General features: G+C 46.5%; 1 protein-coding gene and 1 long non-coding RNA gene across 2 annotated transcripts in view; both read right to left on the reverse strand.

Annotated features, from left to right (window-relative positions):
* Positions 1 to 6,777: 6,777 nt before the first annotated feature.
* On the reverse strand, positions 6,778 to 40,930 carry LOC310753881. Its single transcript, XR_014543486.1, has 2 exons — positions 40,644 to 40,930; positions 6,778 to 6,814 (listed from the first exon to the last, which is right to left on the reverse strand). It is a non-coding gene; the product is annotated as an uncharacterized lncRNA (long non-coding RNA).
* Positions 40,931 to 65,588: 24,658 nt separating this feature from the next.
* Positions 65,589 to 71,706, reverse strand: part of LOC310753854 (E3 ubiquitin-protein ligase RNF4-like) — a gene marked incomplete at its 3' end in the record, with an annotated part of 6,937 nt that continues 819 nt past the window's right edge. Inside the window, exons 2-3 of the mRNA XM_083595217.1 lie at positions 69,515 to 69,545; positions 65,589 to 66,312 (exon numbers count right to left, since the gene is read on the reverse strand). Of these exons, the coding sequence (XP_083451343.1) occupies positions 65,589 to 66,221 (633 nt within the window). The 5' untranslated portion in view covers positions 66,222 to 66,312; positions 69,515 to 69,545. The remainder of the gene's footprint in view (positions 66,313 to 69,514; positions 69,546 to 71,706) is intronic.

The following is a 71,706-nucleotide window of genomic DNA, read 5'->3' on the forward strand; positions in this document are numbered from 1 at the left end:
AGGAAAGAGCTCTGCACCTCAGCTCGGAATTATTTGGAAGAGTGGAGGGGAACAGAGGAAACCTTTCTTCCCTTTCAGTTTCTTCTCTCCCCCTCCATTTTTCTTCCCCCCCCTTTTCTAAGAATATGCTATACGGAATTTCCGAGGGGGAAATTCGCTACAGATCTCGCCTTCCCCAGAAACCCCTCCACATAGCTAGGGCGCGAGACAATGAGCTCGAGAAAGCCCTTTCCTTCCCCTGTCGCACCAAGCACCACATCTTTTTTTATGAATAAAAGACCCTGCTTCCCTCTTTCTGGTATGAAACCGTATCAATATGAACGGGGACTTGGGAATGAACTCTGTATTTACATACTGCTGCGTATAGCCCAATCAAAAGCATCGGATTTGGACAGCTAGCCAATAGCGCTTAGCAGCCTCTAGTGGACAGAATCTTTCTTGTACCGCTGCCTGTTTCCGTTCTGCGGAGCAGCGGAGCTTCGCCAGCTTGACTGAGCTCCTGAGTGGCCGCCTGCTGAGAGAACAATGGACTCAGTCCATTAAAAGCCCATTAACTGGTTTCTATTGCCAAAACTGATCCTTTGTTGCAAGAAATCTGTCAAGCCACTTCCCTTATGGACTGCCGGCTTAGGAAAAGCCCCTCACTTCAGAAAATCCTCGAAAATCAACCCCCTGCATCAATTTCCTCCATTCCAACGCCATTCTTGCCCTTAAGGAAAGGACTCTTTCCCCCTCTATCTCCCGCCATAATCCCTCAAGCATGAGGACACGTGTATACCCAGGGAAGTGCCCAAGGGTGACAATTACTGAGCAGTTAGTTGGCCAAAGAAACCAAGAGCCCATCCCCAGACTTGCCCCAGGGTATGGATGTGCAGGAGGGACAAGGGTGGCGCTGTGGTCTAAACCACAGAGCCTAGGGCTTGCTGATCAGAAGGTCGGCAGTTCAAATTCCCGCGACGGGCTGAGCTCCCGTTGCTCGGTCCCTGCTCCTGCCAACCTAGCAGTTCGAAAGCACATCCAAGTGCAAGTAGATCAATAGGTGCCGCTCCGGCGGGAAGGTAAACGGCATTTCCGTGCGCAGCTCTGGTTCGCCAGAAGCGGCTTAGTCATGCTGGCCACATGACCCGGAAGCTTTATGGCGACTCCCTCGGCGGCCAATAAGGTGAGATGAGCGCTGCAACCCCGAGTCGGTCACGACTGGACCTAATGGTCAGGGCTCCCTTTACCTTTAGCTTTACTTAAGAGGTGCCTGGACATGTTTGCCTGTGTTAAGCTTGTACTGAGTGAGAAGTCTGGACATGTTTGCCTATGGCCTGTCCACCGTCCCTCAGACCTGTGGGAATGTTCAGGGATGCAGGAGAGGATATATTGTCTGATTATATCCTTATCCAACTTGTCTTAACAAGTTCCACAATTTAGCAGAGTAACATTCCCCTCTTCTAAAATTGGCAGCGGATGCGTTTTCTCAGGCTCCCTAAAGCCTCTATAATAACTGTTATGGTATTTTCCCCTTTTTCCCTCATAAAAGATAAGACACGACACAGTCTTCTATAAAAGTATAAAAAGAGTTTACTCACATTCTGTTCACAATCGGATCCCAGAAGGCAGACTTAGCTTAGAAAAGTAACATACACTTGAAAACTATTCCATAAGAAGACAGTCCCTTTGTCCTCTCTTGGCTGGAGGCCAAGAGGGCATCTTTGGCTAAGCAGATGTTGCTTCTTCGATGCCAAGAGCCCATCCCCAGACTTGCCCCAGGGTATGGATGTGCAGGAGGGACGCAGGTGGCACTGTGGTCTAAACCTGGCGCTGTGATCTGTTGGTGAAAACAGTACCAGGAGACTCTTTCAGATGCTTCATAGTCTAACAGAACCACCTTTTCCATCAGGGTCTGATACAGAGTCCAAGATCTCCTGTAATGACTCCTGTCGTGAGTTTTTTTGCAGATAAAATTGCTCAGGTTTGGAAAGAGGTAGACTCCACCAAGGTAGGAGGGTGCCAGAGCTCTGCCTAGTCAGAGACATAGTATGGCTTCCCAGTTCCCAGGGCCACGTGGAGGAGGGGGTAGGAGGGAGGGAAACAGACGGAGTATGCATGCGCATTCGACTGCCTAATGGCATCCACATCACCCAGGGGATCACAGCCACAGAGATAAGAAAAGAAGAGCCACCCCATTGTCTGGAGAGGTCACTTACCTGATCGCATGGACAAGCCGTTGTCATCGGACCCCAGTGATGGAAGTGTGCAGCTGTATTGAGGCAGCACCAGGTGCTGAAATTGTGCACCTCTAACAATTTTGTGCCTGGGGGAAACTGCCCCTGTGCCCCGCAGCCCACTACGCCACTGGGTCTAGTCAAGTAAAGTGAAGTTGATCCTCCACTGTGGGTTACTTTTGTTCAAAGCAAGATTCCTCTGGAGGGAGAGGATGTTGCAAAGTAAGTCAGAGGCAAAGCAGCCCCAAGCCAGGTTCTGTGTCTGCACACATGATTTGCAGTGAGCCAAGGGCTGAATTGCTGCTGTTGTTTCATAGCCCAGAACAGCAGGTGTAGGCGAAAGGTCTAAAGTTAGACAACCAGGTCTTGGTCAAGGCATCCGCTGACCAGCAGGCCATAGAGAAGAGGAACATCAGCATTTCAACTCTGAGCCAAAAGTTTGGCTTTTGCTATTTTTTGACACCCTTGGTCATGAGCCAAGTGTGATTCTCGAACTGTGAATGCTGACTTTGCCAAATCCATACAGGCCCTTTTCATCTCTCATGCTCAGCAAGTAGCAGCCACAGCTCAGGAGAGGATTTTTCATTTGCTCCTTTTCCATGGGGTGGGGAAAACTCAACACTTTTAATCTTGTCTTATTTTAATTCAAATTGGGTGGTCCAAAACAAGGAGACTTATATCTGCACCCTCTCTTTAGCACAGATGGCCTGCAGGAGAATTTCCTGTCCTTAAAAGTAAAACTGAACTTTTTTGGGAAGGCATTGTCTGCCACGTTTGCAGTTGAAGGCAGAGCTTGGGGGGGCAGGAATGTTCAGCAGAGGGCAACCAAAATTATCAAGGGGCTGGAGCAACTCCCAGATGAGAAGCTAAAACATTTGGGGCTTTCTAGTTTAGGGGGGAAATGAGTAAGGGAGGACACAGTCAGGGGTACACACATAGTGTAGAGAAAGTGGAATGCGATCAGTTTTTCATCCCTCCATAATTCCAGAACCCAATGGGGCCATCCACTTGTGGGTTACTGGGTGGTTGTTGTTTTTATTTTGATTACAGTCGTACCTTGGAAGTTGAATGGAATCAGTTCCGGGAGCCAAAACGTTCAAAAACTAAGCTGTTTGAAAATGAGGGTACAACAGTATTTATTTTTTGGTTTTATATTTACATTTTACTTTGTGAAACACCCTGAGACCTGCGGGTATAGGGTGGTATATAAATTCAATAGGAATAAATAAAAGCAAAAAAAGAGGACAGCCTGAGGCACTGCCAGCCCGAGCTGGAAAAAGAGGTGTGCGGGGTGGCCACTGCCATGCCCCTTTCCCCAGCTCGGGCTGGCAGGGGCCATGATGGGCAGAGCAGCCCAATCCCAAGCCACCTGAGCCTGAGACCCCAAAAACTCCCCCTCAACCTGGACATTTCCTTTAAAATGTAAAAAATCGCCCAGATAGGCATGTTGGTCCCCAAAAAGAGGACATGTCCGGGTTTCCCCAGACATATGGCAACCCTAAATTGTGGTGGAAGATGACCCTGAAAATACTGGCAAAGCCTTGTATGGTACGGCATGGAAAGGGGAACTAGAATAAAGGACTGAAGGGGCTGCATTAGTGAGGTTGTTAGAGCAAGTTTCCTTGGAATGAGGCTCAGCAGAGACTGTGGTGTCTTTATGATATATGGTTTATTCACACACATATACAACCTGAGCTGACGATGGAGAGGCTCACAGCATTAACGCCCCAGAAGGTCTTGCTGCTTCCAGTTACAGCCTTCGAATCAAGAAGAAAGCAGGCATGGCTCTCTCTCTCTGTGACTTCTGCCAACTTCCAGCCCAGCTCTCTCACACAACTCTGACCTTTTCCTTTCTCATTCCCAGCCAGGCGAGGGAGGAGGCCCACCCTCATTTGCCCTCTGGCACAGAGCAACCACAAGGTACATAGGTGGCAACTATGACCCTTGCTTGGTTAATTCAACAATTGAATCTTCCATTAGATTTTCACCCTTGCAGACTAGCTCCCAAACTCACAAGGCTGAGGGACTTGGCAAGACCAAGGCTGTTTCAAAACCAGTTTTTAGGTGCATTTAGCTTTGTGTTCTATAGCTTTTAGCCCAATACTGATTGATGGGGAATGGAGGCTTATTTTGGGATGGTTTGTGGTGCACAGCCCTGTCTTGTCTTGTCCTCGTGAGTGTGTGTGTGTGTGTTTCAAGGGCTTTTTGCTTGTTCACCGGGATCCTTCAGAAGGAAGAGACAAAAGAGTAGTGGCATTTTAGGACAACATAACAATAACTTATGCAGGCATAGCCTATTTCATCAGAAGCATAAAGGAGACTGAGGAGGTTGATTGATAGTTTGAGGTATTGGTTGAGGCTAAGGCACCTGAAAAATCATATCACCCCTTATATACCCAATGGATGGCTCTGCTCTGCAGATGACGGCTTCCTGCAGGTACCATCTTATCGGGGGTCCCTTCTCTGCTATCTTTTCAATGCCTACTTCCTCTTCCTCTTTCAAGAAGCCTTCTAAGGAGAGATTTTTCTTAGTCTGCTTCTGTGTAGGAACTGTTTTGGGATGTTTTGGTTGTTTAACTGTTGTGTCTTTGCTGCCCTGGACTCCTTTGGGAGGAAGGGTGGGATATAAGGATGCCGAGTAGTGCCTCCTGCCCATACCTGAAGGTTTTGTGGAGGCGCCATAGCCTCAGTGTGTCAGCACCTGCATTGCATGCAGAAGGTCCCAGGTGCAGTCCCTAGCACCTGCAGTTAGAAGCTCAATGTAGGTAGGAGCCTCTCTCTGCCCAAGACCTTGGAGAGCTTCTGCCACTCAGGCTGCAAGTGGGCAATACTGGGCTAAATGGATCAATCAGGTTTAGGATCAGGGACTTCCTTCTCTTAAATGAGCTACCTTCCCAGGTGGATGAGCCCCACTGCTCGTCACTTCCCTCTACAGCACGGGCAGAAACCACCTTCTTGACTGTTGGACCCCCTAGTGGTCTCATCTGCTCAATTGGCCGGAGCCTGGCTGTCAGTGGGAACATTGCAGTGGGAGCAAAAGCCACCTTTCTTCTCTCAAGAGGGTTAGTCGAGTTTCTGTTCTTACGGAAAAATCCAGGTGGGAGGCTGCTCAGAGCCCGTGGGTCCCTGCGGAACAAAAAAGGAGTCCAGCCACCAACCGGAGCAAATAGCGGAGACCAAAGTTGATTGCACAACAGGTTCAGAGAGGAATTGAACCCTGAGAACGGGGTGACAAGGACTTTTAAAAGTGTCTATCTTATCCCAGCATACAGTTCGCTAAACATCACCACTCCATGAGAAAAGGGGAGGGTTATACATGATTAACATAGGAGGACTGTGTTGGGGTAACATGCAAATACAGGATATGTCTTGGGAAGTACATTCTAAGCACCTACTGCAAGAGGACAATAGAACTTTGGTTTGCATAGTCTGCCGCCTGGGTAAGTCCGGAGGAGAGCTTTTGCCCAGCGATTGTCACCTACGGGTAAAGTACCTTCCTGTGAGTAGGTGACCTCCCGTTTGGGGAATTCTGGCGGGGACCCAGGGGTTCCCAAGTCCTTGGCCAACGAAGCAGACTGGCGGTGGAATGAAGAGAATCGGTGAAACCAGTGGTTTTCTATGAATTTCCAAGTGTTTTTAGGCTTTTTTAATACAGACGGTTCTTTTCGGAAGTGGCCTGGCCTGACATTGCTACATTGTATCTAGCTGGACCATAAAGAAGGCTGATCACTGAAGAATTGATGCTATTGAATTCTGGTGCTGGAGGAGACTCTTGAGAGTACCATGGATTGCAAGAAGATCAAACCTCTCCATTCTGAAGGAAATCAGCCCTGAGTGCTCACTGGAAGGACAGATCCTGAAGCTGAGGCTCCAAGACTTTGGCCACCTCATGAGAAGAGAAGACTCCCTGGAAAAGACCCTGATGCTGGGAAGGATGGAGGGCACAAGGAGAAGGGGACGACAGAGGACGAGATGGTGGGACAGTGTTCTCGAAGCTACCAGCATGAGTTTGAGCAAACTGCGGGAGGCAGTGGAAGACAGGAGTGCCTGGCGTGCTCTGGTCCAGGGGGTCACGCAGAGTCGGACACGACTAAATGACTAAACAGCTACCGTATTTTTCGCTCTATAACACGCACCTGACCATAACACGCACATCGTTTTTAGAGGAGGAAAACAAGGGGGGGGGGAATTCTGAATGAAACAGTGGATGTATCATTTTTGTGCCTCATGTTGTGGCCACAGACATGTGATCTGATGGTGAATTTGGGGTGACCCAATGCAAAAATCCTGAGAATCCCTGTGGATCCGTGCTTTGTAACCATGTTTTAAGTGGGGAGGGAAGGAAAAACACAGAAGGGACAAGAAGCACGAGAGGGGTGTGCAGAGAAGCAGCTGGCTAAGAATGCAGGAGAGGGGTTTAACGGGAGGGAGGAAAGGAAGGCAAAAGTTTCCCCCCCCCCACCCACCCAAGCCAGCCCCCCCCTCTCTCTCTCTCTCCCACCTGCATGTTTTCCATCTGCCTGAGAGTCTCTAAAATGCTTTCCTGAACGCAGCAGCACCAGAGCACGGAGAGGAATTAGAAGGAAGGACGCGATCCTTTCCTTTCCCCTCTGCTTGCCTGGAGGTGAGGGGCTTTCCCTGCTCTTTGTTCCGTTTGAGCAAACAGCAACCGAAACAGAAACAGAAGAGGGTGGGCAGTAAGACCCTGAGGCAGAATGCAGGAAAGCAACAGCTTCCTCTCTTCAGGCGTCCCTCCTCCCTGACGCGCGATTGGATTTTTGCCTGATTTTTGCCTCTGCACTCGGGCCAGTTGGCTCCAGGAACCACACATTCGCTCAATAACACACACAGACATTTCCCCTTACTTTTTAGGAGAAAAAATCTGCGTGTTATAGAGAGAAAAGTACGGTAGTTTTGATTGGATTAACAGGGTAATGAGGTTTCGATTGACTCAGTCCGTTGTTCTCGCAGCGGGAGCTGTCATCACCTTGTCAGCGCTCAGTGGAGCGTGCAAAACAGCTGGAGCTGAGCTTCTTCTGCAGAGCCATGGCATTGCTGCGATTGGCTGAAGGGCTACATTCAACTCCATCTGATTGGCTAGAGCGCATCCTCATGCAAATACATTGTTCATTCATAAAATACATCGATCGTGTATAGCATCGGGATACGGGGTCAGAAATGGCACTTTCTTCTCAGGGTTTTGGACTTTTGTGCGGTGCTTGGTGCAACGTTGTGACGGGGCAAGGGGAGCCCTAGTGTGGCAGGGTTCCCTTGAGGTCATCACCTCGGGCTCTACGTCTCTTACTCGGGAGTAAGACTTCGTTCATATGGCCCCCCCCCCCATTCCGTAACACTCTTCATATGGACTTCGTGGAGTGTGCACTCTTGCAGGGTCTGCTTCCAGAAACTACTATTGCAGATGTATATATTTTGGCAGAAATGGTTTACAAATATGCACGATGGCAAGCAGGCAGACAGGAACAGTTACAAAGCAACCTTGGTCCTGCCTAGCCTGGAAGCTGTTTCCAACTAGTGAACTAGAAACCTTTCAGCAACCTTTACAACCATCTACAAACCCCGAAGTTTGTATTTTCTTGAGCTTTCTCTAGAGAAGGGGCTGTTTTGTATATTGGAGCAGAATAGTGTATTAGCTCTCATGTTTTGTGTAAAGCAAGCCCTTGTTAAGTACCATCAGCTGAATTGGGCTTGTGCCCAGATCTTAGCACACTAACCGATAAAACAGGTGAGGGTAACCTCTGGCCCTCCAGACGTTGCTGAACTACAATTCTCATCATCCTGCCCATTGGCAATGCTGGCTGGGGCTGAGGAATTTCAAGGAAGCTTTCGACTTGCCCCGACCTACACCTTGTTACGAAAAAGGAGCAATGCAGAAGCGAGCTCCAGGTGGCTGGAATGGTAAACAGGAAACTGATGTTATTGGAATGTACCGTGGGAACAAGAGACAGTGCACTGAGTGCCGGATGTTAGCTCAGAGTGGCACATGACCCTGTACTGGAAGTACATGGGTGGAGTTATTCTCTCTCTGCAGTTGTGTATCAGAGGGTACAGACGTGTTTTCTCTGTACTGGTGAAAGACAGGAATAAAGACATGTAAATATATTTCTGTCTGTCTCATTCCCCCCCCCCCTGGAGATGGGAGGGGGAGGAGTGGTGTGTTCTTTTCACGTTTGAAAAGGATCGCCGAAGAGACCTCCCTTGATCTTGCCGGCAGACGCTGGCAGGGGAGGTCAACAAGGATTCAAGCCGGGCACCTGGAGGGTGGCCAAATTCCTAAGAGCTGGGACTGGCTCTGCTGGCTTGAAACCGACATCTGGTAGCAAACCGATGGATATCTGATCTATGAGACTCTGCATGAGAGGTGAGAGGTCGATGAATCGTTGCCATCCTCTGCACCTAAGGAGATAAAGAAAGCGTCTGCTTGCAGCCAGAAAGCTGATCAGACAGCTGGACACCGAAAGGCAACGGAGAAGCAAAAAGGTATGCTGAATTATTTTCTGTTCACGAAAGAGCTGCATTTAAGAAAAACAGCTCTGAAAGAAAGGCTGGCATACCAGGAATTCCTGTGGTAGATAAGGATTCCCGTCCCGAGAAAGGTTGCTAGGCAACGACCGCCAGTACTTGTAAAGTTACTGAATGGCTCAAAAAGAGCCTGGGAAGTGGAATTGTTTTGAATTCTGCGCAGCATGTGCGAGGATTTTGAAAACAGCCCAAAGGTTTGCCTGCCAGTGAAAGCAGTAAACAGCCCAGAAGAGAACTTTTGGATTTTACTGGCTTGAAAGTGAAAGCAGGCTTGAGAGAGAAAGTACAGACTTGAGTTCAGCATGGATGCCAAGAAGGGGGGAGTGCCCCTGAGTGCCGTGGTTCAGGATGAACACAGCCGGCATGCTGCACTGGAAGTAAAGGACAGGGGGAGGGAGGAACGGAGTTCTAATTCCCCCACCGATGAGGCTACTGGAAAGGATGCTGTAGCTTTGAACGTTGTCCGATGCTACAATTGTGGACAGGCTGGGCATCTTCAGCGGAACTGTAAGAAGCCACGTCAGCCAAAAGGAGCTAAGGGCCGCTCAGCAAAGCTTGAGGCGTCAGGCAAAGGTCATACCAAACCTTCGGTGAGACCTGGAAAGGCTTTGATGGCGAAAGGAACCATGCCAGGTGTTGGGAACTCATTTGTTGACACTGGAGCCACCGTCCATATGTCCCCACACAGAGAACTCTTTTCAACGTTTAAGAAGCAAAGCTTCGCTGTGAAACAGGCCAACGGTCAGGAGCTGGAAGCGACCGGTGTAGGGACTGTCTATCTTAAGAGTCTGAACTTGACAATAAACAATGTTTACTTGGTTCCTGAATTGAAGTTCAATCTGCTGAGTGTTTCACAGATTGCAAAGAAAGGACTGAGATTGTCCTACGATGCTGAGAGCTGCAAGATTTACAAAGATGGAGAGTTATTTCTTTCGGCCAGAGAGAAGGATGGACTATATTTGTTGACTTTTGCACAAAGTGATTACATGGAATGTAATTCATCTGTGTCTAACCTAGTTTCTCTTGCAGGTGTGAGCAAGAAGAAGACCGGAGTCAACAGAGCATTTCAGCGGGTGTATGCTGATGTGATTGGTCCTCTAGAACCATCTAGAGGCAATGCAAGATATTATCTTGTGTGTGTGGATCATTTCTCTAACTATGTCTGGGTTTATGTGTTGAGAAAGCCACAGGAAGCCTTGGAGAGGTTTCAGGAGTTTTGTGACAAGGTTAAGAGTATGCATGATGCTAACATTGATTGTCTATTCACAGACGAGAAGCAGATTTTTCTTTTACAGGATTTCCAGAGGTTCCTGCAGAAGAAGGGAATAAGACACAAGATTGCTGTTTCAGCGGAAGCGTGGAACAGGGGTGTCTGTGTACGGGTGAACAGAGAATTGCAGAAGGGGATGAATGCGCAATTGCTTAGTTCACATCTGCCACATGAGTACTGGGCCGAGTCTCTAATGTCGTATTGTTATACGAAAGTGAGAAAGGTTTCAAAAGAGTTGGGAAGTTCTCCTTTTGAGAAACTGTTCCATAGAAAACCTTCTGTTGCCCATTTCAAGGTTTTTGGGTCTCATGTGAGGACAGAAGCTCCAGGTGGAGTAAAGAATGCCAGAGGCATTTTTGTGGGGTATGAAAAGGGTCTCTACAGAGTAATTTTGTCTGAATCTGGTCAGGTGATTCTCACAAAATTTCTAGAGAGTGCTCCTGAACAGGAGAGAGTGATAGTACACACATTTCCCACTGAGGACGATTCAGATGATGATGATTTTACTGATTACAGTGGTACTGAGAGTGATGACACTGATAGCTCGGAGAGCTCAGTTGTCACAGTCATTGAGAGGAAGTCTCACACAACGGATAGGCCTTCACAACTGAAGGATGAACCACTGTTTACCATTGGAACTGATTCTGCTAAGAGTCCTGAGACTGAACCAGTGAGCAGAGAGGATCAGCACCTCTTGCGCAGGTCTGAGAGAGTTACAAAGGGTCAACCACCTAAGAGGTACTCAAAAGAGTTTGCTAACTTAGCTGTTGCATGTGTTGCTGTTGTAAACAACCGAGGACAGGTTGGAGCTGTGTCTAAGTCAGAGACAAAGACACAACAGAGAGTTGCTAGCCAAGGGAGTGCAGATGCACTCGTTCCTTGGAAACCAGACAACCAGAGAGGTACACTGGGAAACCAGTGGCGGGGAGTTCCAAGGGTGGAACTGAAACAACAGGGGAGTGTTATGTGTATAACAACTGTTTGTTTTCTTCTCTGGATCACGCTTTGCTTGCCGCAACACGCATTGATTCTTTTGGGGGAGGATGTTACGAAAAAGGAGCAATGCAGAAGCGAGCTCCAGGTGGCTGGAATGGTAAACAGGAAACTGATGTTATTGGAATGTACCGTGGGAACAAGAGACAGTGCACTGAGTGCCGGATGTTAGCTCAGAGTGGCACATGACCCTGTACTGGAAGTACATGGGTGGAGTTATTCTCTCTCTGCAGTTGTGTATCAGAGGGTACAGACGTGTTTTCTCTGTACTGGTGAAAGACAGGAATAAAGACATGTAAATATATTTCTGTCTGTCTCATTCCCCCCCCCCTGGAGATGGGAGGGGGAGGAGTGGTGTGTTCTTTTCACGTTTGAAAAGGATCGCCGAAGAGACCTCCCTTGATCTTGCCGGCAGACGCTGGCAGGGGAGGTCAACAAGGATTCAAGCCGGGCACCTGGAGGGTGGCCAAATTCCTAAGAGCTGGGACTGGCTCTGCTGGCTTGAAACCGACCTACCCACTGAACGAAGGAGCAAGAAAGCAAAAGGCAAGTTCAGCATTCCAGAGTTTTCCAAATGCCATGGCATCTCAATGGGGCTCCCTTGCCAATTGATGGTAAAGCAAGCCATTGGACAGGCCATCATGCATGAGGACGGTTGTTCGAATGGATTTGAATCACACTTTGACTTTTTTCTAATTCAAGATAGTGCCTCACGGAAGCAGGGAGCTTTGCAGAGTCCTTTGGAGACTGTGGAAAAGATTGCGCAAGAGAGAGGCTTGGCACCAGAAGAAATTCATAACTTGCTGAACATCGCACTCAGTGCCAAGCTTGGTAAAGAAAACATGTTTTGGCTTCTCTTTCCCCTTGGCAGCAAAGTATGTCAAAGTAGCTGCATTGCCCTGCCTTCTCCCTTAACAAGAACAAGGATAATTGTAACGTTTGACTTCATTGATCAGAAGGAAAATATGAATGCTCTCTATGGTTTCTTCTTCCGCTTCTTACAATGTGAGAAATTGGTAAGATAAAAAGGAATGTGTTATTTTGAAGGAACTCGCTTTTATTCTGACATTAACCCAAATCAAACAATAAAGAGTAGTTTCCGACCACACAACAGGACACCATGTGAAAAGTGGGGCCTTAAAAATACCTCTCCCATTTCCTTCCTTTTCCTGTCTTGTTCCTTCCCAATGGGCGCCGGTCGCAGCGCCCCCCCGGGTGCACGGCATGTTCAGGCAGGCAGGCAGGCAGCTATCCGATGTCGATCCCGCCCGTTCCTCCCTCCACCCCCCTCAAAGACAGCCGCGCAGGCAGCTATCCAATGGAGGAAGGGGGGGGGGAATCCTGTTCTGCATAGTTATCAATTTGAGTGTGATAGTCTTATGTTTGCATACTTATGGGAAAATAAAACTAATTTATTTTAGAGCTTGTATTTGTGTGTATTCATGGTATCATTTGTGGACCCAGTAGATGGCAGTGTGGTGTGGAGAGTGTTTTTGGCAGCTCGTGAAAGGATAGAGGGTGGAACGTTGACCGTTCAAAGGCACTATAAGCAAGATATATATCCACATTGTCCTAGCTACGTTTTCCCATAAAAGTATACAGTCGAATACATTTGTATCAAATACATTTGGAACAAGTGATTGTTACATTTAAGGAACATTCTCTAGGCGATGAGATTGGGGGGAAATACAAAAAACCCATTCGTATACATTTGGATACATTTAGAAAAGTACAGCATTTTGAGGAAAAATACATTTGAGTCGAAAAATACATTCATATCCATTCTTAAATGGATACGATTGTGTCGCTGCTCACCCTAGTAATAGGGTTGTCAAATTTGCAGATGACACAACCGTGATTGGGCTCATCCCTGAAAGGGAGGGCTGAGGAACCTTGGGGACCTTTGCTGGCAGCTTGCCCCATGGAGCCCACACGTTTCCGTGGCGCGTCTCTGTTCCAGGCCTCCGGGCTTCCAGCTCCAGTTAGCAGAGTAAAGCACACAGCGTCAGAAGCAAGCAGCCTTGTGTGCAGCAATAACTCAGGCAGACGCTCGGTTTCTTCCTTATCTTACAAGTAGCTTTAATCTCGTACAGATCAACAGATCGTTAATCTCCCGGTGACTGCGCACTCATCTCGTGTGCAGCTAGACCCACACTGCGTGTGTCTTCTCTCTCTCTCTCAGAGATACTGACCACTCCCAGTGTTCTAAACACGCCTCTGAAGAATGTGAGGCGTCACTCAGAACTTCTTAACCCTGTAAGTTCTGACTCTCTCAACACCCCCTCTCGCATCACATTCTGAGAGGACTTGTGAGCACACCTTTACAGACCTCTGTGTGTCCCACACCCTCCCACCTGCCTGTTGAGTCTCCTCACAAATCTCTGGTTCGCACTGTGCGAGACCAACCCACGCATTTGTGACTCGAAACCTCTCAGGTGGAATTCCCTTTGTTGCCCATGAAGACCGTCTGGGCACAAACTGGGGTTCTTCTTCTGACCCACTGGGGCCAGCAAGTGCGTCTTCTTCATCAGACTCCCCCTCTGACTTGACCCGTCTGTGAGCTTTCTCCATCACTCTAACAGGAGATGAGGGCTCACTCTTGGACACTCCTTTCACAACCTGTGGAGACGCCTCCCCCTGGTGCTGATCCTGATCATCGACCAGATCACCATTACCTGGCTCTCCCTCCTGCTCAGATTCGGATTCAGACAAACAATCTGAGACAATGTCATGACTGACTTTGCGCCTTGCGCTACTTTCCTGCTGCTCTTTGAACTCAGCAAGCTTACTGACCAGAAGCTTGGTCTGATCACCTTCTGGGTACGCAAATCTCCACCCCTTTGTCGCGGGTTCATACCCACAGAAGATCATTTCCTGGTACCTTGGACCACCCTCTTGCTGCAACCACTTTGGTACAGGCACCATGGCCCTGCAACCAAACGAACGGAAGAAATGCACCTGTGGCTTCTGTCCGTTGAGCAAGAAATATGGGGTGTCACCTACCACTGCATTGTAGCACCTGTTCATCGTGAAATTGGCCGTTTTTACTGCCTCCCCCCAGAAACTGTGAGGCAACCCAGAGTCACTCAATAGGACTTCTGAAACTTGAACCAGAACTCTACTCCTCAGCTCTGCCACGCCACTCTCCTGAGGCGAAGTCACCTTGTGACGTATCCCCCTCTGGCGAAAGAAACTCTTTAGAGCAGACCCAGTGACCTCTGAACCACGGTCAAACTGGAAACCTTGCACCTTGGTGGAGAACCTCTGTTCCACCGCCGCAACCCAATCTTTGATCAGTTGCGTTGCTTCCTCCTGCGATTGCAGCGAAAAAGCCCAGGAGTTCCGACTAAAATCATTGATCAAAATCAGCAGATGCCTGGCTTTGCCCAGACTTGGCTGAGGCATAGGCCCAAACAGGTCTGCGTGCACAAGCTCAAAAGGCTTCGTGGTTACCCTCTCCACCCTGGGATAACTGCATCCCTTGCTCTTGGCTTTCCTGCAAGCCCTGCAATTTAGGGTTTCACCACATTCTCTTACCTTGCACCCTTTGGTGCATTCTGATAACATCTGCAAGTCATCACAAGACCCATGTGCAATCCTCTTGTGCCACACGCATGCACATGAAACATGAGTGTTCCCCACTCCCTTTCCCTCCAGAGGTGATTCCAGAACAAAGAGGTTGTTCTGATTTTTCTCAACACGTACCAGTTGCTTCCCCCCTCTGGAAATTGTACAGACATTGTTCTCAAAACAAACCATGTACCCCTCCTGTAAAAGACACGGTACAGACAAAAGACAACAATTCAGTCCCGGCGTCACGTAGACTCCCAGCTGTGCCTGCAAAAAAGCAAGATAAATATCCCCAGACTTTTGTACAAGCCTTTGTGACCCATCAGCAAAACACACTGTTTTCCCAGCTGAAACAGCTCTGCAGTTTTTTAACTGGACACCAGGTGACTCAGGCACGAGATGTCTGTTTGCAGCAGAGTCAATGACCCAACGTAGCACATTGTCCTTTGTTGCCTTAGCAACAGAGTTCCTTCTGCCCCCCTCCTTAGGGCCTTTGCAGGCGTCTTTCAAAACAGCCATCGACGCAAACATCTGATAAGCACCTCCTTCCCCTTCCGGCTGACCCTGGGACTTTCCACGCTGGCCTCTTCTCCCGGGCTGGTTCCCATGGGAAATGTCCTTGGGACTTTCCTGCCCTTTGTCTCGCTGTGGACAGCTTCGGCGCAGGTGCTCCGGAGAACCGCAAACAAAACAGCAACGAATGGAAAACTTTTCAAACTTGCTTTTGGACGTCAGTGCCCCCCCCACTCTTGCCAGCAGCACTACTCGAGGCTTTCCTTTGAGGCTTGGGAACGTGGCTTTTGGCTTCCAGCTCTGTGGTTTCTCTGCAAACCTTCTCCAGCTCCTGCCAAACAGCCTGGCACTCAAGACCCTTGGACTGGCCTTTCTGGCCTGCACCCCCATTCCTGGGTGCATAGCTTCCAGAGGAACAGCTAGCCACTGCTTTCCTCTTCCCAGCTTTCAGCTGCTTTCCAGCACACGGCTGCCTGTCACATCGGCGTGTCAAAGCATCGCAGCAGCTTCCTGACACGGCTCTAGCCCACTTTGGGCTTCCAGGGCGTCCCACAGCCCCTCCTTGACTCTCTGGGCGTTCCCCAGCTTCTGTGCAGCATCTGGCCCCCTCTGGGCGTCCCTCAGGCTGGCGTCTAGCCCCCTCTGGTCTGGCTCCCACTTTCTTCAGTGCCTGCCACTCGACCCAGGGCTCCTTCCCGTCTGCCTCTTCAAAAAGGACTGCACGCGATTCATGGCTGTCTGCCATCTTCTCCCCCGGGGCCCAGCTTACTTACGACTGTAGTAGCTCCTCCCGGCACCCGGTATCAGCACAGCTCCTCCCAGCGAGCTCCTTGCCTCACGATCAAAGGCACAGCTCCCCAGCTAGCTCCAGCTGGCTTGGCTTTCCTCTCAGCGTCTCGGCTTGCTTCACAGCGTCAGCTGACACCCATAACCTTTGGGGACCTTTGCTGGCAGCTTGCCCCATGGAGCCCACACGTTTCCGTGGCGCGTCTCTGTTCCAGGCCTCTGGGCTTCCAGCTCCAGTTAGCAGAGTAAAGCACACAGCGTCAGAAGCAAGCAGCCTTGTGTGCAGCAATAACTCAGGCAGACGCTCGGTTTCTTCCTTATCTTACAAGTAGCTTTAATCTCGTACAGATCAACAGATCGTTAATCTCCCGGTGACTGTGCACTCATCTCGTGTGCAGCTAGACCCACACTGCGTGTGTCTTCTCTCTCTCTCTCAGAGATACTGACCACTCCCAGTGTTCTAAACACGCCTCTGAAGAATGTGAGGCGTCACTCAGAACTTCTTAACCCTGTAAGTTCTGACTCTCTCAACAAAACGGACTATAGAGATGAGGTGGAGCGGCTGACAGAGTGGTGCAGAGCTAACAACTTGCTCATAAATACAAGGAAGACAAAGGAGCTTGTGGTGGACTTCAGGAGACAGAAGAGCAATATCCAGCCACTTTTGATTGATGGGGTCTGTGTGGAGAGGGTAACAACGTTCAGATTTTTGGGCATTGAATTACAAGAGGATCTGTCCTGGAGTGTCAACACAAGGGGGCTTGTGAAGAAGGCGCAGCAGAGACTGTACTTTTTGAGAATTCTAAGGAAAAACCATCTTCCGCAGAAACTGCTGCTTGCCTTCTATCACTGTGCCATTGAGAGCGTGCTCACTTATGGCTTATGTGTGTGGTACAGAAGCTGTACTACCCAGGACAGGATAGGGTTGTGCAGAGTTGTTAAGGCAGCAGAGAGCATTGTTGGCTGCCCACTTTCCACCTTAGAGCAGATTTATGCCACAAGGTGCCATAGGAAGGCACTGGACATAGTAAAAGATCCATCGCATCCTGGCCACTGTCTCTTCGAGCTCCTGCCGTCGGGACGGAGATACAGGACGATGAAGACAAGAACGAGCCGTCTTAAGAACAGCTTCATCTCCAGAGCGATCTCAGCCCTGAATGGGAAGCCTGGACTTTGAAAGTCATCTAATCTTCCTTGCTGTACTATACTGTATTGTTTTAATTAGTGTTTTTATGGAGCAGTCAAGTAATTTCGTTGTCCCTGAGAGGGGGCAATGACAATAAAGATATTATTATATTATTATTATATTAAAGTCAATGGGAAAGATACAGCAAAAACGATACAATTCGATACAGCGAAAAACGATCCATTCCCCAAGGCACCGTTGACCTTCTTGTAGGGTGTGAAGGCAGAATACGATCTATTTGATATTGGTAGGGTCCTTCTCCTTTATTCCCCTCTCTGACCCTGACTCTCTTACGACACAGGGACCATCCCAGAGTGTGGGCACAACTTCTGCCGGTCCAGCCTGATCCAGTGCAGCGGGGCAAAAAGGAGGCTGGCTTCCTGTCCTCAAGGCCGAGTTGGAGTCCAGAGAAGGAGCCTCGTCCGCAATCGGCAATTGGCTACCTTTGTCGAAGTAGCCAAGAATCTCAGTCTTCAAGAGGGAAAGGAGGAAGGAGGAAAAGGAGGAGTCTGTGAGAAGCACCAGGAGCCCCTGAAACTCCTTTGCAAGGAGGATGAAGCCCCCATCTGTGTGGTTTGGGGCAGACCCAAGAAGCACAAACACCACGAGGTGATTCCTCTGGAAGAGGCTGTCGAGGAATACAAGGTACCTTGAGGGGGAGAAATAGCTGTGTATTCTTCTTGGCAGGTTATCTTCTTAATTCTCAGATCCAAAGTAGGCATGGTATTCATTGGTGGTTGTTTATTACCTTAGAAGCAGCCAAGGGGAAGCCTGAGGGCTGCTGGGATGGCTGGGAGGAGGGAGTCGAAGTCTTTCTCTCTGCCAGGGGGGCCAAGGGATCTTCCCTTGAAATACAGCAGCTACAAAGATTTGGGTTGGGACCATGGCAGGGAGAGAAAGGGTTAACCTCAACCACATCCCCCAGCAAGGTTGCTTTGTACATATTTAGAACACTACAAATGTGAATTGCACATACACAACTAAGTCCATGTCTCCTTTGGCTAGCAGGATGCCTCCTTAATACCCTGTAAAGCAGATAGCAGCAAGGGGTCAGCTGCAAGGGGGTGGGGACTGGGGGCTCCTTTTCCCTTATGGGGTACCTCAGAGCCCATATAGAGTCCTTTTGTAGCTTCTCTATCGGTAGGAGAAAATAACAGAGGCCAACCAGAGAATATTGAGAAGCAAAGCAGCTAGTAAGCCAGATCTTTATTACCTGTTGCAACAAGGTGCTCACCCCCCCCCCCCACGCAGGAGGGAGGAGGAGACCCCGAACCAAGTCCTTATATAGACATTTGAAACTGCCCACCCTGGAGCCCAAGACCACCCCTCCATACATCATACATACATCACAGAAGGGGCGGCCTACAACAGACTCCTGTCTGGCAGGAAACCTGATGATGGGTTTACCTGGCTGTTCATGGGTTTACCTGGATATTCTTTTGTTTTTGTTTTTTTATATATAAATATTTATTAGATTTTCCAATTTTATATAAACACAAAAAGAAAAAGAAAAAGAAACATATTAAAAACAAATCAATTTCAATAACAATCTTTCAATAACATATTTCTTTGACTTCCTCATACCTCCCCTTCTTGTTCTCTAGTTCAACCTGTTAATTCAGCAAATCCTAATCTCTTAACATTCCTTTTAAAATAAGCCTTATTTTCATTCAACTCTTTTTTTAAATAATAACTTAAACAATTTTAGTCCCCATTATCTTTATCATAACAGCTAGAGACCACCAAAGCTCAAACCAACATCTTTTCAAAGTTCATTAATTTTATAGTATTTCTGTAAGTAGTCCTTAAATTTCTTCCAATCTTCTTCTGCTGACTTTTCTCCCTGGTCGCGGATTCTGCCGGTCATTTCTGCCAGTCCCATACAGTCAATCAACTTCATCTGCCATTCTTCCAGAGTGGGTAGATCTTGAGTCTTCCAGTGCTTTGCTATAAGTATTCTTGCTGCCGTTGTAGCATACATAAAAAAAGTTCTGTCCTTCTTTGGCACCAAATGGCCGACTATGCCCAAGAGAAAAGCCTCTGGTTTTTTCAAGAAGGTATACTTAAATACCTTTTTCATTTCATTATAAATCATTTCCCAGAAAGCCTTAATCTTTGGGCACGTCCACCAAAGGTGAAAGAATGTACCTTCAACATCCTTACATTTCCAGCATTTATTATCGGGCAGGTGATATATTTTTGCAAGCTTGACTGGGGTCATGTACCACCTGTATATCATTTTCATAATATTCTCTCTTAAGGCATTACATGCCGTAAATTTCATACCTGTGGTCCACAACTGTTCCCAGTCAGCAAACATGATGTTGTGTCCAAGATCTTGTGCCCATTTAATCATGGCTGACTTAACCGTTTCATCCTGTACCTGGATATTCTTTTGTGATGATAACTACTTACGGTATTTATGTATGTGTTTATATCTTAGACCTTCTAATTCTCCTAGCACCAGGAATTGACCAGATGGTGCAGGCTGCCCCCCCCCCCATTATCTGTTGGAAGCAGATTTAGGAGTGGGGGGTGGAAGCACCTACTGGTGGGGAGCACACTTCTTCTGGGGATGCTTCCTCCTCCTCCTCTTCCCACTTCTCCCTGGGGCCTCAAGATGAGAAGTCAGGCTGGAAGTCTCCTCGGAGAGGACAAAGGAGCAAGCATGGCTGCCTTTCCTCTTCTCCAGACCAGTTAGTTGGACTAGAAACCTTTCCCATCCCAGTTCTGCAGTGGTTTTCAAGCAGTGTGCTGTGGCAGCTGGGGTGCCTTGAATGATGGTTGGGGTGCCGCGGGAGACACTGGCCTCTGTCCCTCTTTGCTTCCCTCCCTCCTCGGATGCCATGTCTGCCTCCCCAAGGCTTGCCCAGCTGTTCTCCCCCAGAGAATGGTGCCTCTGGGGCTGGCCAGGGGGTGTGGGCTGCCAGGAGCTGAGGCGGCCTCAGAGGAAGCAAGCCAACTGGCGAGGGGCCCTTGCTGTTGGGAATGGACAGGCAAGTCCCAGGCCCCTGGGGGGCAGCGGGGGCAGCTCAGAGACCAAGAGGAGGACTCCTAAGGAGAGGGGAGAGGAGGCTGAGAGAGCACTCCACAAGGGAGGCAGTTCGAGAAAGGGGGAGGGGAGGCAAGCAAGGGGGGACCTAACTGGTCTCCTGAGCCCCACAGGGGTGCCGCAGAAAGAAGGGAGTTGGTCCAGGGAGCCGTGGACCCAAAAAGGTTGAAAACCTCTGTACTTTTCTTTCCTCCAGTAAATTTCTTTGCTATTATAGCAAGGCCACTGGACCCAAGAAGCCAGTATAATATTCATCTCCTCTCTTTGTGTCTCAATCAAAGCTGAGTTTTCCCTTTTCTTGTCAGGGAGAGATCTGTCGCCACCTGGAGATTCGGAGGAAAGAGAGAGGGGAAATTCTGGCCTATGAAGCAGACCTGGACAAGGAAAGCAAAGACCTCCTTGGAAGTGTCACTCTTGTTACTAGTGAGGGAACAAGCACTTCAAGAAGCAAGTCCGGACTGAGGAGGGAGGGGGAAATCTGCCCATTTCAACTTCTCCCCCTTTCTCCTTTTCCCATATCAGTTTGTTATTTATTTATTATTCTGAAAATGAATCAAATGCTAGGGTGGCTACCTTCTCGTATAAATATTTTGATATGTGCTTTACCCTCATAAATACATTTTTTGTGAACACTACCTGGCTGGGTCAACCTTGAGAAATTCAGAGGTGTGAATTTCAAAAGATTGCTGTTTTGGTCTCCATATTTTTCCAAGAATTGCGAATTAGGTAAGTTCACCTTTGAATGCAGCTAAATGGAGTTTATTTCCCATTGTTGTTTATTATGTGAAAAGCAGTCAAGGAGAAGCCTGAGGACTTGTGAGCTGAGAGGGTGGAAGCAGTTCAATTCAAATCATTATTCTCTTGCTGATGTTTTGAAGGCTGACCATCTTCCTCACTCAGACCTCCTCAGAAACGGAGAGGCTGAAGACTGTAGAAAAGTTCAGACTGTGGGATGTAAAACACAAGAGCAGTCAATTACAACATTCCTAGAGTGTACATGTTTAGACATGGGGAGGGATGTTTGTCCAGCCAGCAGGCAAACTTCCTGTTTCCCTCTGGGCTGGGACAGACTTCCTCCGCATGTGACTAGAGGTGGGTGTGGCCTCACCTGTGCAGGTAATGATAAAAGCACAGGGCAGGGGCAGCCATCCCTCTCTTCCTTCTCTTCCTTCGAAGAAGCAACATCTACTAAGTTAAGATGCCCTCTTGGCTCCCAGCCAAGAGAGGACAAAGGGACTATCTTCTTATAAGATAGATTCTAAATGTATATTACTTCACTAAGCTTAAGTCTGCCTTCTGGGATCCGATTGTGAACAGAATGTGAGTAAACTCTTTTTATACTTTTGTAAAGGACTGTGTTGTGTCTTCTATTTTAAGAGGGAATAAGGGGGAAATTACCAGAGTGATTATTATAGAGGCTTAAGCGAGCCTGAGCAGACGCTGCCGTTGCAAACTTAAATAAAGAGGAATGTTTTACTCTGCTGATACTTTGGGAACTTGTTAACACAAGTTGGATAAGGATATAACCATACAATATATCCTCTCCTGCATCCCTGAACATTCCCAAAAAGGGTTATTGGCATATTTTTGTGTATTTTTGAAGGATTGCGTTGGATTGAGATTTTGAGTTGAGTAGTATTTTTCTGAGAGAACTTCCTGGTTAGCACATGGTCTTTTGTTCCATTGTGCAGTGAGGATTAAGCAACCCCCCCTCCCTCAGAGTTCACAGTGACCCAAGGCAGTGAAGATTTGTTTTGTATTGAGATTTTTTGACATTTTGATTTTAGAATTTTGACAAATTTTGAATTTTGAATATTTTTCAAATTTTTGAATTTTAAGATGGCTAGAGCAACTTTTGATAGTGATGCAGAACTAAGAATGCCTGTGCTAAATGAACACAATTTTGTGCACTGGAAGCAGCGCTTAATAGGATTTCTAGATTCAAAACACATTTTGGAAGCTTTAGAACAGCCTCAGCCTACAGGATCATCTGAGGAAAAGCAAGAATAGCGAAGCCAGACACATAATTTTGAGTGGACTTCATGATGAGCATCTATCATTAATAAATAGTAGAGATGATGCATCTCAAATCTTAAAAGATATTGAGCGCATGTATGGAGAATCTACCAGGAACTCCTACAGAACCTTGATGTATAAATTAACCAGACTGAGGATGAATTCAAAAGAGGAATTCACAGAGCACATCAACAAGTTTACTGAGATTATTCAAAGGATTGATTTTACTCCTAAAGCTTTTGATGAAGTTACAAAGACATCGTTCTTGCTATCATCCCTGAACATTCCCACACAGACAACTGCGCCAGTTCCTGGAAGAAGAAGAAGAAAAGCGTCTGCTGAATCATGTGGAAGAGGTGGAGAAGGAGATTGCAGGGAGAAGGGATGAGCAGCTGGCCAGACTCTGCAGGAAACTCTCCTCTCTTGAGAGGATCATCCAGGTGACAGAGGAAAAGGGTCAGCAGCCAGCGAGTGAACTGCTGCAGGTAAGACGGCTCCAGGTAAGACGGCTGCCTCCCATCCTTTCTGTGCCCCTTTCATGTACGCAAGGAGTGTAGGGGCTCAGTTGACGGAGCCTTGAGTCAGCTTTGTAATGGACAGGAACACCCCAGAGACCTGGGATGCTGAACTCACCTGAATGCCGACTAGAGATTCTTCAGTCTTCTTGAGGGAAGGGGAGGGGATTTTCTGCTCCTTGCTGATGATTTGCCTCCGAATGCCTTCCCGCTGGGCAATGCTGCCTTCCTGCCCTGCCCTGGGCTTTGCCAAGGATGCAGTCAGGCCTCCTTCTGACATGAGCCAGTCTCTTGACCAAGCTTCTCTTCCCGTTCCCTCCACAACTTCTGGGTGGATCCCCTTCCCCATAGATCCTGATCGGCCCCAAATGGTGCTCGGTCACAGTGACCAAAGAGCAAGACAGAGGGACTCATCCAGACTGCGCCACCTTCTCCACTCACAATCCCATATGGCCAGACGTACAAGTGCTTCTGAACGCCCTCTTTAAGGAGGCTGAGAAGGCTGACATACTGGCAAAGGCAGGAGAAGCCCTATTACGGAATGATTACCAGATGTCCCCGTCTCCCGGGGACAGTCCCCGGATTTACAAATCTGTCCCCAACAAAATCCGTCCCCGGAATGTCCCCGGATTTCATAGAAGGCCCCCAGATTTATATTTTAAGTGTTGTAGATTTATTAGTAGGGAAGGCATGTTGCGTGATTGGTTCAACGGCACAAGACACATCATATGGGGACTTCCGGCGAGGCAAAATGGCGGGTGCCACGGCAATGAGCAGCTCCTGAAGCCAGCCAGAGCCAAGTGCACTACCAGGCTGGCTCCGGGCTGCTGAGACTGCCGCCTGCGCTGCCACTGCCGAGGGGGAAGCAGGGATGCCCGGCGCGTCAACTGGGGGAACCGCTGACACACACCCCCAGGACCCCAATCAAGGTGGGAGCGAGAGCGCCCGGCCACGTGGCCAACTGCCCAGCGGCGCTCCAGGGCCAGTAAAAACCCCGGAGCCAACTCAGGGAGAAGGAGAAGGAAGAGAGAGAAAGAGGAAGGAGAAAAAAGAGGGGAGCCCCGACCTTGCTGCCACTGAGGAAGAGAGTTAGGAGAGCACCAGGAGGGCAAGGACACGGGGCCAAGCCCAGGCCCGACCCGAGCCTACTCCACGGCAGATAGCACTCCAAGAGATCAGGCTGGGGCCCAGAGGAAGGCCACGCGACAGAGGAGACCCAGAAGAGAAGGTATTACTTCTTATTTTTTAAAAAAATGATTTAAAAAAAAATAACATTTGTTTCTCTTTTGGAAAAAAAAAAGTGTCCCCGGATTCTTTGAAAAAAAATCTGGTAACCTTACCTTAAATCCTAACGTTCCAATTCCAAGTCTCTTCTTTCTCAATATCCCCATTCCGTTAACCGCACCAAGCAACAAGCTGTAAAATACAAGTTTAAAACACAAGTTTTCCTTTGCATCTCACAGAACTTTAAATGTAATTCGTGGTTTTTTTCACCTGTCCTCCAATCTTAGGTCTTTTTGCCATCCTTTAAATGGGAAATCAGTAGTCGAGCCATACTTTTTGGTAAAACGTTCGTCTGGATCCCGGAAGTCCTACCTGAGAAGAGCAATGGGAGTGTCCGCTAGCGCCAGCCACTTCTCCTTCTGCAAGCAGCGCCACCCGAATTCCCACCTGCGATGAGCCGCTAAACTGAGCCGCCAGAGAAAGACTGGGGCGGGCGGCAAGTGGGAGGGGGGAGTCGTGCGCTTCTGTCCCGAGAGAAAAGTGCTGCTCCTCCCAGGAGGCAGCCTGCTTGCAGAGAAGGGGGCTGGGCTGCCTCAAAGCCCATCAAGGCCACAGGCTGCTAGCATGACTCATCCCGGCTTTCTCATCTGAGGGGAAAGGATGCGCGGTCTTAAATGCTTAAATGCCTTGGCAAACTGGCTGAGCTACGTTGGGCCAGTCCTTGGGCCAGCTTAGCCTCCCTCACAGAGGGTTGTTCTGAAGATACACTCAGTAAAACACCCGAGGCATGAAGAAGAAGAACGAGGAGAGTCTGGAAAGGGGGGTGGGGAGCGCTCCCCCCCCAGCCACTCCAGGATGGGAAGTGCGTCCCAGGGGAAGTGGGGTTCAGGCGGAGGAGGACGTCGGGTTGGGTGGGGGTTGCCAGGAGCAGCACGATGTCCCTCCAACCCCCGGCTTCCACTCTCCAGGCAGGCGCCCAACGTGGCCAGCTAGCAAGGGCTCTTTCTTACTCCAGCCTTGGCGTGCAGATCCCGGGTTCAGCCCCAGATCTCTGGAGCGGAAAGGCTCTTGGGCGTGAATATGAAAGGCAGCATCTGTCAGAATAGGGCATACGGAGGCAGTACAGGTGACCGTGACTATTGGTTCGCTTCCTCGGCATCCCAGAACTGTGAAGGTTGCCTCAACTGTTGAGCAGCACAGCTAAGGAAGAAGGAGTGGAGTGTCTCCGGGGGGAGCATAGCTCCCATTCCCTTCCAAACACACAGACAGAACAGTGTGGTGGCACCCAGGGAATATTTGCAGCAGCCGGATGGCTGGCTGAAACACACACCATTGCACTCTTTTTGAATGGGATTCAATCTGAATCAGCCAGTTAGTGAACTTGGTGCTCCTGTGCAACAAACCCACTACAAAATTGCTCGTCCCCGCACACTTCCAGGTCCCTCCAGCTGGGCTTTTTGAGTGTGATGGATTTTTCTCACTCCAGAGCAGTTTGTCTTTAAGCTGAAGGTCACCAGGAAAGCAAGGGAGACTAAAAAAATTGCATTTGTTAATATAATAAGGTTTTAATAACTCTAATAATGACTAACTGTGTGGAAATGACTGGAAAAAAGAAAAAAAGGGAAAATCAAGGCTTTCGACTCTTGGTTTCCTGGAAGAAGATCAAAAGACTCCCCTGGACTAAAAGAGACATCTCATTAACAACTGGAGAAATGCCAAAGAACTTTGGATATCTGCTTGGGAGCTTTCTGATGCAGTATTAATTTAACAAGGAGCCAGGAGTGAAACCGAAAGTAGACTGACCAGCTAGATGAATCCAATTATATTGCTATGGGGTGGGGGGGGAACCTCTAACATTTTACTTTTCGATACCTGTACTTCCAGGGTGAATTGAATGGGTGGGGGGGTGGAGGAGAGGCAGAAAGAAGAGCTAACTTGTCCGTGGCTAGGGGGCACAATCTGGACGGTTCAGCCGGGGCGCAAGATCACCTAACTACTGCTCTGTGCCTCTGGACCAGGGGTGGGTGGTGCTCATTGGGACTGGGAGGGTGGAACGCAAGGAGGCCAACAGTAGGTGGCGCCCGAGCCAAGGAGTGGCAGAGCAAATGTGTTCTGTATCTGAGATGGAGTGGGAAGGGGCTGGCAGCCACCGCAGTCATCCCCTGTCTGCCCTCACGGACCGGCCAGAATCCACTGGGCAAATGCTCATCTTGCCAGAGTCTGGGTCTTCTGCTGTTGCTCTCTCAGAAACCGTGCCCAGGTGGGATGCTTCGTTTTTCGTAGCTGCTTCATCCCTGAGGAAGTTGGAGGCGACACAACTCCTGCATCTCTGACGTGGGAAGGTTTGGAGGTATTTCAATTTCCATCCTTCTTCCTTGGCTCTGTGGAAAGAAGGCATCTTTACATTTTGAGCACATTTCACAGGCCAGGAGCCAAGCACCCCTTCCTGAGGGGGAGAAGAGGCCCAGAAAAGATGAGCCCTTCCCAGCCCAAAGGCGTTCCCCTGAGATTCAGCTTCCGGGCTATGGCTAACCAGGTTAGGAGCAGGAATATTGGGAGCGGGAAGGAACTGATGTCATCTGCCAGAGCAGCTGGCTAATTGAAGGGAATGAGGTGATAACAAGGCTTTCAAATCTGAACTCTTGTTTGCGGCTGATTAGGATAGAGGGAGGTGGAGAACAAGGGCAATCGGAAGCAGACTCTGGGTAGTTGGTTCCTTCACTTTGTTCGGGTTCCTACGTCACACCAGCAGTTTAAATGGCAACACTCCTTTGCAAGATTGGCCGCCTTTTTAATTGTTATGGAAAATCAATAAAATGATAAGTTGCCCCTGCCAAAGGGTTGCATGACATCTGGCTGAAGACTTTTTGTGCTAAAAGTTGAAGCTATGCTGTGGTGTGTGTGTGTGTCCATATATCCATGTGGCCGCTGTGTATTCAACATTCCACCCCCTCCAAAGCATCCTAAGAACCTTAGTTTTCCTTTCACAGTGCTACGATCCCCAGCACCCTTAACAAACCATTGTCCCCAGGACTTTTGGGGTGTGGGTGTGAGGAGATGTGCTTTACAGGTGCGGTGTGCAGGCATCTCCCAGCACATGTGTGGGGGGATTCAAGACTAACTCTTATGCTTTTCTTGCTTAGACCAGCTTGACGTTGAAAAAGAGGTTCTCTGCGTTGAGGAACACACGCAATTTCACAGCGAAGCAGAACATGGGTCGAATGGTCACTCTGCCATTGTATTTGGTGAAGTCAGACTGGCTTTGCAAAGGAGCTTGCCCCTGAAGCCAGTTGGTTGCCTGCCTCTGGCTGGCTGGCGGCTTGGCATCACCAAAACACAAAGAGACAGCCCCATGCAACCTCGCACCCAAAGATTTCTGCCCATGCTTCAGACATGCAGCCCTAAGAGCAGCTCTGACTCCCACTCTAGGCCCCTCTGCCCCAGTCTTCCTCCTGATGTAGGCTACAGGATCTGGGAAGTCTGATCCAGCTTTGAGGTGTGGCTCCATATGGCCATTAGTACTGTTGTGTTTTTGCCAGAAAGCCACCTGGTAAGGAAGATCTCCAAGCATGCTTCCTAGGGGGTCCACTTTAATCCTCAGGTGTGCCCACAAAGGCATGATCCAGCACCCTCATGCCACAGCTGCCTCTGGAGTGACCCTCCCTCCGGTAAGAGGTGTGCCGCACAGCTGAGTGCCTGGTTGTTTGTGTAGGGCGGGGGCAGGGAATCTTGTGGGGTCCCAGATATTGCCAGATCCAATGGCCTTCTGCCTCAGCCAGCATGGCCGACGGTCAGGGGTGATGGAATCCAACAACATCTAGAGGGCCACACAATTCCCCATCCCTGGTCTAGTGAATTTGAGGTTCTTGGTTTCTCTCCCTCTGCCCCCTTTTGCCTGGAAAACCTCTCGCACATGTTGTGTGGGATAACCAGGCTCAGAAAAAACTCAATATGGAGGCCAAATGGCCAAAATATTGGGAAATTCTTGAACAAGAGGGAGACAGATTAAAACTGCAGAGTTTTGAAAAATTTAAAAATAGAGTGCGAGACTGGCTCCATTACTACCAAATAATGGAGGCGTATAATTTGGACAAAAATCTTGGCTTCCAGGTGGAAAAATCAAAATTGGAAACAGAATTGTTAGATCCCAAAATTAAGAATTTGTCAAGAATGTATAACTTGCTGTTGAAATGGAACACTCAGGATGAAACGGTGAAATCTGCTATGATTAAATGGGCACAAGATGTTGGACACAACATTATGATGGCTGACTGGGAACAGTTATGGACCACAGGTATGAAGTTTACGGCATGTAATGCCTTAAGAGAGAATTTAATGAAAATGATTTACAGGTGGTATATGACACCAGTCAAGCTTGCAAAAATTTATAATTTACCTGATAATAAATGTTGGAAATGTAACGAGACTGAAGGTACATTCTTTCACCTTTGGTGGACGTGCCCAAGGATTAAGACATTCTGGGAGATGATTTATAACGAAATGAAAAAGGTATTTAAATATACCTTCCTGAAGAAACCAGAGGCCTTTCTCCTGGGCATGGTCGGCCAATTGGTGCCAAAGAAGGCTAGAACTTTCTTTATGTATGCTACAACAGCAGCAAGAATACTCATCGCAAAGTATTGGAAGACACAAGATTTACCCACCCGGGAAGAATGGCAGATGAAGTTGACGGACTACATGGAACTGGCGGAAATGACTGGCAGAATCCGAGACCAGGGAGAAGAGTCAGTGGAAGAAGATTGGAAAAAATTTAAAGACTATTTACAGAAACACTGTAAAATTAATGTTAGAAGGATGCTGGAATGAAGTTATATGGCTTTAGCAGAAATGTTATAAAGAATTAAGTAAAAATAGAATGTTAATGGACTAAAGGGAAAAAATAAGGTTAGATTGTGTTAAGATAAATTATAGGACAAAAATAGAGAAAGATGGAAAGGATTTGCTGAAATAGCTAACTGAACTGGAATACAAAAAAGGGAGGTGTGAGGAGGTCGTTGAAACAAGTAAATGAAAGATAAGATATGGAAAATTGGATGTGTTTTTAATTGTTTCTGTTTTTGTTTCTGTTTTGTTAAGATAAGTAGTGTTTTTGTTTTTCTTGTATTGTATTGTGTTGTATTGTTCTGTTTTGTTTAACTCTTTTTTTTCCTTTTTGTAATTTTTAAACTCTTAATAAATATTATTTTAAAATGATATTGTCCAGAAAATGGGTTTTCAGTTGGAGGGCATGGGTTGCGTGAGAGCATGTTGTGTGGGATAACCAGTCTCATATAACCAACATGCTTCAGTCTAATTAGTGCATGAAGGGGTTAACATCATAGAGTAAGCTGTCCTGCCATCTTAGCCATGCCTCTTCCCCTTACCTTGGGAGGAAATAGGTATTCAAGGCTACCTATAATTCCGAAAATAATTTTGAATAAATAAATAAATAAATAAGATGTAAAACCACAACCTCCGAAATGAAAGCTACTGTGCCTCCAGATGGGGCCGTATTCTGCAATGTGCTATCGATGCAATAATAGTGCAGCTTTCTAATGGACTGTCCACGCAAACATTATTCTGCTTTCTCAGCTGCTCTGCAATGCTTCGCCAGGGTTACCACATCATGGCCCCCTGGGGGTGCGCTCCTGTGTTGTAGCTCAGCAAAAGCAGGACAAAATTCCTCTAGTATGGCTCACAGTGAGGGCTGCTGAGAGTTGGGAGAGATCTTGGAGGCCAAAGAGTTTGCTTTTCTGCTCAGTACAGGGGATCTTGCCAGCTCTTCACCCCTGACTGGCCGAAGATGCCCATCTCTCATCCATGCAGCTCCACAGCGTGCCTGGATGATGACTCAGATGGAGCTGGACACACCATTCCTGAAGGATGCAATAATCTTGCAATTGTGGTGGATCAACTACATGCCAACAGGATGTCGGACTGAATGGGCCTTGGCCTGACCCAGCAAGGCTCTTCAAATGCGCTTATGTTCCCCTGACTTTGGGGACGCCTTGCAGGAGTCTCACCCGTCTCATGGCTATTCTTCTAGTGTGGACCAGTTCGACAAGCTCTCCCCTGAAAGCAGGTGCACCATCCAGAACATGCTGGCGCTGTACCTGAAGAAGAAAGCGAACACAGACCAGGAGGCAGGGACTTCTAGAGGAAGCGAGGCTCTCATGCGGGAAGCCTTGACTCCTCACGCGCTCCCCGGGATCAGCTTCGACCCCACCACCCAGTCTTCTGGTGGTGTCACTCTTCCACCTGGCCCAGAACAGGAGGCTCCTTCCCAACATGCAGAATGCCTTGCACGTGATCGATGGGCCTGTGCTCACTGTGACATAGGCAGGGCCGGATTTATGTATAGGCTAAGTAGGCAGAAGCCTAGGGCCTCTAGATCTAGGGGGCCTCGCCAGCCTGCCCGCTCCCCAGTGCCGCAGACAGTCTTCCCTCTCCCCAAATTGCAAACCCAAGACTTCATGCAGGGCATTTCTCCCCCATTTCAATGACATTTTGCTTCAAAATGAAAGGTGGACTTGAAGAAGGCAAGCAAAATGCGAGGGAGATAGTGAAAGATACAGGAAATTGAATGCAGATTTCCAAAAAATAGCAAGGAGAGGCAAGAGGGCCTTCTTAAACGAGCAATGCAAAGAAATAGAGGAAAACAACAGAATGGGAAGAACCAGAGATCTGTTCAAGAAAGCTGGAGCTATGAAAGGAACATTTCTTTTTTTTTCTTCAAAAATGTTTATTAAAATTTTCCAAAAAGACAAAAAAGATTAAAAAAGAAAAAAGAAAAAAAGAAAAAAAGACAAAAACAAACATTTATCTTTTACAACCTTTTTTTCAATAACATATTTCCATGACTTCCCCACACCTCCCTCTCTTGTATTCCATTTCCAATTATTAGTTCAACAAGTTCTTATCCCCAATTTTTAACCTTATTATATTTAATTCATTATTGTATTTAATTCATTTTATATAACCAATTTTAGCTTATAAACATCCATCTTTGTACCTCAGTACCCATTCTTTAAATCTTTTTCTAAGGTTGACCCCAATACCCTTCCACGAATTCCCCCTTTTAATACCCCTGACAAAATAGAATAAAAAATCAAAATATAGTTATACACCCTTTAGGTTCCCAATCCCCACCCCCCTTTTCCCGGTTTTGATCCCCCACCAATATCTATCATCCTATCTGCGATCAGCCTGGAGATCTCACGTCCGAGGCTCGTAATTCTCTCTCAATTCCTCTCTGCCGGTTTTTTTGATAGTCCTTTATACCAAAAACCAAAACTCGGGGAAGCTCTGTCTCAGTAATGTCCATTTTTCTTCCAGCCAGATCTCCATATTTAAAAGTGGAGCTCAAATCTTGTTTCTCAATCTTTTTGAGTCCAAATGTCCCAAAAGCTCCAACTTCTAACTTGATCAAATTTATAATCCACAAATCTTCAGATCTCCTGGGGAGGTCTCTCCATTCTTCATTCACCAATTCAAACAAAATTTCCCTCATCCAGTTCTTATTTTCCTTTGTATCCTTTTTGACAGGCCTCTGGCTTTCCTTCATCTGTGGCATTGTTGCTCCTCCTTCCTTACTCTCCAGCACCTCATATATTTCTTTTCCCACTTTCTCAATTTTCTCAAGCTTCTCTTCCTGTTCGGCTACCAAAACTTTTTGTTCCGCTGCAAGGGCCTTTTGTTCAGTTGCAGAGACTTGAGTCAAGTCCTTACTAAGTTCAGTAAAATTGTTTACTGTTTCATTCAATGTTTTGACCCTTGTAGCCAAAACATCATTTTGTTCTTGTAGCTTTCCCAGAAGAAACCAAGTTCTATTTAGCTCCATCAGTATTTTTCCACTTGCAGCCATTGTAGTGTCCCAGAACCTCCTCTAGAGGGATTCTGGTTACTTAGTTCATAAAAAAGCCAAAAGTCAAATTAGTTTGTATCAATTCCTCCTTGTTTCCAACAATTTATAACCAAATTGTAGCAAATATGTCCAGCAGAGACCACAGAACCAATGTTCTCTTTCTTTCCCAACTTTGACAGCTAATTTGACAGCTGTCAAAATCTTCTATGTCTCTTAAACAGGCTCTCTCGCGGATCGCTCCCGGGTCCCGGGGGGGGGGGGGTTGCACTTCAGCTCTTAAAAACAACTCTTATCCTCCAGCAAACAGCTTAAACTGCCAAGTCGTGGAATTAATAACTTTTATCCAATAAGAAAGAAATTATTCTCTCAACCTTAGTTAGCTAGTCCTTGCTTTAAGATGTTTACAAGGCGGGGAGACGGACTTCCTTTTTGCGCCTACCCCGTTCGTTCCAAATCCAAAAAAAAAAATTTCATTTTAAGTCCAATTTCCGTATTATAATAATAATAATAATAATTTATTATTTGTACCCCGCCCATCTGGCTGGGTTTCCCCAGCCACTCTGGGCGGCTTCCATAGAAAACCAAAAATACACTAAAATATCACAGATTAAAAACTTCCCTGAACAGGGCTGCCTTAAGATGTCTTCTGAATGTCAGGTAGATATTTATCGCTTTGACATCCGATGGGAGGGCGTTCCACAGGGCAGGCGCCACTACCGAGAAGGCCCTCTGCCTGGTTCCCTGTAGCTTTGCTTCTCGCAATGAGGGAACCGCCAGAAGGCCCTCGGCGCTGGACCTCAGCATCCGGGCAGAATGATGGGGGTGGAGACGCTCCTTCAGGTATACTGGGCCGAGGCCGTTTAGGGCTTTAAAGGTCAACACCAGCACTTTGAATTGTGCTCGGAAACGTACTGGGAGCCAATGTAGGTCTTTCAAGACCGGTGTTATGTGGTCTCGGCGGCCGCCCCCAGTCACCAGTCTAGCTGCCGCATTCTGGATTAGTTGTAGTTTCCGGGTCACCTTCAAAGGTAGCCCCACGTAGAGCGCATTGCAGTAGTCCAAGCGGGAGATAACCAGAGCATGCACCACTCTGGCGAGACAGTCCGCGGGCAGGTAGGGTCTCAGCCTGCGTACCAGGTGGAGTTGGTAGACAGCTGCCCTGGACACAGAATTGACCTGCGCCTCAATGGACAGCTGTGACTCCAAAATGACTCCCAGGCTGCGCACCTGGTCCTTCAGGGGCACAGTTACCCTATTCAGGACCAGGGAGTCCTCCACACCAGCCCGCCCCCTGTCCCCCAAAAACAGTACTTCTGTCTTGTCAGGATTCAACCTCAATCCATTAGCCGCCATCCATCCTCCAACTGCCTCCAGGCACTCACACAGGACCTTCACCGCCTTCACTGGTTCTGATTTGAAAGAGAGGTAGAGCTGGGTATCATCTGCATATTGATGGACACCCAGTCCAAACCCCCTGATGATCTCTCCCAGTGGCTTCATATAGATGTTAAAAAGCATGGGGGAGAAGACGGAACCCTGAGGCACCCCACAAGTGAGGGCCCAGGGGTCTGAGCACTCATCCCCCACCACCACTTTCTGAACACGGCCCAGGAGGAAGGAGCGAAACCACTGCATAACAGTGCCCCCAGCTCCCAGCCCCTCTAGACGGTCCAGAAGGATGTTATGGTCGATTGTATCAAAGGCCGCTGAGAGATCCAGCAGAACTAGGAAACAACTCTCACCTTTGTCCCTAGCTCGCCGGAGATCATCAACCAGCGCGACCAAGGCAGTTTCAGTCCCATGATGAGGCCTGAATCCTGATTGGAAGGGATCCAAATGGTCCGCATCCTCCAGGCGTGCCTGGAGTTGTTCAGCAACCACGCGCTCAATCACCTTGCCCAAGAATGGAAGATTTGAGACTGGGCGATAGTTGGCCATACTGGCCGGGTCTAAAGATGGTTTTTTAAGAAGCGGTTTAACGACCGCCTCTTTCAGCGGATCTGGGAATGTTCCCTCACAGAGGGAAGCATTCACCACCCCGCAGAGCCCATCGCCCAGCCCTTCCCGGCTTGCTTTTATTAGCCAGGATGGGCAAGGATCAAGGAGACAGGTGGTTGGTTTCACGCGTCCAAGCAGCCTGTCCACATCCTCGGGGGTAACGGATTGAAATTGATTCCATGCAACTTGACCAGACAGAGCTCTAGCACTCTCCCGCCCCAGCCCTGCTCCCACGGTGGTGTCTAGCTCCTTCCGAATATGAGTGATTTTATCTGCAAAAAACTTTGCAAAATTGTTGCAGGAGATCTTGGGGTCTTTACAAGGCCCCGGTGGTAAAGGTGGTTCCGTTAAATTGCGGGTTGTTACTTTTAGTCCCGATATTTCAAGGAAGAAGTCAGCGCTCTCCGTCCATGGTATGCGGCTTCACTCAGCAGGGGAAGCAGAGGACTCTCAGCACCGCGCCGCTCCCCGTCCCCCGTTCCGCAGCCTTTAAAAAGGCTCCTTCGCGGGTCGGGGGGGCGCAAAGGTGCCCACCGAGTCACCAGGTCCACAGGCTTCCACGCCTGTGGTTTTTAGGGGTCCCCGCGTCGCCGGCGTGTCAGGACCCGACCCCTGCTGAGCCGACTCCCTCCAGAGCTCGGAGGGAATCCGCCATTAGACGATGGCGCTAACCCGGAAGTCCTGAAAGGAACATTTCATACAAAGAGTACCATAATAAAGGACAAAGGTGGAAAGGACCTAACAGAAGCAGAAGATGTCAAGAAGAGGTGGCAAGTATACACAGAGGAATTATACCAGAAAGATATGGATGTCTCATACACCCCAGGTAGTGTGGTTGCTGACCTTGAGCCTGACATCCTGGAGAGCAAAGTCAAATGGGCCTTAGAAAGCACTGCTAATAACAAGGCCAGTGGAAATGATGATATTCCAGCTGAACTATTAAATTTTGTTAAAGATGATGCTGTTAAGGTGCTACATGCAATATGCCAGCAAGTTTGGAAAACTCAGCAGTGGCCAGAGGATTGGAGAAGACCAGTCTACCTCCTTTAGAGGAAAAGGCCTTGAGGGGAGGACCTGTTGCCTCCACAATCCTTCCTAAACATGCATAAGCTGAGAGACAATTGTCCGACAAACGTGGTGCTGTGGGGAGGCAGGAACATTTTCCTGCAGTTAAGTATTTTCTAAGTTCCTTTTCCGAAACGTCCCCAAACGGTTCTGAAGCCTCTCTAACCTCAGAAGTCTTTTCCTCTCTCAGGAATTCTGGGATTCGAGGATAACTTCATGGAGAAGGAAATAAACCTGCAGAATCAGCAAATGAGTGCCCGCCGGGAGCCTCCACCCCCACCGCTGCCACTAAGCAGGCTGTAAGTTGCCTTAGAGGTGTACTGTGCCCTCCCGCCTCCTTGCTTTTAGGGACTACTTGAATTCTGTTCTCATCTCCCTGAGGCGTATCCGTGACAAGGAGAGCATGAGCAAGAAGCAACCCCAATGACCCACACTATGCGCCAGCTCTTTGTGCCTTCCACACATACGCAGTCCGGACAGAGAGAGGGACTCATCAAGCACGTCCTCGCCAAGAGAGAGAAGGCATATGTCAACACCCAGAATTTCAGGTCAGATCATGCAAAAGTGCAAACGCCAGTGGAACTTGTATCAGAGTTGGGGCTGGAGAAAGCGACATCTACATGACAGCTTTATTGTTGGGTGCCAGGCAAAGTCTGTCCTGTTCACTCAGGCCACGTGGGTGGGTAATTGAAAGTATTAGTTGTGGTGGGCAATTTTCCTTGGTGCCACATACTGTTTGTTTTTTTTTAAAGATTTTTATTAAAGTTTCAAAAATTATATAAAAACAGAGCAATACAAGAAAAAGAAAAAAAAATACACACAAACAAAAAATAAGAACAAGTATACTTTCTTTTTTTTATAATAATTTTTTATTGGTTTTACAACATATATTAACAGACAAGAACTGACAATTCACAACATAACACATTAACAAACAAACATATAAACACGTATAATTTCATCACCTTATTTCAACGACTTCCCCATACCTCCCTTTTCTGCATCCCTGTTTTAAACTTTTTCAGCAACCCCTAATTTCAGATACTTATGATTCGATTTCTTTAATCCTTTTTCTCTGACCCAATCGTTTATCGTTGCAATTCTGTTTTACATTACCCATGACATTTTAGCACTCATTAATTTTACAACAGTTCTTAAGGTAAACTTTAAATTTCTTCCAATCTTCTTCCACCGTCTCTTTCCCTTGGTCACGGATTCTGCCAGTCATCTCGGCCAGTCCCATATAGTCAATCACCTTCGTCTGCCACTCTTCCAGCGTGGGTAGTTCTTGTGTCTTCCAATACTTTGCTAAAAGAACTCTTGCTGCTGTTGTAGCATACATAAAAAACGTCCTATCTTTCCTTGACACCAATTGGCCTACCATGCCCAAGAGGAAGGCCTCTGGTTTCTTGTGAAAAGTACACTTAAGTACCTTCTTAATTTCATTATAGATCATTTCCCAGAAGGCCTTGATCTTTGGGCACGTCCACCAAAGGTGGTAGAAAGTACCTTCAGTTTCCTTACATTTCCAGCATTTATTATTGGGCGTATGATAGATTTTTGCAAGCTTGACTGGGGTCATGTACCACCTGTAAATGATTTTCATAATGTTCTCTCTTAAGGCATTGCATGCCGTAAACTTTATACCGGTAGTCCATAACTGTTCCCAGTCAGCAAACATAATGTCATGACCAATGTCTTGTGCCCATTTAATCATAACTGATTTAACCGTCTCATCCTGTGTATTCCATTTCAACAGCAAGTTATACATTCTTGACAGATTCTTAGTATTGGGTTCCAAAAGCTCTGTTTCTAATTTTGACCTCTCCACCTGGAAGCCAATTTTCCTGTCCTGTTTGAAGACTTCATTTATCTGGTAGTAATGAAGCCAGTCTCTTACTTTAGACTTCAATTTCTCATAACTCTGCAATTTCACTTTTCCCTCCTCATGCTCTGTAATTTCCCAATATTTTGGCCATTTGGATTCCATATTAAGTTTTTTCACTTCCTTAGCTTCCATTGGTGACAACCACCTAGGGGTTTTATTTTCCAACAAGCCTTTATACCGAATCCAAACATTATATAATGCTTTCCTAACAATATGGTTTTTGAAACCTTGATGGATTTTAACCTTGTCATACCATATATATGCATGCCAGCCAAATCTGTTATTGAACCCTTCCAAATCCAAAATGTCTGTGTTTTCAAGAAGCAGCCAGTTTTTCAGCCAGCAAAAAGCCGCTGATTCATAATACAATTTTAAGTCCGGCAGGGCAAACCCCCCTCTTTCTTTTGCATCAGTTAGTATCTTAAATTTTATTCTGGGCTTTTTGCCCTGCCAGACAAATCTAGATATGTCTTTTTGCCACCTCTTGAAACAATCCATTTTATCCACAATCTGCAATGTTTGAAACAAAAATAACATTCTCGGCAAAACATTCATCTTAATAACAGCAATTCGGCCTAACAATGAAAGTCTCAAATTTGACCATATTTCTAAATCTTTCTTAACTTCTGTCCAACATTTCTCATAATTATCTTTAAATAAGTTCACATTCTTAGATGTCAAATTAATCCCCAGGTATTTCACCTTCTTTGCTACCATTAAACCAGTTTCACTCTGGAACTTCTCTCTTTCAGCAACTGTTAGATTTTTATCCAGTACTTTCGTTTTCTGTTTGTTCAACTTAAAACCTGCTACTTGACCAAATACTTGTATTAGCTCTAAAACTCTTCTCGTACTAGTGTCTGGCTCTTGTAAAGTTAATACTAGATCATCTGCAAACGCTCTCAATTTATATTGTTTAGCTCCGACCTGAATCCCTTTAACCAGCTGGTCCCCTCTGATCATGTTTAATAAAACCTCCAAGACAGATATAAAAAGTAATGGGGATATTGGGCACCCCTGTCGTGTCCCTTTTTCAATAGCAAATTCTTCAGTGACCACATTATTTACAATCAATTTTGCTTTTTGTTCAGAATAAATTGCACCTATACCATTCTCAAAGCCTTGGCCTACCCCCATCCCTTGAAGATTCTTTTTCATAAAGCTCCAAGAAATATTGTCAAAGGCTTTCTCCGCATCCACAAATATTAATACTGCCTTGGTATTAATATTAACTTCTAATAACTCCATAATATCTATTATATTTCTCACATTATCTGATAGATGTCTTCCTGGAAGAAAGCCCGCTTGGTCTTTATGAATCTCCCCCACCAAAACTCTTTTCAATCTTTTTGCCAAAATGTCTGCAAAAATTTTGTAATCCACATTGAGTAATGATATAGGGCGGTAGTTCTTAATCTGGTTCTTCTCAGTCTCTGATTTTGGTATAAGTGTAATGTACGCTTCTTTCCACGATTCGGGTGCCTTCTTCCCCTCTAAAATTTCATTACAGACCTCCTTCAAAGGTTGTATAAGCCATTCTTTCAAAGCTTTGTAATATCTGGAGGTCAGTCCATCAGGTCCTGGAGATTTTCCCAATTGCATATTTTGAATGGCTCCCTCAATTTCTTGATCAGTTATCTTCTGGTTCAAAATCACTTTACTTTGTTCAGAATTTTTTTGTAATCCATATTTTTAAAGAAATTCTTCTATTTCTTTTTCATTCACCGGCCCTTGTGCATAAAGTCTCCTGAAATAACTCTGAAAACAGTTTCTAATCTCATTTGGTTTACAAATGTTCTTTCCCTCAACTTCTAGATTTGTAACCGTGTTCTGTTTTTGTCTCTTCTTCAGTTGCCATGCCAGAAGTTTCCCACATTTATCTGCCGATTCAAATGTCTTTTGTCTCATTTGTTTTATTTTCCATTCTATCTCTTGATTCATCAATTCCATATATTGTCTCTGATAAAACTTAATTTCTCTCAAAATTTCATGTGACTTTGGTTTAGATCTCAATTTTTTTTCTCCTTCTTTTATCTTTTCCAAAATCTTATCCTTCTTCTCATTCTGTCTCTTCCTTTTTATAGCATTCTGTTGTATTAAAAATTCTCGCATGACGGCTTTGCTTGCGTCCCAGATTACTCTTTTTTCCACTTCTGTTCTCAGATTTATCTCAAAGTAGTCCTTTACCACTTTCTGGGCCTTTTTATACACCTCTTCATCTCTAAACAGGGAGTCATTCATCCTCCATCTAAAGGAGCCAGCTGTTGTTGAATTCATCTCCATCTTTACAGCATTATGGTCGGAGCAAGTCTTTGGGCAGATTTCCACTTTCTTTATCTTTGATGCCATCCCACTAGTTATCCATATTTGGTCAATTCTGGTCCAAGTCATTCCTGTGGGAACGACCTTGGGACATGAGTGGCCCAGCAGAAGAGATAACAACAAGAGCTAAGAGTAAAGCTGCTCAGAAAAAAGGGGCTCTATTTCAAGTTCAGCTGCAGCAGGCGTGACTACAACTTTATCTATGGATTCAGTGACACAGGCACTAGTTAAAATAAATGAAGCTCTGGAAACGCTTACAAAGCAGAGCACGGAAAACTCTAAACAACTGAAAGAACTGTCAACAAAATTGGATTTAAATACAGAGTCAATAAACAAATTGGTTCAAGAAAATGAGACAACTAGAAAGATCGCTGAAGAGGCAAAAACTTCTGCAGAAGAGGCAAAAACTTCTGCAGAAACTACACAGGAAAAGTTAGTACCAGTCTGCAAAAAGCTGGAAGAACATGATGCGGCCCTGTCTTTGTTGGAACTACAGAGGAAAAATAGGAATTTGAGATTGAGACTGATCCCAGAAAGTGAAAAGGATAACTTGATAGACTTTCTTACAAAAGAGTTTCTGGAATTTTGGCAGGACAATTTGAAAGAAGAGGAATTCAAGATAGTAACTGCTTTTAGACTGGGCAGGAGACAAAACAGAAAGAGCCCAAGAGACTGTTTGATAACTTTGAGATCTCAGGAGGAGAGAGATAAGATATTAAATTTACCGTATTTTTCGCTCGATAACACGCACCTGACCATAACACGCACATCGTTTTTAGAGGAGGAAAACAAGGGAAAAAACATTCTGAATGAAACAGTGGATGTATCATTTTTGTGCTTCATGCTGTGGCCACAGACATGTGATCTGATGGTGAATTTGGGGTGACCCAATGCAAAAATCCTGAGAATCCCTGTGGATCCATGCTTTGTAACCACGTTTTTGCACCATTGCAGCCCCAGGCAACAGTGGGTGTGTGATTTTGGGGGGGGGCAGGCTGTAGCCATGGACATGCTATGTGCTCTGATGGTGAATTTGGGGTGACCCAATGCAAAGATCCTGAGGATCCATGTTTTGTAACCACGTTTTTGCACCATTGCAGCCCCAGGCAACAGTGGGTGCGTGATTTGGGGGGGCAGGCTGTAGCCATGGACATGCTATGTGATCTGATGGTGAATTTGGGGTGACCCAATGCAAAGATCCTGAGGATCCATGTGGATCCATGCTTTTTAACCACATTTTTGCACCATTGCAGCCCCAGGCAACAGTGCGTGTGTGATTTTTGGGGGGCAGGCTGTAGCCATGGACATGCTATGTGATCTGATGGTGAATTTGGGGTGACCCAATGCAAAGATCCTGAGGATCCATGTGGATCCATGCTTTTTAACCACATTTTAAGTGGGGAAGGAAGGAAAAATACAGAATGGACAAGGAGCACGAGAGGGGTGTGCAGAGAAGCAGCTGGCTAAGAATGCAGGAGAGGGGTATAACGGGAGGGAGGAAAGGAAGGCAAAAGTTTTCCCTCACCTACCCACCCAAGCCAGCCAGCTCGCGCTCTCTCTCTCTCTCTCTCTCTCTCTCTCTCTCTCTCTCCTGCATGTTTTCAGCAGCACCGGAGCACAGAGACGACACTCTGCTTGCCTGGAGGGGAGGGGCTTTCCCTGCTCTTTGTTCCGTTTGAGCAAACACAGCAAGGAAACAGAGGAGGGTGGGCAGTAAGACCCTGAGGCAGAATGCAGGAAAGCAGCCACTTCCTCTTTTCAGATTTCCCTTCTCCGAGACGCGCGATTTGATTTTTGCCTGATTTTTTTTGCCATTTGGCTCCAGGGACCACACATTCGCTCAATAACACGCACAGACATTTCCCCTTCCTTTTTAGGAGAAAAAATCTGCGTGTTATAGAGGGAAAAATACGGTACATTTTCAAAGAGCTCTTGAGATTGAAGATTCCCGTGTGCAGATATTCAAAGACATTCCTAAATATATTTTGGAAGTGAGGACTCATTACAAGGACTTGGTCACTCTATTGAGAAAGAATAACATACTATTCAGATGGGAGTTCCCACAAGGCCTGTCTTTTAACTACAAAGGAAAGAAAATTAAAATAAAAACAGTGCAAGATAAAGAAAAATACACACAAACAAAAAATAAGAACAAGTATACTTTCAATCCCTTATTTTCTTATAACTTACTTCCCCGACTTCCTCATACCTCCCCTTTCTGTATTCCAATTTCTAATTTATTTGATTCAACAAATCCTTCCCCTTCATTCTCATTCAAATTTTGACCTTTGTTTTTCTTTTACTTATCCATTACAGCTGAAAACCACATAAATTCTAAGCCAGCGTCATTCTAACATTCCATAATTTTACAATATTTCTTAAGATAGTCCTTAAATTTCTTCCAGTCTTCTTCCGCTGTCTCTCTCCCCTGGTCCCGGATTCTGCCAGTCATTTCTGCCAGTCCCATATAGTCTATCACCTTGATCTGCCATTCTTCCAAAGTGGGTAGGTCTTGTGTCTTCCAATACTTTGCGATGAGTATTCTTGCTGCTGTTGTAGCGTACATAAAGAAAGTTCTATCCTTCTTTGGCACCAATTGGCCGGACATGCCCAGGAGAAAGGCCTCTGGTTTCTTAGGGAAAGTGTACTTAAGTACCTTTTTCAGTTCATTATAGATCATCTCCCAAAAAGCCTTAATCCTTGGGCACGTCCACCAAAGGTGAAAGAATGTACCTTCATTTTCTTTACATTTCCAACATTTATTATCAGGCAAATGGTAAATTTTTGCAAGCTTGACTGGGGTCATGTACCACCTGTATATCATTTTCATAATATTCTCTCTTAAGGCATTACATGCCGTAAATTTCATACCTGTGGTCCACAACTTTTCCCAGTCAGCAAACATGATGTTATGACCGATATCTTGTGCCCACTTAATCATGGCTGACTTCACCGTTTCATCCTGCGTATTCCATTTCAACAGCAAGTTATACATTTTTGACAGATTTTTACTATTGGGTTCTAACAATTCTGTTTCCAATTTTGATTTTTCCACCTGGAAGCCAATTTTCCTGTCCAACTTATAAACCTCCAATATTTGATAATAATGAAGCCAGTCTCGCACTTTATCTTTTAGTTTCTCAAAACTCTGCAATTTCTGTTTGTCACCTTCTTGTTCCAAGATTTCCCAATATTTCGGCCATTTGGACTCCATATTGAGCCTTTTCACAGCCTTTGCCTCCATTGGGGACAACCACCTTGGAGTTTTATTTTCCAACAAGTCTTTATATCTTATCCAGACATTATATAATGCTTTCCTGACAATATGATTTTTAAAGGCCTTATGAGCTTTCACCTTGTCATACCACAAATATGCATGCCATCCAAAAATATTATTAAAACCTTCTAAATCCAAAATGTCTGTATTCTCAAGAAGCAGCCAGTCCCTCAACCAGCAGAAAGCTGCCGATTCATAGTATAGTTTGAGTCTGGCAGGGCAAATCCCCCCCTTTCCTTTGCATCAGTTAAAATCTTAAATTTTATTCTGGGTTTCTTGCCCTGCCAGACAAATTTAGAAATATCTTTCTGCCACTTCTTGAAACAGTCCATCTTGTCGACGATTTGCAATGTTTGGAACAAAAACAGCATTCTCGGTAATCCATTCATCTTTATAACTGCAATCCGACCAAACAAGGAGAGCTTCCAATTTGACCAGATTTCTAAATCTTTTTTCACTTCTATCCAACATTTCTCATAATTATCTTTAAATAAGTTCACATTTTTAGCTGTCATGTTAATGCCCAAATATTTAACTTTCTTAACCACAGTTAAACCTGTCTCATTCTGAAACCTCTCTTTTTCAATAGCTGTTAAGTTTTTCTCTAATACCTTAGTTTTTAACTTATTCAATTTAAATCCTGCTACTTGACCGAACTCTTGTATTCGTTCCAAAACCCTTTTAGTACTAGATTCTGGCTCTTGTAATGTAAGTACCAAGTCATCTGCAAATGCTTTCAATTTGTATTGTTTAGCTCCGACCTGTACCCCTTAAACCAGCAGATCCCTTCTAATCATGTTCAGCAAAACCTCCAGGACTGATATAAAAAGTAATGGGGAGATTGGGCACCCCTGACATGTCCCTTTTTCTATCTTAAATTCTTCCGTAACCACATTGTTAACAATTAGCTTTGCTTTTTGTTCAGAATATATTGCACCTATACCGTTTTCAAATCCTTGGCCTACCCCCATCCCCTGAAGATTCTTCTTCATAAAACTCCAAGAAATATTGTCAAAGGCTTTCTCCGCGTCCACAAATATCAAAACTGCTTTAGTGTTTATGTTCACTTCTAACTTTTTCAAAATATCAATTATATTCCTTACATTGTCTGACATATGTCTTCTCGGGAGAAATCCCGCTTGGTCTCTATGAATCTCCTCCATCAAAACTTTTTTAAATCTCATAGCCAAAATATCAGCAAAGATTTTGTAATCCACATTTAGTAAAGAAATAGGGCGGTAGTTCTTAAGTTGAGTCTTTTCAGTCTCTGTCTTCGGTATAAGTGTAATAAAAGCCTCTTTCCACGATTCAGGTGCCCTTTTTCCCTCCAAAATTTCATTGCAGACTTCCTTCAAAGGTTGTATTAGCCACTGCTTCAAGGCTTTATAATATCTGGAAGTCAACCCATCCGGTCCCGGAGATTTACCCAATTGCATATTTTGAATGGCACCTTCTATTTCCTGTTCAGTTATTTTCTGGTTCAAAACTATTTTACTTTCATAAGAGATTTTCTTTAATCCGTTTTTCTCAAGAAATTGTTCTATGTCCAGTTCTTTCTGCGGCCCTTGTGAATATAGTTGTTTAAAATATCTCTGGAAGCAATTTCTAATCTCAATTGGATTGTAGATGTTCTTTCCTTCCACTTCTAAATTTGTCACCGTATTCAGTTTTTGTCTTTTCCTCATTTGCCAAGCCAACAGTTTACCACATTTATCTGCTGATTCAAAAGTCTTTTGTCTCATTTGTTTGATTTTCCATTCTATTTCTTGGTTCATCAATTCCATATATTGTGTTTGGTATAACTTGATTTCTCTCAAAATCTCATGAGACTTTGGTTTTGATCTTAATTTCCTTTCTCCTTCTTTTATCTTTTCCAGAATCTTATCTTTCTTCTCATTTTGGCTTCTCTTCTTTATTGCATTTTGTTGTATCAGGAATCCTTGCATAACGGCTTTGCTTGCGTCCCAGATTACTCTTTTTTCAACATTAGTCTTCATATTTATTTCAAAATAGTCTCTCAAAGTTTTTTGGGCCTTTTTGTATACTTCTTCATCTCTAAATAAGGTGTCATTCATCCTCCATCTGAAGGAGCCAGCTGTTATTTGCTTCATCTCCATCTTTACGGCATTATGGTCGGAGCAAGTTTTTGGGCAGATTTCAACTTTTTTAATCTTTGGAGCCATTCCTCTAGTAACCCATATTTGGTCAATTCTAGTCCATGTCATTTTGGCTTCAGAAAAGAAGGTTCCCTCTCTCTCAAGAGGGTTTTTTGTTCTCCAGATATCAACCAAGTCCATATTGTCAGTCATTTCAAAGAAAGTTTTTGGTAGTCTTCCATCTTTAGTAACTACCTGTCTTTGTGCTTTGCCCATATTTGTTGATACTACTCCATTCATGTCTCCCATCAAAATTAGGTTATGATCCATATAGTCCAACAAAATCTCATGCAACTTCTTAAAAAATTCAGATTTCCCCTCATTCGGTGCATAAATTCCTACAATCAAAAATTTTTCTCCTTGGACTTGAATTTCAATTGCCAAGTATCTTCCTTGGTCATCTTTAAAAATTAATTTTGGCAGCAGTCTTTCCTTTGCATATATCACCACTCCTCTTTTTTTGACTCTGTCAGATGAAATAAATTCTTGTCCCAATCTTTTATTAATAAGTATTTTCCTATGTGACCTCATCACATGTGTCTCTTGTAAGCAAATCAAGTCCAATTGTTCTTTCTTTAATATATGAAAAATACTTTTTCTCTTCCGGGGTATGTTCAGACCATTACAGTTCCAGCTTAGAAGTTGCAGAGCCATGATGGGGTTATTTACTTTTCCCTCCTACTGCTCCAAGTAATTGTTCTTCTTCAGTCGGTAGTTGCAATCCAAAAGATAAATTTGCTATGTCCAGTATTCCTTTTCTTGATGAAGTTGGTTCTTGTCCAGATTCCACCTCTTTCTGAAGATCCTCTTCGTGGTCTCTCAAAAACTTGTCTTTATCACTCACTGTCCTTATTCTTATTTTCTTTCCTTTATATTTGAAAGATAGGCCTTGAGGAAATTCCCACCTGAAAAATATGCTGTTTCTTTTCAGTAAGACCACCAGATCTCTATAGTAGTTTCTTACGTCCAAAATGTACTTCGGTATATCTTTAAAAATCTCCACGTAAGGGAAAATTGGCTTCCAGGTGGAGAGATCAAAATTAGAAACAGAATTGTTGGAATCCAATACTAAGAATTTGTCAAGAATGTATAACTTGCTGTTGAAATGGAATACACAGGATGAGATGGTTAAATCAGCTATGATTAAATGGGCACAAGACATTGGTCATGACATTATGTTTGATGACTGGGAACAGTTATGGACTACCGGTATAAAGTTTACGGCATGTAATGCCTTAAGAGAGAACATTATGAAAATGATTTATAGGTGGTACATGACCCCAGTCAAGCTTGCAAAAATCTATCATACGCCCAATAATAAATGCTGGAAATGTAAGGAAACTGAAGGTACTTTCTACCACCTTTGGTGGACGTGCCCAAGGATCAAGGCCTTCTGGGAAATGATCTATAATGAAATTAAGAAGGTCCTTAAGTGTACCTTTCATAAGAAACCAGAGGCCTTTCTCCTGGGCATGGTAGGCCAACTGGTGTCAAGGAAAGATAGGACGTTCTTTATATATGCTACAACAGCAGCAAGAGTTCTTTTAGCAAAGTATTGGAAGACACAAGAACTACCCACGCTGGAAGAGTGGCAGACGAAGGTGATAGACTATATGGGACTGGCCGAGATGACTGGCAGAATCCGCGACCAAGGAAAAGAGACGGTGGAAGAAGATTGGAAGAAATTTAAAGTTTATCTTAAGAACTGTTGTAAAATTAATGAGTGCTAAAATGTCATGGGTAATGTAAAACAGAATTGCAGTGACAAATAATTGGGTAAGAGAAAAAGGATTAAAGAAAGTGAATTATAAGTAATTGAAACTAGGGGTTGCTGGAAAAGTTTAAAACAGGGATGCAGAAAAGGGAGGTATGGGGAAGTCGTTGAAATAAGGTTTAAGAAAAAGAGGTTATGAAATTATACGTGTTTATATGTTTGTTTGTTTATGTATTGTCAGTTGTATTGTGTCTTAATATATGCTGGAAAATTAATAAAAATTTATATATATATATAAAAAAAATCTCCACGTAAGAGTCTTCAATTTTCAATGTTTTTTGGTAGTGCCAATTCAGAATTTTATCTCTTTCTTCTTTAGATCTCAAAGTTAACAAGCAGGCTCTTGGCCTATTCCTTCTTTGTCTTGTACCAAGTCTAAATGCACTTACTATCTTGAATTCTTCCTTCTCAGGGCCCTGTTGCCAAAAGTCTGAGAATTCTTTTGTAAGAAAGTCCGCCAAATTGTCCCTTTCACTTTCTGGTACTGCCCTGATTCTCAAATTTCTCTCTTTCCTTTGCAGATCAATCATGGACAGTGTCAGTTCATGGTCCTCCAGTTTTTTAAGGACCGGTGGAATTTTTTCCTGTGTAGTAGTCGCAATTTCCTTGGCCTCCTCTGCAATCTTTCGAGTTGTAGCCGATTCCTCTAGTAGCTTTTCAATAGTCTCTGTATTAGAATTCACCTTCTTTCCAAGTTCATTTATACTTGTAGTATTTAAATCAATTTTTGCTGAAATCTCAGCTACTTTCTTATTAGTTTCTGCAATTTGCTTGTTAGTTTCGGCAACTTGTTTACTTGTCTCTGCCCCTTGCTTCGTTAAATGTTCCAAAGATTCATTAATTTTCCCAAGTGCCTTAGCCAATGCGTCTTCCGATGACATAGTTCGTAATTTTATTTGTGAGGCAGAAACTGCTCCTGTACTTCCAGATGTTGAGGCCCTTCTTTGTTGTGAAATATCAGTTTTGTATTGTCTACCGGATCTTAAACTTTTTTCCTGTAGCTCTACTTTCCCTTTGCCATCTGCCATAACACTCTCATGCCAAGCCAAGGTCAGTCACGCAGTTGTAAGATTGTTTATAATAGGAATTTTCCAGTGGCTCAGCAACTAGTAGTTCAGTTGTTATTATTACAGTCAAGTCTCCTCTAGGGGGAGAAATTCTAGCTTCACTTTCCAAGTTCTGAAACAAAGTATTCTTTAAAAATCCCCCATGTCTCCTAAAAGACCACAATATCAATTTTCTCCAAAGTTATTTAATTGCAACACAGTCCATATAAAGTCCAGTGACACTGTATCCTTTCAAAAAATTAATTCAGAAATTTGCTCCAAGGTTGCTTCTTTACCTTGATGTGCAGACAACCTACAGCCAGCTTCCCTATCAAGGCAGTCCATCCCCAGGGTGTTAAAACAGCAGTAAAATTCCAATTCCCTTCTTTTCATGCAGGCATATATAATACAATTCCTCCCCTCCGCTCCTGCCTACGGGAGGAGGGCTATTTTTTTTAACGGTGGATTTGTTCTTATTCAAATGTAGATTCTTTAACAGTTACAGCTTGACAGTCTCTTTGTTTTAATCTGTCTACAGAACGGAAAGGCAGACTTCCTTTTTATACCTTTCCCGCCTCGGTGCCGAAATTCATCAAATTTAGCTTCAATTTAGTCCTTTAATCATTTATCCTACTCACGGGTAGTTGCTTTTCTTAAATCCAATTCTTCAGAAGAAATCAGCGCTCTCCGCTAATGGCGATGCGGCTTCACTCCACAGGCTGGGTAAACAACTCTCAGCACCGCGCCGCTCACCCGCTGCTGTTCAGAAGCCTTTAAAAAGGCTCTTCGCAGGTTGGGGGGGGGCGCAAAAGGTGCCCGCCGAGTCTCCTTGTTCACAGGCTTCACCACCTGTGATTTTTAGAGGTCCCCGTTTCGCCGTAACGGCAGGACCCGAACCCGCAGAGCAGACTCCCTCTGGAGCTCAGAGGGGAGTCAGCCATTAAGCGCTCGCGCTGACCGGAAGCCCCTTGGTGCCACATACTGAACCGTGGCTTCATATTATGAGCAGGACAGCAGCCTCTCCTCCAGGTTTGCACACCTCTCCCCCACCCCAAGCCTATTGGGAAGCTTCCACTTGTATTTTAAATTAACCACAGTTTGGTGTGTCCAGATCCTATGGTGGTTCATTTTACCAGCTTTGTAAACCCACGATTGGAAGTTGGCTTGTTTCAATGAGCCATGGTTCAAATGAAGCGGTTTGTGCAGCTTCAGACATTGTGACAAGATGCAGTTAATCCAAAACGGAAGCAAAACCTTTGGAACTCCTCCTAAAAGCTGTGCTGGAGGACAGGGAGGTGTGACCCCCCCCCAACACTTGGTGTGGGTCATCCTTATAATGCTAAGCTTACTACTTCAAACAAAGTTTTTGAGTTTTTGCTTTGGTTATTTCCTCGTACTGTTAGTAGTAAGGTCAAGGTAAAGGGACCCCTGACCATTAGGTCCAGTCATGGCCGACTCTGGGGTTGCGGCGCTCAACTCGCTTTATTGGCCGAGGGAGCCGGCGTGCAGCTTCCGCGTCATGTGGCCAGCATGACTAAGCCGCTTCTGGCGAACCAGAGCAGCACACGGAAACGCCGTTTACCTACCCGCCGGAGCGGCACCTATTGATCTACTTGCACTTGGACGTGCTTTCGAACTGCTAGGCTGGCAGGAGCAGGGACCGAGCAACGGGAGCTCACCCCGTCTCGGGGATTCGAACCGCCGACCTTCTGATCTGCAAGTCCTAGGCTCTGTGGTTTAACCCACAGCGCCACCCATGTCCCACTGTTAGTAGCACCCAGTGGCCATTTGTTTTTCATGTCTGCTTTTATGATATGTTTATCAGTATGTGGTTAGCAGCTTCAGATGCTACTGTTTTACAGAGGCTGTTTAGATTGCTCTTTTTACCCCTTTACTAGACAGGCTGTATTTCTGTGCTGTTTTCAGAGTCAGGAATGCCCATTCCTTCATGGCCAGCATGGAAACACAGAAGGATAGCCATTTAGGAGGTTTGCAAAGAGGACAAGGGTGTTACGGGGTAATCTTCTAGCAAACAAGCTTGGCACAGCAGATCTGAGAGGTGGTTTTCTGCTCCCGGAAAGCCAGCCTGGAAACCAGGTTGCCAGGTGAAGGAAGAAGGGAGAGATCAACCAACTCACTTGCCTTCAAAGAATTTCTGGTTGCCTGTGGCGACTGGGATAGTGCTTAGATATCAGGCTGGCTGACACATCTTAAAAAATACAAGGAAAAAGCTTTTTTTCTTTCATTAGCAAAGCTCCTTTGGGGCCCAGAATAGCTAAGCTGAGGAAGAAGTGGCTGGTATTACTTGTTTGTTCTTGGTCCTGATCTTGCCTGCCCTTGCACACTCCTGTTGTCTTTGCATATTTAACCAGCACGTCTGTTCCGATGGGAGTCCTATTCCTGCAGTTCCATATCCTTCTCTTTGGCACTTGGGCATTCGGTTCCAGGAGCTGGACCTGAGCACAGAGGCTTTCTTCTACTTGGACTCGACAAAGGAGCAAGAGTGGCTGACAGCTGTGGAAAAGGCTTTGCATTCCAAATCCAAGTACAAGAAAGTAAGTCCAACCCCACCCATTTCTTCAGCAGCCAGACAGCTGTCAGGAGCTGGAGTGAGGAGGAGGAGGAGGAGGAGGAGGAGGAGGAGGTCAGCAAGAAAAAACACCTGGTGTCAGTGGTGTTTTATTCAAAAGAAGCCAACATTCTTTATTCAAAGAAACCCAAACCGTGCAGGCCTCGTGATCACAGAAACCTTTCCCAACAGGTCTTGCCCCAGTGAGGTAGTTGTGAAGGCTGAAGGTTGCTACCCTCCCACCACTCTCTGAAGTCTCCTCCTCCCCCTGGTCCTTCCCAAGGAACCTGAGACTCTGAGACCTTGCCTGTCTTTGCTCCCTCCTCTTAATTTCTCTGTGTTCTGGGAGACCAGCAGGGAGGGGAGCTGATTGCAGCAGGATGGGGAGACCCCCTGGCTTCTTCAGCAGCCTGCCTGATCTCTGCCTCTTGACCCCCGCCTCCAGCCTCCACTTCTGCCTCGGATTATGGACTGCTGTTTGCCACAGAATCTTCCTGCCCTCCTGCCTCTTCAGTTTCCAACACCTCCTCTTGCTCACAGTCTGCTCCCTCTTCTCCCTCGGACGACCCCCCACCAGTTCCCTGGCTCTGAGCCTTCTTCCCTTGGGGGATCCCCAGTTGGTGCCCCCTGCCACTCCTATCTGCATCCAGCCGGCCCAGGACAGCAAGCAATGAACAGAGCTGGTAGACATCCCAGTACCTTGCATCTTCTAGGTGCAGCTGGTGCTCATCTTTGTCAGGAAGGACCAGCTCAGCCGCATCAAGGAAGTGATGAGGGAGACAGTGGGCACAGGCATCATGGGGAAGATGGGGAGTAGACCCTGACAGCGGAATTCCCTACATCTATCTTTCTGTCTATCTGTTTTTCTAATCTCTGCCAACCAGTTTCCCCCTCTTTCCTGCTTGCTCACTAACAGCCATCTTTGCTCCGCCCCTGCAGGGTAACAAGGGGTGTGTGGCCGTGAGGTTTGTCTTCAACAATACCAGCTTCTGCATGGTCAATTCCCACCTTGCTGCCGACGTGGAAGACTTTGAGCGCCGAAACCAGGATTACGAGGATATCTGTGCCCAGATGAGCTTCCTGCCCCCTGACCAGGGTCTGCCGCAGCTGACAATCATGAAACACAAGTGCATTTCGAGGGCTTGGAGGGAGAGAGCCTTGGCTGATGTAACTTGTTGGTCTCCGCTATCTGGAGAAGCAAATTGAGTCATGTTTCTGTAACTTTCCTGCCTGTGTGTAGCTCAGGGTAGGCAGCATTTCTTGTTGTTTAGTCGTTTAGTCGTGTCCCCCTCTTCGTGACCCCCTGGACCAGAGCACGCCAGGCCCTCCTGTCTTCCACTGCCTCCCGAAGTTTGGTCAAACTCATGCTGGTAGCTTTGAGAACACTGTCCCACCATCTCGTCCTCTGTCGTCCCCTTCTCCTTCAGAATGGGGATGTTTGATCTTCTTGCAGTCCTTGGGACTCTCAAGAGTCTCCTCTGGCACCAGAATTCAAAAGCATCAATTCTTCGGTGATCAGCCTTCTTTATGGCAGGCAGCATAGTGCTCTCCAAATGTTGATAGACCAAAATTCCCATAATTGCTAAGAATTGTCCTTGCTGACTGGGCCTCATGAGAGTTCCACTTCAGCAACACCAGGAGGGTGCAGTGTCGGCAATCCCTGCTGCTGCAGCTGCACCACTAAGGTTTCTACTAGAGCAGCCAGTAGAGAGCAACATAAACCGAGTGGCAGAGATGTATTAGATTAGATTATAGCAAATGTGGGCAACTTCTCCAGTGATCGGGGTGGGAGTTGCAGTTTGTTAAGGGCAGTAACGTGAAAGCAGAGCGGCCATTTTGCATGGAGAAGGTTCCAGGCTCAGTCACCAGTGTGTGCAGCTAGGGCTGGGCATGATCTCTGCCTGAAAGCTGCTGCCAATCCATGTAGTCAGTCCTGAGCTTGATGGGTCAATGGTCTGCCTCAATATAAGGTAGCTTCCTATGTTCCTGTGTACTACAGCAGGGTTTGGAGGGCCACAAGCACCCTGCCCATGAATTAAAGAACCAGGGGAAATTCTAAAAGTCTTTGCTGAAAGGACATCAAAGCAGGGGCCAGGTGAACCTCTTTGGGAGATTATTCTGAAAGGTCGGGTGCCATGACTGAAAAGGCCCTGCCATGCTTGAAAGAGCAGGAGTTCCCTGGGAAAGGGATTCTAGTCAGTTGAGAGGCAGTGCAAACATAAGTGGGCCTTCTTCTGGTACCCTTTTCCCAAACCTTGAAACACTTGAAAGGCCAAATGAGATCCTCTGAATTGGGCCTGGAAGCATTTCAAGAGCCAGTCTAGTTCACAGAGCACTAGCCTAATATGATCATACTGCCCAATCCTAGTTATCAGTCTTACTACATATTGCAGGAAGTGGCAGCAGGCTGCCCCCCGACCCCGTGAGCTAGCCTGTAGCTGTGGTTGCTTTGCTTTTTTCCAGCATTGTCATCTGATCACTAAAAATGAGCTTCAGAGACTTCTGACCTACGACTAGGTGAGAGACATCTTTGTGTTATATGTGGTGGTTTAGGATATTGCCCTGTTTATTTCCTTTGTCTGGGATACCCCAGCCTAAGCTAGAGAAACCACTTTCAGGCAGTTAGGAGCAAAGGACATAGGATGACTGCGACTTCTACAAATGCTTTTTAAGGTTGCAGGTTTGTGCAACCTGAATTAGAAGCAAGTCCCAATTAAGTTGGAGGGTTGCCTTGGAATAAGTAGGACTGCTCTGCAGTTTCCCAGTTAGAGGGCTTTCCTAGCTCAGCACACGCTCCAGATGTTGTTGGACTCCCATCAGCCCCAGCATAGCTGCTGTCCAGCAATATCTAAAGGTCTAAGGTTTCCTGCTCTAGGTTTTGCATCTGTCTGGAAAATCTGTGTTGCTCACATGTTCTTATCAGCAGATACTTCCATTAAGTCCAATTAAATTGCTGGTGCTTTTTGTTTTACATTTTTCTCTCCAAGGTTTGTGTGTTCATCATGTTGACGACCTTTCTCCCACTTGGCATAAGGATCATTGGTATTTTGTGTTGAAACAGAGGCCTGATTGCTGCACCTTACGGTGGATTTAAACTCTGTGAGCGTAGTCATGCCTTAGCCCTTTGAGAAGGATGCTGCAAGGAAGGCAAGGGGGGGGCAGCCTCAGACTTCCAACATATGCAAAACCATCATAAAACATTAAAAACTTCCCTAAAGGCTGTATAGTTACTTATCTCCTTGACATCTGATGGGAGGGTGTCCCACAGGGCAGGTGCCACTACTCAGAAGGCCCTCTGCCTGGTTCCCTGTTACTTCGCTTCTCACAGTGAGGAAACTGCCAGAAGGCCCTCGGTGCTGGACCCTGATGCCTGGGCTGAACAATGGGGATGGAGACACTCTTTCAGGGCTGAGGCCATTTAGGGCTTTAAAGGTTGGCACCAACACTCAGAATTGTGCTCAGAAACGTCCTGGGAGCCAACGTAGGATGCAAAAGGATGGTTTTGCAGTTGCTCATAGTGTTGGGGTGTATTCTGGTGGTTGTTAACAGTTTGTATGGATTATTGGTACATATAACATTGCATATTGTAGGTATGGCTAACCTGTGATCTGCCAGATGTTACTGAGCTACAGTTCCTGTTGGCTCCAGCCATCATGGCCAGTAATCAGGGATAATGGGAATTGTAGTTCTGCAGCATTGTGAGGGCCACGTGTCTGATCTCTGCCTCTTGACCACCGCCTCCAGCCTCCACTTCTGCCTCGGATTATGGACTGCTGTTTGCCACAGAATCTTCCTGCCCTCCTGCCTCTTCAGTTTCCAACACCTCCTCTTGCTCACAGTCTGCTCCCTCTTCTCCCTCGGACGACCCCCCACCAGTTCCCTGGCTCTGAGCCTTCTTCCCTTGGGGGATCCCCAGTTGGTGCCCCCTGCCACTCCTATCTGCATCCAGCCGGCCCAGGACAGCAAGCAATGAACAGAGCTGGTAGACATCCCAGTACCTTGCATCTTCTAGGTGCAGCTGGTGCTCATCTTTGTCAGGAAGGACCAGCTCAGCCGCATCAAGGAAGTGATGAGGGAGACAGTGGGCACAGGCATCATGGGGAAGATGGGGAGTAGACCCTGACAGCAGAATTCCCTACGTCGATCTTTCTGTCTGTCTATCTGTTTTTCTAATCTCTGCCAACCAGTTTCCCCCTCTTTCCTGCTTGCTCACTAACAGCCACCTTTGCTCCGCCCCTGCAGGGTAACAAGGGGTGTGTGGCCGTGAGGCTTGTCTGCAACAATACCAGCTTCTGCATGGTCAATTCCCACCTTGCTGCCGACGTGGAAGACTTTGAGCGCCGAAACCAGGATTACAAGGATATATGTGCCCAGATAATAATAATAATAATAATAATAATAATAATAATAATAATAATAATTTTTATTTATACCCCGCCCTCCCCAGCCAAGGCCAGGCTTAGGGCAGCTAACAAGCATTAATTAAAACAAGTTGAATTAAAATACAGCATTAAAATATTGAAACATAAAAATGCAGCCTCATCACAGGAGGAGAAAGGAAAAAGAAAGAGGGGGAGGGAATCAAATTGGCTCCAAGCCAAAGGCCAGGTGGAACAACTCTGTCTTACAGGCCCTGCGGAAAGAAATCAGATCCCGCAGGGCCCTGGTCTCATGAGACAGAGCGTTCCACCAAGCCGGAGCCAGTGTTGAAAAGGCCCTGGCTCTGGTTGAAGCTAATCTAACTTCCTTAGGGCCCAGAACCACTAGGGTGTTGCTATTTATGGACCTTAAGGTCCTCCGTGGGGCATACTGGGAGAGACGGTCCTGTACGTCTTAAGCCGTGAAGGGCTTTAAAGGTCAAAACCAGCACCTTAAATCTGCCCCTGTACTCCACCGGGAGCCAGTGCAGCTAGAAAAGCACTGGGTGAATATGCTCCCATGGCAGAGACCCCGTGAGGAGCCTCGCTGCAGCATTCTGCACCTGCTGGAGTTTCAAGGGCAGCCCCGCATAGAGCGAATTACAGTAGTCAAGCCTGGAGGTGACCGTTGCATGGATCACTGTGGCCAGGTCGGGGTGGGAAAGGTAAGGGACCAACTGCTTGATGCGGCGAAGGTGGAAAAATGTCGCCTTGGCTGTTGCTGTAACCTGCGCCTCCATGGAAAGGGAGGCATCAAGGATTACACCCAAACTCTTAACAGAAGGCAATGGCACTAATTGGGCCCCCGCAAGAGAAGGGAGTTGGTTCCTCATCCCCATGCCATCCCAACCCAGCCATAGGACCTCTGTCTTCGAAGGATTTAGTTTCAATCAGCTCCCACGAAACCATCCAGCCACAGCTTCCAAGCATCTGCTCAGTGTGTCCGGGGCCGAGTCGGTGCGGCCATCCATCAGCAGGTAGAGCTAAGTGTCATCAGCATATTGGTGACAGCCCAGCCCAAAGCTTCGGACAATCTGGGCAAGGGGGCGCATAAAGATGTTAAAAGGCATTGGGGAGAGGTTTGCACCCTGCGGCACTCCACACACCAAGGAGTGGCACGACAACATCTCCCTCCCTAGCGCCACCCTCTGTCCCCGACCAGAGATAAAAAAGCACAGCCATTTACGGGCTATCCCCTGTATCTCCACGTCGGCAAGGCGGTGGTCCAGAAGATCATGATTGACCATGTCAAAGGCTGCTGACAAATCTAAAAGAATCAGCAGTCCTGACCCACCTCGATCCAGTTGTCTACGTAGATCATCTGTTAGGGCAACCAGAGCCGTCTCGGTCCCGAAACCAGGACGGAACCCGGACTGAAATGGACCTAAACCCGATGTTTCCTCCAGAAACCTACCAAGCTGATCAGCAACCGCTCTCTCAATTACCTTACCCAGATATGGAAGATTTGAAACTGGCCGGTAATTGGATAGGTCTAAAGGATCTAGTGAACTTTTTCTTTAAGAGCAGACACACCACTGCTTCCTTCGGGTCCCCTGGGAATGTCCTCATGCCAAGGGATAAATTGATAATTTCAACCAGTGGGGTCCGTGCAACATCTGGACACGCCCTAATCAGCCAAGATGGGCACGGATCGAGGAGGCAGGTGGTGGGCCTACCAGCTTGGAGGAATCTATCCACATCAGCAGGGAGTAGCCGATTGAAATGGTCCAACACTGGACCCGAAGACAGTCAAGGGGCCTCCAGTTTAGTCACTGTATCTAAATTGGCAGGGAGGTCATGGCGGAGCAACAGGACTTTCTCCGCAAAAAAAGCTCACGAATGCCTCACAGCTGTGGGTCGAATTTGTGCTTAAATTTGGTTGTCCTCCTAAGGACATTATCGACCTAATTATTCTAAAAAGTTGTGCCGGGCGAGAGCTAGCGGATGCAATGGAAGCTGCAAAGTAAGATTTCTTAGCAGCTTGCATAGCCATCTCATAGGCTTTCATAAGTGTTCTATAAGATGTTCTTGAAGCTCTGTCACGAGTCCGTCGCCATACTCACTCTAGCTGTCTGAGATCCTGCTTCATTTTCCGGAGCACCTCAGTAAACCAAGGGGCCTGGTTTCGACGGGGTCGCAGAGGGCGCTTAGGCGCGATCTCATCGATGGCTGCCAAGAGCTGGTTATTCCAGTCCTCGACAAGGTCATCTAATGAGTCGCCAGGAGGAGCAGGGTCCCGCAAGGCCTGACGGAATCTTTCAGGATCCATCAGCCTTTGCGGGCGAGCCCAAATAGGCTCGCCACCCGAGCAGGGGAGGAGCGGGAAGTCAATCTTGGCTTTCAGAGCGTAGTGAACAGACCATGGCACTTCCACAGGGGGGAGCATGATCACATCTATGCCAGCACCAAAGATCAGATCCAGCGTGTGGCCTGCTTGATGAGTGGGGCCCAAAGCAAACTGGGAGAGCCCTAGTGTTGCCATGGAAGTCACTAGGTCCAGAGCCTGTGAGGAGGGGGCGGCATCGGCATGGACAGTGAAGTCTCCCAAAACCAATAAGCTTGGGAACTCCAAGGCCCAGCCCGCCGCCACCTCCAGCAGGTCTGACAGGGTGGCTGCCGGTGCGCTGGGTGGTCAGTACACCAGCCAGACAGCCAAGCTCTCCTTGGTGCCCCACACGAGACCAACACATTCAATGCCGGAGATTGCCGGTGCTGGCAGAGCTCTGAAAGAGCAATCCTCCGGGATTAACAACGCTACTCCTCCCCCTCCCCGACCCACAGTCCACGATTGATGGAGGACAGAGAAGCCTGGGGGTGTTATCTCATGTAGGGAGTCTACTTCGCCTTCCCGTACCCAGGTCTCCGTCACACAAGCCAGGTCAATCCCCTGCGAGACAAAAAAGTCACCCATGGTGGCGGTTTTGTTGCCTATGGACCTGGCATTGCACAACACCAATGACGGAGGTGGGTAATCCCTGCTCCCCCTACCCTCGTCCCTTGGGATGGGACATAGATTGGAAGGGGTTCGAGCATCACTGCATCTCAAAACCCTTCGCCGATAGTGATATCTAGCCCCACTGCCATTCCTCCCTAGCCCTTCAATAGTGGGAATCCCAGACCCCATACTAGCCTCCCCAATAGAGGGGTAACATCACCTCACTGACAAGTCATCCCTGGGCCAGGACTCCTGGGTCAAAATGGTAAGGGGAAGAGGTGAAGGTTTGATAGGGTAAGTATCCCTAGAAGATAAAACCCAACCAACCGCACCCCAAGCGGGGAGGGCGGTCCCACGGTGTTTCGTTAACTGTCAATCCCCCTCTCCCTCCTGGATTGATTGGAGGACTGTTGGTTCTATCTGTGGCTGTGGGAGTATTAATGAGGCATGTGCTATAAAATGTGGATCATTGGCCAACAAAGAGCCAGCTTTGAGTTTGGAAGATCTGTCCATCCTGTCTCGCTAGGAGTACAGTAGAGAAGGTTGATCATTCTGATAAATTTTTGGAACATTAGGCAAAGGTCCAGATTTAGACTGGGTGCTGGATTTCTCCAGATTTTCAGCAACGTAGAGTTCTTTAGGTGTTGTTGCCATAGAAATGTCGGAGGCGCCAAATTCCTCATCTACTTCGGTGTCACTTGAAAAGGGAACAGGGAGTTGCACTGATGTCTTTCTGTGGGATAAGGAGCTGTTGGACCTCTTTAAATATTGTGCTCTAGGCTCTACTGACCTTATATTTTGGGTAGAAATCTCAGTCTTTATACTCATTAGCCTCTTCTTCAGGTCTTGTAAATCTAGGCTTACAGAATTCTTTTCTTCCTTCGGGCAGTTAGTATTTCTAGTGTTAAGCTTGCTTTCCCTTGTCCTCATTAGCTTTGACTCTATGCAAGGAACCAATTGCCTCCTTGTTTTGTCCTTAAATACCCTCACTGGGCAGAGAGAGTGGAACCATCATAGAGTATCCTTTATCTCCATGAGTCGAGGTGGGAGGGCTGATGACCTAAAGGTCATAAATAGGCGCGTGATGGTTCCCAAGGTTGGCAGGAAGTGGAAATTTTCTAGATCTCCATTTCGGTAATGGTAATTCAGGAGCTGAGACAAGGACATGCCATTTGGATAGGATTTAAAAAGATATTTCTACAAGCAAGGAGTTTGCCATTAGGGAGCATTAAAAGATGCATTCCCTGCGAAATGGTGATTTGTTATTATGCAGATTAGTCTAAGTGAAGACTGTGATTGATTGCATACAAAGCAGCTTCCTAGACGCTGTAAACATACAGCGGCCATCATGAGTCATTTTATAATGCATTATGTAGCACATGCTGCCCAATTGCTCCTCATGCTGTTCTCTCTTGGAGCAAGCAGGAGAAGCAAAGCACAAGGCCTTGGCACCACATCACGTCTGAACCCGGGACTGTGGCCTTATCATAATAAGCAACAATTGCCAGCCAATCTGAAGTCCCTGCTTATGGCTGGCCTGCTGACTGTGGCTTGTTAGGGAGCAACAAACCATGACCAGATGTAATGGGGAAAACAAAGCTCCCAGGTTTGTTTATCCTTCTTGTGCCAGGAGCAAAGGGGGAGAAATGAAGCAATGGTCACAAGCATCTTGCAACCGTAAGTCAGAAAGTCGATGGTGATGTGTGAATACATAGATTACAACACCCTTGCACTCACCATGATTCAGAGTAGAGTAACTCAACAGGTAACGTTGAATACCAAGAGCTGTTGTGTTTTTCTGAAATCTGTTCAGGCAAAAAGTGTTCAGTACCAGATACACCTGCCCTGTGGTGCTGAAGATTTCTGTGTGAATTACAGAACATGAACTGGTTACTTGACTAGGAGCCAGGAGCACGTAAAAAGGGAGGGGGCACCTCACAAACATGAATTATATCTACATCACCAAAGGAAAACCACAAATAAACGCTGACAGTCCTTTAAGAACTCATTTCTTATTAAATGCAGGTCAATTGTGTTCAGATGTCTGTGACCCTGTCCTTGAGAAATGGCAGAGGTCACAAAACCTAGCAGAGAATTCTGCCAATTATTCCACCTGTTATTTGCATAGCCTATGGCTTTATTTATGTACCACAAAAGTAATAGTGTAGTGTCCTGTGGGGGAGGTGTCCAGTCTCAAGTCAAACAAGAGCATGTAATAACCCATCTGAATATGGCAACTGTAAGCTCTGACTCACTTGCTAAATATTCTCCTATCCTTGTCATGGTATCACATGGCAATTGCTGCCTACCGTCAAGAACAGTCCATTATGCAGATGTAGTTTTGGTTACTGCATTTTGCTAACTTGGGTGCCGTTTTTCATCTGCCACCAGACAACTCACCCCCACCCCCCAAAAAACCCGATCACTGCAAGGATTCAGGAAACTGTGTAAGGGTCGAGGCACCCGAACACATAGTTTTGCTAGAACTTTTATGCAACAACTAGACTGGTGAAGTGTTAGGTTCCATACAGCATCGTTCAACAGTAGTGCTTGCTGTACCCCTCCAGTTTGGTGCGCATTAAGGATTCTGCACAGGAATTCAGTTTTTCCCATCACGACTCAAAGAAGTGACCTCCAAAATACATTGTGCAACTTTCTCCAATGGGTAAAATGCCTTCATGGTGACTGAAACACGAGGCAAAGCAGAGGTGGATTTAGGGCAGTGAAGCTCTTCCCCTGCACAGGATGTGGGGGCCAGAAGGGAGCCTTCCTGCCTCCTTCCCCAAGCCTAGTTAGCGCTCTCCCAGCTTTGGGAATGAGATGAGAGGGCTCTAGGACCCCACCAGAGCCTTGTGCATCCTTCCCCAAGCCTGACCCCTCCCCTGCCTGGCTTTTGGAAGGCACCAGGATGGCACCATATTACCAAGGTCCCTCCCTGGGCAAAGTGTCATTTGTTCTTCTGTTATGTACTGAGTTGAATAGGATCCAAACTGCAGCAGTCTGATTGGTCCTAGAACAATAGGATCCAAAAGGCAGCAGTCTGATTGGTCCTAGAACAATAGGATTCAGAATGCAGCAGTCTGATTGGTCCTAGAACAATGCAGCAGTATGATTGGTTGGCAGGAACCACCCAATCATGCTCCAGATAGAAGTGAATCCACAACCTGGTTGGCTTACAGTAGAATTCCGGAATTAGCCAATCATGTGCAGCCCATTGTGTAAATAATGTATATAAAGCAGATACTTTGAGGGGACTTTCATTCATTCCTCCTCACCACTATGAGCTGAATAAAGAGCATGAAATTACTTTGCGACTCTGAGTATATTTCATCTTCAGTAAGAGTGTCTGTGCAAACAGAACAGAAACGGTGATGGTAGGGATGAATGGAAATAATAATAATAATAATAATAATAATAATAATAATAATAATAATTTATTATTTATACCCCGCCCATCTGGCTGGGCCTCCCCAGCCACTCTGGGCGGCTTCCATAAAAACCAAAAATACAGTAAAATATCACACGTTAAAAACTTCCCTGAACAGGGCTGCCTTAAGATGTCTTCTGAATGTCAGGTAGTTGTTTATCGCTTTGACATCTGCTGGAAGGGCGTTCCACAGGGCGGGCGCCACTACCGAGAAGGCCCTCTGCCTGGTTCCCTGTAGCTTTGCTTCTCGCAATGAGGGAACTGCCAGAAGGCCCTCGGCGCTGGACCTCAGCGTCCGTGCAGAATGATGGGGGTGGAGACGCTCCTTCAGGTATACTGGACCGAGGCCGTTTAGGGCTTTAAAGGTCAGCACCAACACTTTGAATTGTGCTCGGAAACGTACTGGGAGCCAATGTAGGTCTTTCAAGACCGGTGTTATATGGTCTCGGCGGCCGCCCCCAGTCACCAGTCTAGCTGCCGCATTCTGGATTAGTTGTAGTTTCCGAGTCACCTTCAAAGGTAGCCCCACGTAGAGTGCATTGCAGTAGTCCAAGCGGGAGATAACCAGAGCATGCACCACTCTGGCGAGACAGTCTGCAGGCAGATAGGGTCTCAGCCTACGTACCAGATGGAGCTGGTAAACAGCTGCCCTGGACACAGATTTGACCTGTGCCTCCATGGACAGCTGTGAGTCCAAAATGACTCCCAGGCTGCGCACCTGGTCCTTCAGGGGCACAGTTACCCCATTCAGGACCAGGGAATCCTCCACACCTGCCCGCCTCCTGTCCCCCAAAAACAGTACTTCTGTCTTGTCAGGATTCAACCTCAATCTGTTAGCCGCCATCCATCCTCCAACCGCTTCCAGACACTCACACAGGACCTTCACCGCCCTCACTGGTTCTGATTTAAAAGAGAGGTAGAGCTGGGTATCATCCGCATACTGATGAACACCCAGCCCAAACCTCCTGATGATCTCTCCCAGCGGCTGCATGTAAATGTTGAAAAGCATGGGGGAGAGGACAGAACCCTGAGGCACCCCACAAGTGAGAGCCCAGGGGTCTGAACACTCATCCCCCACCACCACTTTCTGAACACGGCCCAGGAGGAAGGAGCGGAACCACTGTATGACAGTGCCTCCAGCTCCCAGCCCCTGAAGACGGTCCAGAAGGATGTTATGGTCGATGGTATCAAACGCCGCTGAGAGATCCAGCAGAACTAGGAAACAGCTCTGACCTTTGTCCCTAGCCCGCCGGAGATCATCAACCAGTGCGACCAAGGCAGTTTCAGTCCCATGATGAGGCCTGAATCCCGACTGGAAGGGATCCAAATGGTCCGCTTCTTCCAGGCGTGCCTGGAGTTGTTCGGCAACCGCTCGCTCAATCACCTTGCCCAAGAATGGAAGATTTGAGACTGGGCGATAGTTGGCCATCGTGGCCGCATCTAAAGATGGTTTTTTAAGAAGCGGTTTAATAACCGCCTCTTTCAGCGGGTCTGGGAAGGCTCCCTCACGGAGGGAAGCATTCACCACCCCACGAAGCCCATCACCCAGTCCTTCCCGGCTAGCTTTTATAAGCCAGGATGGGCAAGGATCCAGGAGACAGGTGGTTGGTTTCACTCGTCAAAGCAGCCTGTCCACATCCTCGGAGGTAACAGATTGGAAATGATCCCACTCAACTTGACTAGACAGAACTCTAGCACTCTCCCGCCCCGGCCCTGCTCCCACGGTGGAGTCTACTTCTTCCCGAATCTGAGCGATTTTATCTGCAAAAAACTTTGCAAAATCATTGCAGGAGATCATGTGGCCCGTACTGGGCCCCGATGTTGCAGGTGGTTCCGCTAAATTGTGAACCACCTGAAAAAGTCTCCTGCTGCTGTTTTCTGCAGATGTAATAGAGGCGGCGAAGAAATTCTTCTTCGCCGTCGCTATCGCCACTTGGTAGGCTCGACGTTGAGCTCTAACCTGTGTCCGGTCAGATTCGGAATGAGTTATCCGCCACCGGCGCTCTAGCCGTCTCAACGATTGTTTCATTGCCCTCAGTTCCGTGGAAAACCACGGGGCTGTCCGGGCTCCATGCAATCGGAGAGGGCGCTTCGGAGCCAAACAGTCAATAGCCCTGGTTAACTCCACATTCCAGTGGGCCACCAGGGAATCAGCTGAAAGGCCATCAACATGGGATAAAGCATCCCCTACCACTCTCTGGAAACCATTTGGATCCATTAAGTGGCGGGGGCGGACCATCCGAATTGGTCCCACCTCCCTGCAGAGGGGATGGGTCACAGAGAAGTCCAGTTGCACCAGGAAGTGATCTGACCACGGCACTTCTTTTGTTTCGCTTTTACTTAGTGTCAGATCACCAACATCCATAGAGGTAAACACCAGGTCCAAGGCATGTCCGCGGCTATGGGTTGGGCCAGACTTATTCAGGGACAGCCCCATGGAGGCCATGCTTTCCACGAAGTCCCGAGCGGCCCCTTGTAAGGTCGTGTCGGCATGGATGTTAAAATCCCCTAGGACGACCAAGCTAGGTGTCTCCAGGAGAACATCCGCCACGACCTGAAGCAGCTCGGGCAGGGAATCCTTGGTGCAGCGGGGAGGTCGGTACACCAAAAGGAATCCTGTACTGCCCCTATTGCCCAACTTCCAGAACATGCACTCGGAAAACTGGGTCTTCCCAATAGGACGCCTGGTGCAAACTAATGACTTCCTAAAAATCACTGCAACCCCCCCTCCCCGCCCACATGACCTGGGTTGCTGTGCGTAAGAGAAACCTGGTGGACAAGCAGCGGCAAGGACAGGCCCATCTGCTTCATCCAACCAAGTCTCTGTTACACATGCCAGGTCAAGTCCTCCATCCATGATCAAGTCATGGATGGCAGTGGCCTTCCGTTGAGCACTCTGTCTTAAGCTCCCCTCGAAAGCTGGGGGTGCATATAGGTTCTGGTAACACCAGACACATTTGCACAGAGGATTTGATCCCCACAGCCCATGTTCACGGAGACAATGCCATCTGTGGAAGTCCTAACCATGCCACATGATTGCCAGGCTATGTGCAAGTCTAATATGGGGTGTGTGCAGCTAGGCCCCTGCAGCAGGCTGCGGGGAGACTAAGGAAGCCTCCCTTTTTAAAAAGGTGCTCAATCCAGTGCTGAACTGGAAGCGTAACACTGGCCCTCCAAGCTGTCACGGGTGAGGTTTCACTGTTACGAGACGCCTTAAAATCGAATAAACAAGAAACATGGGGAAACAAGAAACACTGCAGCCGATTAAGGCCTGATGAGATGCTGCTGATTAGCTGGATAGCCCATGTTTTCTACCAACGGAAGACTGGCTGGCATACATTTAAGATACAGGTAGGTAGCCGTGTTGGTCTGCCGTAGTCGAAACAAAATAAAAAAATGCCTTCCAGTAGCACCTTAGAGACCAGCTAAGTTTGTGATTGGTATGAGCTTTTGTGTGCTCATGTATCTGAAGAAGTGTGCATGCACACGAGAGCTCATACCAAGAACAAACTTAGTTGGTCTCTAAGGTGCTACTGGATAGGGACGCGGGCGGCGCTGTGGGTAAAACCTCAGCACCTAGGACTTGCCGATCGCATGGTCAGCGGTTCGAATCCCCGCGGCGGGGTGAGCTCCCGTCGTTCGGTCCCAGCTCCTGCCCACCTAGCAGTTCGAAAGCACCCTTAAGTGCAAGTAGATAAATAGGTACCGCTTTATAGCGGGAAGGTAAACGGCGTTTCCGTGTGCTGCCCTGGTGCCGGTTCGCCTGAGCAGCTTCGTCACGCTGGCCACGTGACCCGGAAGTGTCTGCGGACAGCGCTGGCTCCCGGCCTCTAGAGTGAGATGAGCACACAACCCTAGAGTCTGTCAAGACTGGCCCGTACGGGCTGGGGTACCTTTACCTTTACCTTAAGGTGCTACTGGAAGGCATTTTTTATACATTTAAGAGAAAGTCTTTCATTTAAGAGTTATCAACATAAAATGTTTTAAAGCAATTAGACCTATTAGTACAGCAGCATCCCAAAGTTCAACAGGTCAAGCCATTCATAGTTCCACTATGACTACGTGACAGGGCTGAGAAAGGGAGTCACCGCAACTCAAGTTGACTTCATCAGGCAAGGTTCAAGTCTTACATGCTTGCTGCTTGAAACATGGCCCTATGGGTGCAGCTTCCCCACAGCAAAGCGTTTCTGAAAAGCAGAGAATTACTTTATCCTCTTCCAACCATTTGAGGAGTGTTTCACATAAATGGCTTAGCTCATCTCGATTGGATTCTGCCCCACGTGGCAACCTTGGTACGGACTCCACTATGAATTGCTCCTTAAGCATATGCCTGGACAGGGAAAGCTGCTCAGATCTAACATGATGGCTGTATTCTCTTCAAGAGAAGACTCGGACCACCCAGAGTTCTTTGTAATAAACCATTTATGCATGCAGCGTTAGAAATGAGCCACAGTGTTGTATAAACCTTGGTCTTTATTAGGGCTACATCAACAGAAAGAGGGGTTTGCCACTAGAAAGCAAGTAGATGTGGAACAGACTTCCACCGGTGAGTGGTTGGCTTTGGTTTTTTACAAGGCAAATTGCAAAAAGAAGCTGCAGGTTGTATTATCATAGATGACTATGACTAGCCTAGTCTTGAATAGATGAGTTCACTCGACATCAGTCTTTCCTCAAAGCAGCAACAGAACTAGAACAAAAATGAGATATCGGCACAAAGCAATGTGGCAGCAGCAGACATATCCTCCAAGCTGTTCTTCAAACGTCTACAGACCTCAAAAAATGTGAGCTGCAAAAACCTTAAAGCAAAACGAAGCTGAAACAGTACAACTGGACTATAAGGAGGCCAACTGGAAAAAAGTGAAATTGCTAACTGTCATATTGAAGTCATATATACTGTACTTGGTGTGTTCTTTGGAGTTCACTCATGTTTATGAAGGCCACATTAGACTGTGTTCAGGAACACCCATGTCTTCACATATAAATTGGATGATACTCCTTTGGAGTGAGATGGCTCCTACAAATTGGGCAAAAGTTAGCATACCTAAGAAAATTGCTGAGGCACTGACTACAGAAGATGTGGCCACATGTTGTTGACACTATAAGTCGTCCGCTTTGCACAATCTCTGCAAAGCTGTCTATGCAAATTCCACAACTCAAAGTGCCTGAGGATCTTGCAAATTCCCTCCTTCCCACTTCTCTGGGGAGCTTTCTAGTGGCAAGAGCACCACTCTGTGTGTGTCTGCTATCATCACCACCACCACTAAATATGAGGCTGTCAGACAATGGTTGAGGTCTGAACTCTCTATTGGGCTGCTGCCCACTCTCTCCAACAAGCACAAGAGAATCGTCTTGCGTAAGATCAACAACTATAGGTTCTGAAGTTTCGCAAGTGAGGTCAACTACTTCCACATCCATACTTCTATCATTAAGGCTGTGTGGCAGGGAGGCGGAGGCGGAGGCGGAGGAGGAGGGGATACAGGGTTCAGAAGCAGTTCCCACCATCACCTTGTCCAGAGTATGAGGAGGTCTTGCGGAGGTGTTGCGACTGCCCCTCTTGCTGTTGCTGTGCTGGGTTGCATTACATTCTGTACTTGTTGAACTCATGATGCACAGGGATGGGAGAGGCACAGGCTGCAGAGTACTTGCTTCCCCCCTTATCTCTGTGTGCTGCTCCCTGCTTAGTCGCCAAGCAATTCTGTAATGTGATAAGGATGATGATGAATGCTCTCTCTAAAGCAACTTGATGCAACTGGTGACGCTTTGGAGCACCGTGACTTTCTTAGAGTTGTCTCTTTTATAGCAGGTACTCCGAAGCTGGAGCAAGTTCAACATCTTGAGGAGTTAGGGCAGGCTTCCTCAACCTCGGCCCTCCAGATGTTTTTGGCCTACAACTCCCATGATCCCTAGCCAGCAGGACCAGTGGTCAGGGAGGATGGGAATTGTAGTCTCAAAACATCGGACGGGCTGAGGTTGAGGAAGCCTGAGTTAGGGTGTCTTTCGTGTTACTCTATAGAACTGCATTCACGTGGGAAGAAACAGGATTAGGCTAAGAAGCAGGCACACAAAGATTCATTTTCTATCTTTTAGCCAAGAGATTAGCTAAAACAATTAGGATTATTCCAAGGTGGAGCATCTTTCCCTACCTTGACAGTCCTCTTTATACAAGAGTCTGATAAGGAGAAGGGAAGAACTCATGATGAATGTCTCTTCTTCAAGAAGAACCAGGGCACATAGCCAAGCTGAGGACGATGGGAAATCTTAAATGAAATTCATTGGAGTTGCCTATACTAGAGCACACCTCCTATGGCTGCTCTTGCAAGAGGTATTTTCCAGGTATGACACATTCAATGTGTACACCCAACAGGGTGGATAAAAATCAATGATTTAAAAAAGAATAATTAAAAAATCTGTTTTTTATTTAAATTGGATTTTTAAAATAAAATGCTTTTGGAGGAAAGATCTATCTAAAGATAGTTTTCTATTTAAGTTACATTATAGTCCAAAGGCTATTCATCAGGAAAGAAGTATTTGTTTTAAGTCTTTCATGTGTGCTAAAACTCAGTCTAAGTTTCTTTTGGGTTTTTTAACAAAAAAACCCCACATTTAACCACATCAGTTAACAAACATGGATACATATGCTATAATTTTATTGTTTTAGTTAAATACGCTATTTAAAATGTTGTTAAGGAAATGATTATTTTTCTCCTTCAGCTGTCCACGGAGGCGCAGGTCAATTCTGTGTCCAGGGCAGCTGTTTACCAGCTCCATCTGGTACGCAGGATGAGACCCTCCCTGCCTGCAGACTGTCTGGCCAGAGTGGTGCATGCTCTAGTTATCTCCCGCTTGGACTACTGCCATGTGCTCTACATGGGGCTACCTTTGAAGGTGACTCGGAAACTGCAATTAATCCAGAACACGGCAGCTAGACTGGTGACTGGGAGCGGCTGCCGAGACCACATAACACCGGTCTTCAAAGACCAACATTGGCTCCCAGTACGTTTCCGAGCACAATTCAAAGTGTTGATGCTGACCTTTAAAGCCCTAAACGGTCTCGGTCCAGTATACCTGAAGGAGCGTCTCCACCTCCATTGTTCTGCCCGGACACCTGGGTCCATCTCCAAGGGCCTTCTGGAGGTTCCCTCGCTGCGAGAAGCCAAGTTACAGGGAACCAGGCAGAGGGCCTTCTCGGTGGTGGCACCTGCCCTGTGGAACACCCTCCCACCAGATGTCCAAGAGAACAACAACTACCAGACTTTTAGAAGACCTCTGAAGGCAGCCCTGTTTAGGGAAGCTTTTAATGTTTGATGGATTGCTGTATTTTCATATTTTGTTGGAAGCCGCCCAGAGTGGCTGGGGTAGCGCAGCCAGATGGGCGGGGTATAAATAATAAATTGTTGTTGTTGTTGTTGTTGTTGTTGTTGTTATCAGGGAGAGCATTGGTGCCAAAATGAGTTTGGCAAAGAATGGATTTTTAAGGGAGTCTTTCTAGTGAGCACAGTGCACTGGTGAGGCTGCACAGAAGCAGCGTCAAATGCTGAGGCACAACATGGGGAAATAAAAGTCTTGAAGTGCAAACTTTGAAAAGAACAAAAAGTTGCATGATCCCGGGGGCCACTAGGGGGTGCATTGGAAGATGGCCGACAATACCATCTCTCCGACCCACACGGGGTAATTAAGAGGCTGTTATGGGAGTAGGCAACCTCCCTTGTTGCCCCAAGGAAATGGGGAACACTGCCCTTGCCTGCTGTGCCCATAAATCACCCCCTAATTCAAAAGAAGGGGGTGAGGGCCCTAGGCAGAATGCCCCCATGTGGACCTCGGCTCTTCTGGACGCTGTCTCTGATCGTGCACTAGTTGCAGCAATTTGGAATAATTAATTACAAAAGAAGCAAATGCACATATTTCAAGTGAAGAAGGGGAGTGAAATCTGCTAATTTAAGTGACCTCTGCGAAAGAAGACGACGGGCTGGAGAAACAGGAATATTTTACGATGAAGATACACCAAAGGCAGGGTATGTTGACAACGGGGCTGAATGGGGGGGGGGAACCTTTTTTACTTTCCTTCTATGTGATTTACAAGAACCCCTCCTCATTAGAACCGTCGGTTGAACTGACCCAAGCAGGATGATTAAGGTCTGTGTGGAGATAAACTTTAACCAAAAGTATGCTTTATGGAGATCGAGAAGCAATAAGAGCTTTTGGAATGGCGCAGCAATTAATTCGGAGTCGCCATCTTGCCAAAGGATTTATAGCCGGGAGGAAGAACGGATTTGTTTTCAGACTGCATTCCTAGTGAATCTCCTCAGAGGTTTTGAGAAAGGAGGCAGATTGGTGAAGATTAATGACGCTAAGACTGTTTTGATGTATGGAAGTGATGTTATATGGAAAATGTCTGGATATGGCTACTGGATAAAAAAAATAATATCCACGCAGGATTACAAACTGTTCTAATCAGCTTGTGGAGACTATCAGAGGTCACAAAGAGAAAGGAAAAATATATGAAAATAACAAGAGATGTGGAAAAATAATAAGAAAGGACTGGATAGTACTGTGAACATCATAAGGCTAGATTTGTGGACATTAAAACAGCAGTAAGAAGCAAGAAGTTGATTGGATCCCTTCAGAACTTGAAATATGGGTACCCCCAACAAAAATTTAAAATTCGGCTGTGTAATTTGGAATTTATGTAATTTGGTTTGATTTGATGTGATTGGTCGGTTAATAAAAAAATATTCTTAAAAAAAAAAGTTGCATGATCCCTCCATAGCTTCTCGTTTGCCCAAGGCGGCAGTGCACTGTTGTGCATCTCGATCGGGCTCACAGTCAAAGCGACTGCACAGAAGCAGCGTCAATATTGTCCACCTCTTTTCCAAAGACTTTAAGTAAAACAAACTTACCCAGTAGCTTCTTTGGAAGCCGCCCTCGGACCTACAGCAGGAGGAGAGACACAAAAAGGAGTTAGATCTCCAGTATGGCCCATGCTCAAACATCCAAGGAAGCATCCTGGCTCTTTTACTGCAGCTGCATAAGCATTGCTGGGGTCTAGCATGGGCAAAAGTGCACAGATTGAGAGACTGTTGTATCCTTGCAAAATCTTTTCCTGTGGCTTTTTGCCAGTTCCTCTGACAGGTAGTGGCAAGAGTGTTGAACTAAGACTGGGCAGACCAGGGTCCAAATCCACACTAGGTGTGAAGCTCACTGAATGCCCAGTTCCTGCCTCTTAGCGTGGCTGTGGGACTAAGTGGGAGGGAGGAGAACTCTGTACCGCCCCTTGAGGACTTGGCAGAGCAATGGTTCCACAGTAGCTTCACTTCTCTCGATCACATCAAAGTCGATGCATCACCACAAATTGGCCAAAGACCTGCCTGACTCTGAACTGGTGAGGAGCAGCAAGGATGGGACACTTTAGCTGCATGCTCCTGTCCCAAGAACCCAGAAGATGGCTAAGCGCTTAAGGACAGGGCTGAGGTTTTGTCAGGAGACAAAGGTTCTTGAGAGCAGAAGCAGGCCAGGCCTAGGCAGCGCAGCCTACGAGGGCTACACAAATCTGTCAAGCCTAAGTGTTAGCAGTCAAATGCTGGGTCACTGTGACTCGGGACTCATCTTGGCTTCCCTATAAATGTAACCGGCCATCTCTGTGGGCCTCAGTCTGTGTGTAGAGTGTGTGTGTCTCAACCAGTATGTTGTGTTGTTGCAGACAGAGCGGCTCCAGGACTCCAGTTAATCAGTAACTAAGAGCTGTGCCTCTGGGAAGACGAAGAAGGCTGCTAGGAGCACTCGGTGTATGCTCTTTGACTATGCTGTTTCTGAACAAGTTTATTTTCTTCAGTAAAAGGTAGTGCTAAGAGTGTTGAACTAAGACTGGGCAGACCAGGGTCCAAATCCACAGCAGGCCATGAAGCTCACTGAGTGACCATGGGCCAGGCACTACCTCTCAGGGTCATAAGCATTTTATCAAGTCAATATTGCGAGGAACAACTGCATAGCTGAATTGAAAACCCCTAGACCAATTAAGGGATCAATATTAAGACCACAACGTATCACTTATAGATCAAGCAAACCTGTGGATGATTAATTTATTCATTTTGAAGTGTTCTACTCTCCTTTCCGGTTGAGAGAGTAGCTCTGTGTATGTTACAACAGACTACCATAAGCGAACAAGCGGCACACAGACAATCCAGCACTCTTTGGGCTGGTGGACAGCGTGCTAACCACTTGGGTTAAAGTGGTTATTCTTTTAGGTTAAAGAATATGTAAGTGATTGGCTGCACTATTGCCAAGTCAATGAAATGTTTAAACAGGATTTGAGGGGAAAAGGATTTGATGATAACAAATCAAAATTTGAAATTGATGTATTGAATAATAAATAAATTTTTTTGTCTAAAATGTATAAATTGCTGCTTGAATGGCATTTGAAAGATGAAGAGGTAAAGTCGGTTATGATACACTGGGCCAAAGATTTTGGGTATAATATACAGTTAAAAGATTGGGGGAAACTGTGGAAGGAAGGATTAAAATTTACTGCATGCAATGCTTTGAAAGAAAATGTGATGAAAATGATGTATAGGTGTTATATCACCCCAGTAAAATTAGCTAAAATGTATAAAATAAGTAATAAATGTTGGAAATGTAAAGAAAAGGAAGGACCTTTTTATCACATGTGCTGGGAATGTAAAAAAGTGAAAAGCTTCTGGGAAATGATATATAATGAGATGAAAAAGATGTTGAAATATACATTGATTAAGAAACCAGAAGCATTTTTACTTGGCATTGTAGGAGATGATATTAATAGACAGGATTGTAAGTTGTTTTTATATGCAATGACTGCAGCAAGAATATTATTGGCACAAAAATGGAAGCAAGAAGAACTACCAACAAAAGAAGAATGGAGGGTGAAGTTGATGGACTATGCAGAATTAGATAAATTAACAGGAAGGATTCGAAACCTGCGGGATCAGAGATTCATAGAAGACTGGAGTAAATATATGAACTATTTGAAAAGTAATTGTGATGAACAGATTACGCTAGTAGGACTGCAAGAAGTTTGGTAAGGTGGATAGTTTGAAATACTGCAAGAAAGTCTACGAAA

The sequence above is a fragment of the Podarcis filfolensis genome (assembly GCF_964270895.1).
Source record: "Podarcis filfolensis genome assembly, chromosome: W".
NCBI lineage: Eukaryota > Metazoa > Chordata > Lepidosauria > Squamata > Lacertidae > Podarcis > Podarcis filfolensis.